At 47.1% G+C, this 68,576-nt stretch overlaps 7 protein-coding genes across 7 annotated transcripts; 2 read left to right on the top strand and 5 right to left on the bottom strand.

The window, feature by feature from the left end:
- The first annotated feature begins 14,117 nt into the window (after positions 1–14,117).
- Positions 14,118–21,141, top strand: LOC120671939 (putative ABC transporter B family member 8). The gene is made up of 9 exons (XM_039952207.1): positions 14,118–14,566; positions 14,674–14,728; positions 15,057–15,235; positions 17,129–17,586; positions 17,687–18,227; positions 18,314–18,493; positions 18,626–19,903; positions 20,016–20,422; positions 20,512–21,141. Exons 1-9 carry the CDS (start codon positions 14,297–14,299, stop codon positions 20,861–20,863), a joined length of 3,720 nt encoding a protein of 1,239 aa, XP_039808141.1. The 5' UTR covers positions 14,118–14,296; the 3' UTR covers positions 20,864–21,141.
- On the bottom strand, positions 19,448–25,489 carry LOC120671940 (B3 domain-containing protein Os03g0120900-like). The gene is made up of 6 exons (XM_039952208.1): positions 24,947–25,489; positions 23,777–24,196; positions 22,841–23,168; positions 22,344–22,766; positions 21,221–22,264; positions 19,448–19,825 (listed from the first exon to the last, which is right to left on the bottom strand). The coding sequence occupies exons 1-5, from the start codon at positions 25,007–25,009 to the stop codon at positions 21,276–21,278; spliced, it is 2,223 nt and encodes a 740-aa protein (XP_039808142.1). The 5' UTR covers positions 25,010–25,489; the 3' UTR covers positions 19,448–19,825; positions 21,221–21,275.
- A 2,382-nt stretch (positions 25,490–27,871) lies between these two features.
- LOC120675658 (ribose-phosphate pyrophosphokinase 3, chloroplastic-like) lies at positions 27,872–31,747 on the bottom strand. Its single transcript, XM_039956861.1, has 7 exons — positions 31,203–31,747; positions 30,093–30,408; positions 29,896–29,991; positions 29,739–29,807; positions 29,519–29,647; positions 29,220–29,319; positions 27,872–28,320 (listed from the first exon to the last, which is right to left on the bottom strand). The coding sequence occupies exons 1-7, from the start codon at positions 31,589–31,591 to the stop codon at positions 28,187–28,189; spliced, it is 1,233 nt and encodes a 410-aa protein (XP_039812795.1). The 5' UTR covers positions 31,592–31,747; the 3' UTR covers positions 27,872–28,186.
- A 1,547-nt stretch (positions 31,748–33,294) lies between these two features.
- On the bottom strand, positions 33,295–35,679 carry LOC120675620 (B3 domain-containing protein Os01g0723500-like). The gene is made up of 4 exons (XM_039956824.1): positions 35,392–35,679; positions 34,685–35,162; positions 33,922–34,313; positions 33,295–33,821 (listed from the first exon to the last, which is right to left on the bottom strand). The coding sequence occupies exons 1-4, from the start codon at positions 35,482–35,484 to the stop codon at positions 33,537–33,539; spliced, it is 1,248 nt and encodes a 415-aa protein (XP_039812758.1). The 5' UTR covers positions 35,485–35,679; the 3' UTR covers positions 33,295–33,536.
- A 2,020-nt stretch (positions 35,680–37,699) lies between these two features.
- Positions 37,700–43,907, bottom strand: LOC120675619 (NADP-dependent malic enzyme-like). Its single transcript, XM_039956823.1, has 20 exons — positions 43,764–43,907; positions 43,218–43,516; positions 42,473–42,593; positions 42,308–42,382; positions 42,034–42,185; positions 41,844–41,949; positions 41,698–41,763; positions 41,516–41,611; positions 41,352–41,423; positions 41,128–41,211; positions 40,910–41,008; positions 40,502–40,549; positions 40,358–40,411; positions 40,155–40,253; positions 39,957–40,046; positions 39,804–39,881; positions 38,822–38,896; positions 38,643–38,733; positions 38,163–38,291; positions 37,700–38,067 (listed from the first exon to the last, which is right to left on the bottom strand). Exons 2-20 carry the CDS (start codon positions 43,373–43,375, stop codon positions 37,979–37,981), a joined length of 1,782 nt encoding a protein of 593 aa, XP_039812757.1. The 5' UTR covers positions 43,376–43,516; positions 43,764–43,907; the 3' UTR covers positions 37,700–37,978.
- A 5,594-nt stretch (positions 43,908–49,501) lies between these two features.
- Positions 49,502–51,315, top strand: LOC120675618 (40S ribosomal protein S24-1-like). Its single transcript, XM_039956821.1, has 5 exons — positions 49,502–49,696; positions 49,784–49,825; positions 49,920–50,090; positions 50,869–50,955; positions 51,072–51,315. The coding sequence occupies exons 1-5, from the start codon at positions 49,613–49,615 to the stop codon at positions 51,099–51,101; spliced, it is 414 nt and encodes a 137-aa protein (XP_039812755.1). The 5' UTR covers positions 49,502–49,612; the 3' UTR covers positions 51,102–51,315.
- Positions 51,316–51,565: 250 nt separating this feature from the next.
- On the bottom strand, positions 51,566–53,396 carry LOC120675617 (senescence/dehydration-associated protein At4g35985, chloroplastic-like). The gene is made up of 5 exons (XM_039956820.1): positions 52,718–53,396; positions 52,497–52,621; positions 52,233–52,399; positions 52,053–52,137; positions 51,566–51,963 (listed from the first exon to the last, which is right to left on the bottom strand). The coding sequence occupies exons 1-5, from the start codon at positions 53,321–53,323 to the stop codon at positions 51,804–51,806; spliced, it is 1,143 nt and encodes a 380-aa protein (XP_039812754.1). The 5' UTR covers positions 53,324–53,396; the 3' UTR covers positions 51,566–51,803.
- Between the last annotated feature and the right edge of the window lie 15,180 nt (positions 53,397–68,576).

The raw sequence follows: 68,576 nt of genomic DNA, 5'->3' as shown, positions 1-68,576 counted from the left end.
GCGCTGCCACCGGCGAGCTCAGGCTCACCGCGGACCGACCAGCTCCGAAGGAAACCGAGCACGACAGCTACCCCAGAAGCATCCACAAGCTCACGTGGTGCTCGTGCGCACCCTGTTCCCCTACCCCCGAGCCCTCCTTCACCTCCAGCGCCGGCGAACCGAACAACCGACCCGCCATTGACGCCGACGAGCTCGAACCCGTGCACCAAACACTCGAACGTCGACCAGGGTAGGTGTTCCTCGATCCCTTCTCTCCCACGCGCCTCCCCGTGGTAGCCCCGGTAAGCCCTGCATCGCAGAACACCACCGGCAAGATGCCACGGCGGAGAAGGCTGGCGAAGGACCCGGTTGTAATTTCTTTTTTTCGTTCAAGGGTGTTTCTGCAAGTATCCCAGTGTATACCAGTGAACTTCTAAAATGCGAAACAAATCACAGAAAAATCAGAAAAATGTAAACACAACTGATCTAGAATCCTTGTAACAAAATCTACAAATTTTGTAACATTCACATCTGCAGAAACTCAACCGAATTTAATCTAGGGAAAAGAATAAGAAAACCACCTTATGCATGTTCATAAAGTTCTGCTAAGCAAATGACCTTGATTTTTGGATATCTTATCACCAATGGAATTTTAAGATCACAGTAAAAAGATGACACCCAACCAAAACAGTGATCATGTTGGAACAACCAAGATTCTCTAAACTGTTGCTATCATTCTCAATTTAATACTAGAAAATATACACATGAGCTTGCTCTGGAATTTTTACTGCATATATGTGTAACTTAAATCTTGTGAATCCATAAATTTCAGATTTATTAGAGTCCATTTTCTATATACCATGATTTATGCTTGTTTAATCAACTTAATTCTTCATATATAGTTTTTGTGCTCAGAAAAATCTATATTTATTTCTGGAGTCTCTTTTTAGCTATATGTTCCTGTCTAAAAATTTTGAGCTGCCCTTACTGAGTTTTGCTTTGTTGAATAATCATGCTTAGCATCTTAGGGCTAGATTTACTATTTTTGTTCTGAGTAATATACAATGTTTCTGATCATTATTTTTGGGAATGATCTTGTTTATAGTATGATATAACTGTAATAAAAAGTTCATGTGCAATACTGGTTAAATGCACCTTGAGAAATTTATGCAAACTCATGCTAAGTTAACTACATAACTAATTTATCATAGTGATTTAAATCTTGAAAAATTTTCTGGAGTATGTTTAACATATTAATAGTCTCTGGTAAAAATTTTAGAGCCATATCCCTAGTAAAACTCTCTGTAGAATTAATCTTAGTTAAAAGCTTGCTGTTTTTTTTCTTTTTGTCACCTCAGTTATATAAGTGAATAAAATATGAAAAAATTTCAGTGCTGAGTATATGCTATGAAGTTGCTCTCGTAAAATTTGTAGCACCATAACCCATGTTAAACGTTCTGTACAAAAAGATGAAGTAATTAGAATAGTATACTTACATGAATAGTAGTGGTAAATGCTTTATGGTCAATGGCTGAAATTTATACCATGAATGCTTAATTTTGGATCTGTGTTACTTTAGTTTCTCATCAATAGCTCATTAATAATTGTGTTGTTAAGAAATAATGGAAGCGTGCTATGTGTTGAAATTGAAAAATGAAAACTAAAACCCCCACTCATTCATGAAGAAACGTAGTTATGTTTACTACTCTATAAATGACTGCCCATGAAATAAATTGTTGAAATCATCACTAAAGTAACTTTTGTTGGACTACAACTTTATCGTGAAGGAAAGAAATTGTTATCCATGAATAACTCATAATCTTGCATTGCATATAGAAACAGTTAATCTCGCGGACGGTGACTACGAATTGGTGCCCGCGGGCTCTCGTGCGGAGCAGGAGGTTAATCTGAACTGTGCTAACTTGTCTCAAGACCTGGGCCAAGCCCCAGAGGCTTTTCTGCCTGACAGTGCCCAAGAAGGCAAGCCCCGGTGCATAATCCCATTATTTTGCGCATTATATTCATCTTACTATTTTGTATATGTTGTAATATTTTTATTGTGCATTTACGTTTTCTAGGAGTTGATCGAAAACCTTAGGTGCATGATCCCTAGGTACCTATGTTTGTTATCCGGATCTTTTTCTCGACTAGTTGCCCCGCTAACTAGGTACGGTAAAAGTCGAGAGGTTTCCTGCCTTTCGCGAGATTATAGGAGTTGACTGACTTTAAATTCTTGCTGAAATATAAGGACAACGGGCGGGGTTGTGTAGTTGTGATACCCCGCTGGTGTAGTCAAAAATGGATAAGGTCACGGTGTGTGGCTCATTTCGTTAAGCATTTGAAAGTACTAGCCATATACCGAGAAATATGGTAATCGGTAAGCTGAAGTACCTAATTGGACCGGCGAGTGGAACGATCTCGCACCCTCCTGGTAGAAGTAGGGTTTATATTTTTGTCGCGACGTACGGGTGCAGAGACGTCGGGCTCTGTAGTCGGGGAGGGTGTTCCGGATCCACGGACTGGAAAGAAAGGGGAAATATTGTGTGGGTGACTTGGTTCCCATACGTGTGGTCTAGGTTCCCCTGGCCAGGTTGAAATTCGATTCGGAATCGTCCGCCTCTCACGGCATGAGACTGCTTAATGTTTTCGGTCACATAGAGTAACAAGTGGAACATGATGATGATAATACTGCTGGTTGATTAAATGATTGCTCTACCATGTTTGTGTAGAGTTAGTTGCAGATTTAGAATGGTTAATCCCACTAGAATCTGGCTAAGTAAAACCGGAAAGTAAGGATCAACACTTAGCGGCATTTTTGGCAAACAAACCCCACCAACCAAAAAGCCTTGCAAGTCTAGTTATCGGACTATGTTATATCCGGAGACGAGTCAGTCTTGCTGAGTATTAGTATACTCAGCCTTGCTTGTGGCACTGTTTTTCAGGTACTAATTTCGAGGATCTGTTTGCAAGTCTTACTTGGTCTTGTACTCTGCCTCCGGGTTGGTCTGTTGAGTGGGATGGCCCTTCAGCTGGTGCTGACCACCCTCCCGCTGAGTGATGCATTCGTACGGGCTTTATTGATGCGTCACGTTATCTCGCTAGTTATCTTTTACTGCTTCCGCTAAATGATGAGACTTGAATAATTTGAGTAGATGGAACTCTGTAGTACTTTACTAATCTGAACATGGTTTGTAATAAATTTCCTTTCCGCTGCAATCACTCTGAGATGTATGAATTGTTCTGTGTTGTAATCTCTGGGCTCACCTTCGTGTGGGTGTTGTTTGCTGATCCTGGAATAGCGTGGCTTTTATCGAGGCTTCACTCGAGGAACTACCGGTGAGTGCCAATCTGGGTCAGAGTTGCTTAGCAACGAGGATCAGTGCACCCGGGCCCAGTAGTTTTGGGTGGTTCCGCCACAATAAGTCACACAGAGCTAATCCCTTCTCCTTGATCACTCGTTGCTCTTAGCTCTCCTGATGGCTATCAGACTAACTAGTGGGGTTTATGCTAAGCAGTTGCCCATTCAACGGTCGAGTGGTTTGCACGATAATAGAGTTAGGTGAGATGACACACCAACTCGGTCCTTAGTTGTGACAAGATGGATATCTCCCTTCCTTGCTCTACCACACAGGCACGAGCACACCATTTGGCAAATCACACAGATGTGCCATCCATCCCGTCTAAACTTATCTTTCAAAAATTTCACATTTTTCCCTTCCCACACACTCACACATTTTCCTTTTATAAAACAAGTTGTATTGTGTCTAAGGTCCTAAGCGTTATAGCAGCGATTAACGTCCAAACAAATCACATTCAGACATTAATCTAGGTGGTCAAGGAATGGTTATAACAAATCAAGGGGTGGCTATCCAACCATGTTTTCAGCAGGAAAAACATATGCAATTTTATAAAACAGGCCAATAGGTTGTGTTTATAAAAACTAGGACAAAACATGCATCAAAGGATGGGATTGAACTTGCCGTCTTCAAGGCCTTCCGGGAAGTCCTGATCGAGGCACTGTCCTTTGGGTTCGGGGTCGCGGAACTGGTTCTCGTTCGCTTGCTCGCAGTACTGCTCATCGACGGGTTCTCCCTCGTTCACACCGTGATCTACGACGCGTACAAACAAACACATAATCAAGAAAAAGAAATAAAAGTTTTATCGTTGAGCTCGAATCGGAAACAATTACGATATGAAAATAGGAATAATATTTCTGGACGGTTTCCTAATGGCATGGCCAAAACTATAATAGAATTGGCGTGGTAAAGTTTCAAGTCGATCGGAGATTGTTTGGCGCATGAAATGATAGGTTACAGAGAGGTTTAGGGGTTAAATAAAGGAGTCAGGGACCTGTTTGTAAATAGTGAAAGGACCTGATTAGAATTCTAGGGAATGTTTGGGTTATTCTGGAAAAAGGGTAGGGTTTTATTTATAAATAAGTTTATATAGTGGAGGGTTTATTTGTAAATATAATAAAGGATAGGGCTTAATTTGCAAAAGGCAAAAGGGTGGAAGGGTTCTTAAACAAATAGAATAGAGGGCAGGGGTTTTGGGCATATTTGCCCTCCTCTCTTTCCTCCCGACCGAAGAACAGGGGAGGGAGGGGCGGCTCGGCGGCGGCCTGGGCCGGCGGCTCGGGGCGCAATGGCAGCTCTGGAGTGAGGGAAAAGAGAGAGGGAGGAAAGAGGATCTGATCCCGGCCGTGGCTTGGGCCAGGGTGGTCCGAGGCGGCCCGGCCACGAGGGTGGGCGGCGGTGAGCGGCGGCAGACTTGGTGGCGCCGCTGCGGAGCTCGGTGGCGGCCAAGGGGAAGGGGGAAAGTGAGAGGGGGCCAAGAGGGTTCCATCCCTACCTTGGCTCGAGCTGGGGCGTGGCGAGAAGATGGGGCGACGAGGGCGGGCGACGGCTGCCACGGCGGCTCTGGGTGGCGGCGTAGCAAGGCCGGAGAAGAGGGGCACGGGGGCAGCGTGCCTCGTGGTGGTGGTTGTGGAGCTCGAGGGCCTCTTTATAGCCGAGGAAAGGCGGTGGGGAGGGCTGAGCGCGTCGGGTGGCGGCCGGCGAGCGATGCGGGGTGCCTTCAATGGCGCGTGGTGTCGCGACGCGGCGGCGGCGCGATTCGCGGCGGACCAGGCCGAAGTGACGGCTTGGACAGGCACGCAGGCATGTGGAGGGGCCCCGGGTGCTGTGTGTGTCGCCGCACGGGCTCGAGCGGCGAGGCGGCGGCGTGGTGCGCGCGTGTGCGTGTGCAGGACACATGGCGGGCGGCGGCGAGGGTGGACACAGGAAGGCGGTGGTGGCGCTGGACTACGGGCGGTGCGGCGAGTCTCGGGGGTGCGTGGAACGCGTGCTGCGCGTAGCGTGGGCAGGCATGCGTGCGCGGGCAGGCGGCGTGGCACGGCGTCGCGGTGTGCGCGGCTTGGAGCACCGAGCGCGGCGAGCGCGTACGCGCGTGCGCACAGCCCAGGGGTGGCTCGGCGCGGCGAGGTGTACGGCCAGGGAGGGGCGTGAGGCAAGCGAGCTGCTTGGCGCGGCAGAGGAGAAGGAGCCGGGGTCGGGCGATGGCGGGCCGAGCGGTGCTCGCTCGGCAGAGAGGAGAAGGAAGGAAAAAGAAAAGAAGGAAAATGGAAAAAGAAAAAGAAAAAAAAAGAAAAGGAGAGAGAGAAAGAGAGAGAGATCGCGCCGGTGCCGATCGCGGCGAGCGGTCGCGCGTGGCCGATAGGCAGCGGGGCAGCGCGGGATGAGACGGCGGCGAGGAAAAAGAGGGAGGGTATGGTCGGCGGAAAAAGGAAAAGATGGAACAACGATTGAAATCGGACATCAGGACGGCGGAAATTCTGGGAGGGGATTAGGGTTTAGGGTTAATTGAGCTCAACGATGAAACTAATTTTGAAAATAATTTAGCGAGTGATTTATTTGGTAAATTTTCGGGATGTTACAGAGAGGAGGGAGAGAAAGAAGAGGAGTAGGAACACGAGCGGCACCTGCTTCGGCCGGCCAACCTAGGGTTTGTTGGGCGTGACGCTAGGCTCTTTTATCAGATTTTTATGTTTCTATCTTTTTTATCAGATTTTTCCCCTCCCTCACGACTTCCCACTGATAAAAAAAGGATAGAAACATAAAGGTTTGTAATATCTTGTGCGACACTCTTTTGTCAATCCAAGTAAGGAAAGATGGATAATGCACGGGTACACAAATGTCTGAAAGACAATTCCAATCAGGTCGTTTATTCCCTTTAGAATATAACACTTTTTGAGCATCGCATTGGCATAAGTAGGAGCCAACTCGATCTTATGCTGATTTGACCGATATTTAGTAATCTGTTTTTTATTTAGGCCAATCTCAGTGGGAGTATCATAACCATTAAATTTGCTAATGTGATAGAAGAGAGAGAAGGGGAAGTGTCATGGGATGTGAGAGAAGTGTCACCACCATGACACTCCTCCGGCTCGGTTACCTAGTTGATAATTTAGGTAACCGTGCGATGACACTCCCCACTAAAACCGGCCTTATACACACACTCAATGGAATAGATGAGAGCACCCAACTCGCAAGCGCAAAATCGAAACAACAACAAAATCGCCTCCCGTTTTCATTTTGTTTGCTCAAGACTAATAGTTTTTCAAGATTTACCACATCACCGAAGTAAATAGAATTTGAGAGCCACAAAATAAAATTGTAGATTTGGCCGAAAGATCCTTCCATGGTGGTCTTGCTTTTGTACCATTTGGATCGTGCTTACCTTGTTGTTGGCTGTAGCAAATAGTTAAAGGAAGCAAACAGACTAATGGAGGACCCTGCATGTAAAGACCACAAACAAAGCATAGATTCTTCCTCGCAGATTGCCTGACTAAAACTGTGACCAAATCTATTTGCGTAGTGGCAAGCAGATTTCACTGGGCCGTGCAAATCTTGCTGCTCTTGATATAATTGATCATATTCTACTTTGACGGCGAGCAGGAGAGTACCAAGCATGGACCAATAATCATTGACACTGGTGGACAGGCTTTAGATCCTTGCTTTCTTGCCTTTCATTGCTATTGTAGCATTATCATATAGCTGTGATTCTACAGAGACAAGCACAGTACCACCCCTCATGAGGCATTCAAAAGTTATAGACTGAAAGAGTGAAGATTATGTTTGTTGGTCTACAATATGGCAGCGGATAACTTCGGGTGTTCCTGGTCATGGCCCCATGTTATGGATGGCTTCTTCTCGTACAATGATGGATGGTAATGACCAGATACATGAAAAAGAACTGTCCAAATGTCTGCCTCTAAGAAAAGAGGTCAGTCGGTGCTCAATCACAATTGGAACCAAAGGATGGTTCGCCAAGAGACCTCGATGGCGTATCATCCTCCCATCTTCCAAAAGCTCATCTGTTCTTGCTTTCTTGCACATCCTTCATGCCTTCTTTTTCTTTAACTTGAGAAACGTTTCCTCTTCATCAACCTTTATGTAGTCCTATGGCATTGTGGCAACACAGCATCAAATTCAGAAGTAGTTCGTTGCTTTCCAAAACCATGAAGACCTCCCAACCTTCAAAGCAAATCGAGAGCGATGTAAAACTACCTGCTAATCTATAGCTGACCAACATCGCTTTAATCAGGGACTTCAGACAATCCGTTGTTTCAAAAAGGATTTGTGTATAACCTAGTCATCGGAAAAGCATGAAGTTTGGTAGTTGGCTCTTTCAGCTGTTCATGTGAATGTCTATGCAATTTCTTCCAAGCCTGCGTTGCATGCCTTATAAGTACCGGGTTTGATTAACCTCTGCATTTGCACAAGCTAGCAATTTTACAGTGAAAAATAACTTCATAAAAATTTGGCTCACGAAATATAAGTATATATTATAGGCCAATATATGTATTGTATTTACAACTTTTGGACGGAGATAGCGGGATACATTGCCAATTATATGAATTGGGGTATTATTCAACCGCTAGGAGGACGTACTATTAACATAGGGCATAAGATTAATATTGTGCTACTATGCCGGCTCATAATTAGAATATACAAGAAAAGGTCAAAGAGAAACCAACGTGGGCTAACATGCAGTAGAGAGCATACACACTATACAAGAAAAAAAGTACGGAAATATACTAAAATACAGAGTCAACAATTGGTGACTTTGGATTGGATCTACGATTAACATTCACAGAGGCCTAAGCACCTTTTTCTGTATAAAAATTGGGAATTTAAACGTATTATTTTGTTTTTACTGTTGCCTTGTGATTCTCACATTTTTCTCCTCAGGACTAACATGCTCACATGAGACTCCACATATGCTCAAAATTAGTATATGTGACGATAAAGTTACAAAAGCTAAGAGAAAGTAGACCAAGATGTACACTGCACGGGCTACTTTTTATCTTGCCATAAGTTTTATATCGATATGGTAGTTGCAAATTTGTTAATTAATGTTAAGGTGAAAAGCATATGGAACGATGCAATGCAAGGCGGCGACACTTTGTGCTTATTTTGCATGGAACGTCTATTGTTGTGAAATGATGATTGAGTTTACCAAATCAAAGGTATATGTGATGCTTTTTAAGAATTTCTTGGAGCCCTCACTTTTTCTAGCATATCTAGCGTGAGTATTATGATTAATGCAGAGTAGGATAGACAAAATTCTAGAAATGTAACCATGTGAAGCACGATCTTGTTAGTTTTATTTCTTGTGGAAAGAAAAGATACAAGTGCAAGTAGTTGCAAATTAATTACTTAATTTTTTTAATCACATCCGGTCGGTCTGGCCTGGATTGAATATTTTGATTTTGACAGCCTCCCTTTCGTCGCTCCTTTTGAAGTGCCCTCCAAAGCAGCTAATGACACACACTAGGACAGCTTTGCTGTCCCTTTCAGGATTTCAGAGAACGGAAAAGGAGAAAACAAAGGCTGTGTTTAGTTCCAAAATTTCTCTCTCCAAACTTTACTATTTATCTATCACATCAAATCTTTTGCCTTATGCATGGAGCATTAAATGTAGGTAAATAAAAAATCTAATTGCATAGTTTTGATATACACGACGAGACGAATCTTTTGAGCCTAGTTAGGTCATGGTAGGACAACAATTACCACAAACAAACGAAAAGTGCTACAATGTTCGATGTGACCCTTTTTACCACTATTTTACGGATCTAAACACAGCCAAAAGGTAAAGCAACAATGCGAAAATGGATGTGTACTATGGGTGTGTTTAGATCACTTCTCATTTTGTATTTTTGTGTTTTTGGAAGTAAATCTTTAATATTTGAAGTATTAAATATAGACTAATCACAAAACTAATTACATATCTCGTCTTTAAACTACGAGACGAATCTAATGAGCCTAATTAATACATCATTAGAGCATATTTAATGTAGCATTACTGTAGCAATTTAGTGCCTAATCACGTCATAATTAGGCTCATTAGATTCGTCTCGTGATTTACGGTATATTTGTATAATGCGGTTTATTTTTTAACTATATTTAGTACACCATGCAAGTGATTTACAAAAATTTTGTATTTTGCATTTTGGGATCTAAACAAGACCTATGTATCCGGGACGGCGCTCACAGTGCTGTGACAGTGCCATACAGAAACAGCATATAATGCAGAGCTGGTATTTGTAAACTTTTATATTTCAGCACAAATACCAGCTCAGCAGACCCTATGCAGATGCACAGAACTCTCTCTCTCTCTCTATGTGTGGTTGCTCCAACAGGTGGTGTAACACCCCAGTGATAAATTTAAATTTGGAAGTTGAAACCCGGACCGGTCGCCTGATGTTCAAATGATGGCCATTGCGCTTATGGTTCTATCACAGGTTGTTAATTAAGTTGTTGTGTGATTTGACACACAAGGTTCTTCCAACTGTGCTCTACATATTTCTCATCAAAGCTTTCACAAAATTTCACTCTAAACCTTTCTATGGAACATATACATGATCACGAGTTATCCATTTGTTATGGAAGTACTCCCTCCGTGTGAAATTATAATACACTTTAGTTTTGTACTAAGTCAAATTTCTCTAAAATTGACCACATGTCTAGAAAATATAATGACATGTGCAACATCGAAATAGTTTCATTGAGTCCATCATGTCTTGATGGTGCATGTATTTGGTATTATGTATGTTATCATAACTTTTCTTTAAATTTGGTAAAAACAGATAAATCTAACTTGGGGTAAAATTAAAATAAATTATAATTTAAAATGGAGGGAGTAATAACTCACCCAGCAACAACGGCCTGGTTGATGCATGGCCCATCAGAAAAGGGTACGGAAAATGTGGATGATGTAAGGACCAGGCATCCTACAGATGTAGCACGTACTAGTTATTGCTTAGCATATGACAGCGCCACCTGCAGAAAAACATACTGATGATGAGTAATGGGTAATTTAGTAAAGCAGACCCACTTTAACATAATTGTTTCTACTATGTCCGTTCATAGAGTATGGTATTTTGGACATCAATGTGGTCTCCTATATACTATATAACTCTGAACGCTACTTTTGAGTTAAAGTAATAACAGTCTCTAAATTACTACAGTTTCAGAATAGATTTCACAACAATCCAATTGTACTGTGTGCATATGATCAATACAAACATTACTAGTATCTCCTGTAGAAGCTGAGAATTGAGTCAACATTTTACCATCTGGAAACTGAAACCTGATCAGAGCAAGTTCAGCAGTACGTGCCCATCAAAGTCGTACGAAAAAACAGAGCAACTACCCCTGAGGTCCTGAACCGTCTGCACTCAACTCCTAAATAAAGACCTGGAACGTGACAGACAGTCCAGATCTCTTATTCTATACTATACTACACTGCACCGTTAGGATTCCTAGAATGCTACTAGTAAATCAATACTTTGACCCCTAATTACGGTTGTCGGTGTCCAGGCTTCGCGGCCTGGTGCCAACTAGTAATCGATGATGCGTGTCCCTATTTCTAGATGGTTGAAACAAGAGGTAACACAGTAACGCAAGGATTTATCTTGGTTCCGGCCACGGGGACGTACGTCCAGCAGGGGTGTGCGAATGCACTGTATTATCTTGCACCAGAGTGACTGTAGTAGGGGTACAAGTGAGGCGAGAGAGGGAGGGAAGCTCCCAAGTCTCTGCTAAGATGATTGAGGCGAGTGCCAATATCGAGCTCCGGAGAGCGGGTGTTTGTTCTGTGGGTTACAAGTGTTCTGAGGCAAGATGGAGAGGATGGATTGGGAAGGAGCCCGCCTCCCCCTTTTATAGACATAAGGAGGGGCGGAGTACATGTACGGGAAATATAAGAAGTCGTCGTCTTCTCTCCGAATCGGGGGGGGCAATGGAAAGTACACTGTGGAGCACTGGAGAATATGGCGCCGGGCGTGGCAGTCGTCCTGGGAAGCTCTTTAGCCTTGCGGGGATCGTGCCGACGTCCTGATGACTCCTGTGGGTGACGTAGTGTCTTCTGTTGAAAGTATCGTCCTCCGCGCCTGAGTTGGCGGAGCGCCGAGGGTTCCGCTGACGGTGGTCTTGCGCTGGTCAAGGTCTGTACGCCATCCGAGGGTCTTCCCCATGCCTGTCGAGGGTTCTGCAGTAGAGGAAGGTATGGGGAGTTGGCAGCACAGTGGCGGGAACAGCGTCAGGCATGTCTGCACAGGGCGCCGCAGGTTCCCACAGGATCGGAGCAGTCCCGGGAATAGCGGCACAGTGGCCGGAGTTGGCGGACGTGACTCCGGTCACACCCGCTGTGCGGTATGGCGGCTTGACGCCGTCTGACTCCGCGCTCTGCGGTGGAGTGGTTGGCATTTAATGTCTCTGTCAGTCGGGTGGGTGAGCAGATGGGTTGCTAGTTCCGGCTGTCGAGGGTGGCTTCGAACGAGGCGGAGTTTCCCCCTGAGCCGAGGCCCTGCGGAGGGCTCGGCCGAGGGGGTCTCGAACGAGGCAGAGATTGCCTGCTTTTCGAGGGTAGGTCCCTACCCTCGAGCGAGGCGGAGATGTGGTGCGCTATTGGAGGCCTCGACGGGGAGGCCTCGAGCGAGGCGGAGTTCGTTCCACGGGTTCGAGGGGGGCCTCGAATGGGCCGTACCGTGGAACCTGGTCGTGGGCCGAGTGCTCATTGGGCCTCTTTGGGACCTGGAGAGGATCTGGGTGCTGTGGAAGAGTTGGTGGAGCTCCATGGTATCCGGGTGCAGAGTGACGACGGAGTTGTCATCATTAGTGGCTTCTTCCTCTTCAGGATCGCCGTCGAGTAGTCCTTCTTTCCCTTCGGATCGGAGGAAGACGGTTCGCCCTGGCTCGTCATGACTGCAGAGTATGACGAGGCGGCTGGCATGGTGGGCCCGATTGACTGATCGTGTTTCGCGCTTTTGAGGGCGTTTAAGTCCCTAGGTTAGGGTGCTCCTGATCGTGGTACCCGATAACCGTGTCAAACTAAGTCAGTTTACAAAACCAACTCCAGAATCCCTGCGCTAGAAACCCTGAAGAATCTAATGAGGCTTTTGACCGCGTAATTAGAGGATGGTTACTGTAGCATCACTGTAGCCAATCATCGATTAATTACTGTCATTAGACTTGTCGCGAAAAGTTACACCCATTCCTGAAAAAGTTTTGCAAATAAACTTCATTTAGTACTTCATGCATGCAAAAAAAATTTCTCGGCTTGCGTGTTCTAGGAAATGCTAGAAGAAAACAAACAGGGCCTATGTAGTAGTGCAATACACGGCTACTGACTTGGTCATGCATCGACCAATAATGCATGCATACACCGTGTTTCACACTGAGCACTGCACGGTGTTCTTCAGTACTGTAGCATATGCATCCCAGTTCCCAAGACCTCCCCGTCCTAGGACCTCCTAAAAAAATGCTGCAGAACGAAGTGGGTTTATTCTAGACATATAAAATGTGTTGGATCTTCACTAAGATTCTCAAAGCATGTGAGCAAGAACAGTGCAACAACCTGTACATTTAAAATGCTGAATCCGAGCGGGCAAAACGGTGAAACAAAGTAGGCTGCGATGGATGGGTTTTAATATTACCGACCGAGTTGCCTAGTGTGTACCACTTCACTGAATCTAGTGTAATCTAATGTCTTTCGATCAAAAAAAAAATCCAGCTCCGTCCAAAAATGCTAAAATAAACACTAGCTGCTGGTGTCCTAGCTGAAGGGACGAAAGGAGCTAGCCAGTGGTTGCTTTCGACGTACATATCTCATGTGTTGAAACTTGGAGCTAGTATATGATTATGAACTAATGCTATCAGACAAGCTAGTGACCGGTCAGTGGGTTGGTTAAAGATGCAAATTGTGATTGTCTAAAGTAATTTTTGTCAGGTGAAGGCAAAGCGGTTCCATTAGTAGGATCCTGGCGGTAGCTTTTGCGTGCCAGGCTCTCTTACGAATATCCTAGTAGATCTCGGCAGCATCATTACGCTGCAATAATCTGCAAATGACAAGGCTCATCATCATCCTATTGGGTGAAGCACACATCATATACCGGATCGCCTTTTTCCATCTTTCATGCCTAGTGGGTGCGCAGCTTGCAAGTCTTACTGCTAGCCGTATGCCTAACTGGTAAGTAGATAATTCAAACCTGGGACAGTAACGTAGCGCTACTAATAACAAGTGTTAAGTAGGGTTCAAAGGATACCCTCCTTTAACTGTCTTTGTTAACTTTACCACCAGCCAAGAAACAATTTCACTTGACTAATAATATATGGAAAAGAAGTGGTTCTCTGTTTTTGCTGCATTAGTTTACTTATCAGAGACCAAACCACATATAGTACTGTGATAGTATAAATATACGTGCCCAGTTAGCCTGAAAAGGCTATTATTTGCATGATTCAAGATCAGGCAAGTATAGCCGGCACGGTAAATCAAACGGAAAGGAAAAAGCACTTGCAATATTAAACTGGCACACAACCACCACATCACCAGGGATCCAACATCATCTGCAATTTATCTATCATATGTTTTTCAAAAGGAAAAAAAGATAACAATGTGAGATCCCAATGGGCATGTAAGTTGCATCCAACTTTCTCTCCTGCACACATGCTGCGTTCCAACTCATTGCACTGCTGCAATGTGATGTATGCATGATTCCTCATCATGCAACCCCAAATAATAAAGGGGACAAGACCATTACTTAAAAACACACGCGCGTGTTGGTGTGCACACTCAGCTCGTCGCAGCTATATATAAACCCCTTGGTGGCAGAGCACAACAAGACACGGGCCGTGGTAGCAGCTGGCTCGCCCACAGGCTAAGCGTTGCGCCGGCGGCCGACCATCTCCTCGATCGATCGCCAAGCTCCAGCTCTAGCTTGCAACAGAGAGGTCGGTGGTCGAGGCGGGAGACCATGAAGACGAGTGCCCCGTCGGGCACCGGCGGCGGCGTCGGCGGCGGTGGCGGGCAGCGGCCGATGAGCATCCGCGGCATGTTCCGGTTTGCGGACCGGGTGGACGTCGTGCTTATGGCCCTGGGCACGCTGGGGGCCATCGGCGACGGCTGCTCCACCAACCTGCTGCTCATCTTCGCCAGCGACGTGATGAACGCGCTCGGGTACGGTCGCGGCGGCGGCGGCGCCGCCGCCGCCGCGACCGTGGATTTCATGCACGAGGTGGAGAAGGTTCGTCGTCGTGCTGGCCGTGCATTACCTGTGAACTTGCAACAAGTTTCCGTTCCGTGCTCTTCGAGCTCATCGTTTGATACCTTTCCGGGCCTTCTTTTTTGCAGTCGTGCCTGAATTTCATCTACCTGGCGTTCGCCGTCTTGGCGGTGGCGTTCATGGGTAACTTTACTAACTTCAGCTCGTCGCTCCCATTATTTTTCGGCACCGTACACATGTTACTCCATTTCAGGGTCTCTGGTTTCCATTTCTAAATACATGCTACCTACTCGATCGATTGCACGTGTGTGATAACAAAAGGAAGACACTTCTTCTGTGCTATACATGTCTTTACAAGAACTGCTGACAGTTCCCTAGCTACTGGAAAGCGGGATGGTTTTTCTTCATTGAACCAACCTTACTACTGGAATAAAAGTCTTTATTTCCTACGAATCAAATCAAACTTTGTGCGAATTTCTAGTGAGCTTGTTACATTTCAAACGAGCTGCAGAAGGGTACTGCTGGAGCCGGACGAGCGAGCGGCAGGTGCTGCGGATCCGGCACCTGTACCTGCAGGCCATCCTGCGGCAGGAGGTGGGCTTCTTCGACTCGCAGGAGGCCACCACCTCGGAGATCATTAACAGCATCTCCAAGGACGCGTCGCTCATCCAGGAGGTCCTCAGCGAGAAGGTAGCACGCTGCGCCCCCTGGCGCCACCAACCCCTCCCCAATTTCCATCACATCAACCGTCAGAATTCAGTAAAAAACAAACTCTCAAAACCTTCAGTCGTCAGGGACACCCAAAAGGCTGTGTTTAGATCCCAGGAAAAGTGGGAGAAAAAGTCGCATCGGACACTGTAGCACATTGTATCACTTTTCGTTTGTTTGTGATAAATATTGTCCTACCATGACCTAACTATGCTCAAAAGATTCGTCTCGCAACGTACATCAAAACTATGCAATTAGTTTTTTTATTTACCTATATTTAGTACTCCATGCATGTGTCATTTGCTATATTTAATGTTTCGATGTGATGGAGATGTGATGGAAAGTTTGGAGGGGGGTTTGGGGCATCTAAACACACCCAAAAAATGAATGGCGACGGGACTAGTCCCTGTCGCTCTGGTCAAGTGACCAACCAAATCATCCAATAGTCTGGCCAGGAACAGGATGGCAGCGGGTCGGGTTCGAGGCGGGTATCCGCGGGTTTCGGGTTTGCGGGTTTCAAGTTCGGTTTCTAATATAGACCCACGGGTTTACGGGTTCGGGTACCCGAAATCCTTCGGGTTTGGGGCGGATCCCAAAATTAACCCGCGGAGCTCCATTGGGGCCCAAAACCTTCAGCCCAGTAAAGGCCCATCTAGCAACCCTAGCAATATATACCTGAAATCTTATCCTCACCACCTCGCGCCCCATCCTCCTGCTGCCTCCACCCCCGCGCCCCCTCCAGCCCGCCGCTGCACCTAGCACCCCCGTGCCCCCCACCAGCCCGCCGCCGCACGCCCGCACCCAACACCCCCGCGCCCCCCACCAGCCCGCCGCCGCACGCCTGCACCCTCGACCCAGAGTTCGCAGCGCCCCGCGCCCACCCCGCCCCCGAGTGAAGGTCGGCCTCGCCCTGCTGCCGTGCCGGCGGCTCGCACTGGTGCTGCCTGCCCGCCCTGCCTGCGGCTCGCACTAGTGGCTAGTGCCGCCAGCTCCCGCCGTCGGCTATGGGCTACCTGCTCGCACGGGCTCCGGCTCCGCCCTCGCGCGCAGCTCGGGCGCCGCCGGGAGCAGAGCCGCCTGTCCCGCACGGCCGCACCCAGCCTCCGCATGGCGAAGGGGCTGAGGCCGCCTGCGCCCCCGCGCGCAGGCACTGGAACACTTGCTTGTAAAAAAACGGGTTTTGGATTATCCGTCGGGTTTCGGGTATCCGCGGGTTTCGGTTTCGGGGATGAATTTTGACCCGAATTGGAGTTCGGGGCGGGTTCGGGTTTCAAGTTCGGATTTCGGGTTTGGGTGCCCAGGCACTCCAGCCGAACCGAACCCCACCCGTTGCCATCCTTAGCCAGGAATGACTGGCGCTGCTGCCTATGCTAAGGACACCGACATCTGCCTGGAATCAGGCAAGCCGCGTCATGGAGCATTGTGGCAAACCGTGAAAACGCTGTTGATTTGATTTGTTTTTGTCACGGAACTGCTGCAAGGCAGGCAGGACCGCGACAGAGCATATGTCATGTTGCACATGAGGTGCTGCTTACATTTTACATGCATACTGTATGTATGGCAGAAATCACACGATGAAATTGTGTTAGGATAGCCTGAAAATTGTGAAAGATGCTAAGCAAGGGTTTGGACTTTGGAGTTCGAAAACATGGTCCCATACCTTTTAGCTCTGATGTGAGCTGGATGCACCAGCAAACTGGCACAGGAGTTGCATCAACATGGTGGCCACCAAAACACTAGAACCGAAAATCCAGGCACCTTAAGAAAACAAACTACGGCACAAAAAAGTTGGGGCAAAACTCAAGAAATCAGAACCCAACATTCAAGGAGAAATAACAGCACAACTGATAGTTTTGTTTCTTTAATTTGGAACAGGTCCCGCTATTTCTGATGCACTCTACTGTGTTCGTCTCCGGACTGGCCTTCGCCACCTATTTCTGCTGGAGGCTGGCCCTGGTCTCTTTTCCTCTGGTCCTGCTTCTCATAATCCCGGGGCTGATCTACGGCAAGTACCTTCTCTACCTCTCCTGCCAGTCGCGCCACGAGTACGCCAAGGCGAACTCCCTGGTCGAGCAAGCGCTGGGGTCGATCAAGACCGTCTACTCATTCACAGCCGAGAAGAGGATCATCCAGAAGTACACGGCCATCCTTGACAAGACGATCGAGCTGGGGATAAAGCAGGGCATCGCCAAGGGTCTCGCCGTTGGATTCACCGGCCTTTCTTTCGCCATCTGGGCCTTCCTCGCATGGTACGGCAGCAGGTTGGTGACGCACCATCAGGCAAGTGGTGGGAGGATATATGCTGCTGGGATTTCCTTCGTCTTGGGTGGCCTGTAGGTTTCTTCTATCTTCTGTACTGTGCTGACTTCATGGCTTCGTTTCATCCTGTAGAATAGAAGAAGCTTAACTGAACGAACTTACTGAATGTTGCAGATCACTTGGAATGGCACTCCCTGAGCTGAAACATTTCACTGAGGCATCTGTTGCTGCCACCAGAATTCTCGACCGGATAAACCGTGTGCCCGAGATCAACGCTGAGGACCCGAAGGGCCTTGTCTTGGACCAAATCCGGGGAGAGCTTCAGTTTGAATCTGTCCGTTTTGTGTACCCGTCAAGGCCAAACATGACAGTCCTCAGAGACTTCAACCTCCAGATTCCTGCTGGGCAAACCATTGCTCTGGTCGGGTCTAGTGGCAGCGGCAAGTCAACCGCAATAGCGCTAGTGCAGCGCTTTTATGATGCCAGTGAAGGAACTGTCAAGATTGACGGTTTCAACATTAAGGAACTCCAACTCAAGTGGATCAGGAGCAAAATGGGGCTTGTCAGCCAAGATCATGCATTGTTTGGTACATCAATAAAAGAGAACATCCTGTTTGGCAAACCGGATGCGACCATGGATGAAGTTTATGCAGCAGCCATGACAGCAAATGCTCACAACTTCATAAGGGGGCTTCCTGAGGAATACGAGACTAAGGTATACTATCAGTATGTGCATCAAAACAAAAGAAACAGTGGACCACCTCAAAATGTCCTCTCATACTTCATGTTTCATCCTTGCAGATCGGCGAGCGTGGAGCATTGTTATCAGGTGGCCAGAAGCAGCGTATTGCCATTGCAAGGGCAATTATCAAGAACCCTGCTATACTTTTGCTTGACGAAGCCACGAGTGCACTTGATTCAGAATCAGAGAAGTTGGTGCAGCATGCGCTTGATCAAGCATCTATGGGACGGACAACTCTGGTAAATTGTCACTTACTACACTCATATACTTCATAACCCTAGGATCAAAATTTCTTGAATTATTTGGCATTGTGTCTTTTAGAATGATAATTATTTGGCACTGTGGCGCTGATAATCATTAACACTAACCAGGTAGTAGCTCATAAGCTTTCAACCGTGAAGAATGCTGATCAAATTGCTGTAGTTGATGGGGGTACAATAGCTGAAATTGGTACACATGATGAACTGATCAGCAAGGGGGGCCCATACTCAAGACTTGTGAAATTACAGAAGATGGTGAGTTACATCGATCAAGAAAATGATCAGTTTAGGGCTTCGTCAGTGGCCAGGACCAGCACCAGCCGTCACAGTGTGTCCAGAGCAAGTCCAATGCCACTTACACCAGCTGTCTTAAAGGAAATCAGTTCTGATGTTTCGCCACCTGCACCATCTTTCTCCAGGCTTCTTGCAATGAATGCACCAGAATGGAGGCAAGCAGTTATAGGCAGCCTGTCTGCATTGGTATATGGTTCCTTGCAGCCCATCTATGCCATAACCATTGGAGGAATGATTGCTGCATTCTTTGTTCAGGACCACAATGAGATGAATGCAATCATCAGACGGTATGCCTTGATCTTCTGCTCATTGTCTATGGTATCCATTGTTGTAAATCTATTGCAACACTACAACTTTGCATACATGGGGGAGCATCTTGTTAGGCGCATCCGAGTCCAAGTACTTGAAAAGATCTTAACCTTTGAGGCAGCATGGTTTGATGAAGAAACAAATTCAAGTGGTTCTTTGTGCTCTCGGCTAAGCAATGAAGCTTCTCTTGTCAAAACCCTTGTTGCAGACAGAATGTCCTTACTGCTTCAAACAGCTTCTGGAATTATAATTGCGGTGACAATGGGCCTGATAGTAGCTTGGAAGCTTGCTCTTGTCATGATAGCTGTACAACCATCTACAATGATATGCTACTATGCCAAAAAGATAGTACTCTCAAATGTTTCAAGGGACTTGGCCAAGGCTCAGCATCAAAGTACTCAGATTGCCATAGAAGCTGTTTACAACCACAGGATGGTAACCTCCTTTGGGTGTTCATCAAAGGTTCTTCAGCTCTTTGAGCATGCACAAGAGGAACCACTGAAGAGAGCAAGGAAGAAGTCATGGGTAGCAGGGCTCACCACAGGATTGTCACCTTGCCTCTCATTCTTAACATGGGCATTGGACTTCTGGTACGGTGGGAAGCTGGCACAGTCTGGAGAGATCTCTGCGGGTGATGTTTTCAAAACCTTTTTCGTCCTGGTGAGCACAGGAAAGCTGATTGCTGATGCTGGTAGCATGACATCAGACCTGGCAAAGGGAGCAAATGCAGTTGCTTCAGTATTTGAAGTGCTAGACAGGAAATCTATCTCTCCACAAAATTCACAGGTAGCATACTCATAACTAGCTTCTTAAGTATCATACAAAATCTTAGTCAGCAGCTTTGCAAGCATAATATGACTATAAGCAATGAGTCAGAATAATTAGATTTACTTTGCAGGTGGAAAAGGAAGACCAGAAGAAGAAAATACAAGGAAGAATAGAGTTCAAAAAGGTAGACTTTTCATATCCAACAAGACCAGAATGCCTCATCCTACAAGATTTTAGCTTGGATGTGAAAGCAGGAACAAGTGTTGGCCTGGTTGGGAGAAGTGGTTGTGGTAAATCTACTATTATAGGTTTGATCCAAAGGTTCTACGATGTTGATAGAGGATCTGTAAGGATTGATGGCATGGATGTGCGGGAGATGAATATTCTTTGGTTTCGAGGATTTACAGCTCTTGTTAGTCAGGAGCCAGCAATGTTTTCAGGTAGTGTCAGGGATAACATTGCTTTCGGTAAACCAGAAGCAGATGAAGAGGAGATTGTGGAGGCCGCAAAAGCTGCAAATGCACATGAGTTCATATCGTAAGTCTTAAACATGTTCTATTCCAAATACATATTATACATATTGCCCAACATGCCTTTGTCTGAACTCAAAGCCTATTATTTTTCAGATCATTGAAGGATGGATATGATACTGATTGTGGAGAGCATGGTATACAACTCTCAGGAGGACAGAAGCAAAGAATTGCAATTGCAAGGGCAATAATCAGAAATCCAGCAATACTACTGCTTGATGAAGCAACAAGCGCACTTGATGCACAGTCAGAGCAAGTGGTGCAGGAAGCTCTGGATCGAATAATGTCAGGGAGGACCACAATCGTGGTGGCACATCGACTAAACACAATCAAGAATGTAGACTCAATTGCTTTCCTGGGAGAGGGTAAGGTGGTGGAGCGTGGCTCTTACCCGCAGCTCATGAACAAGAAAGGGGCATTCTACAACCTCGCAACTCTTCAGAAGTAACTGACTGTATGCAATGCAAACTACCATGTCTAATGAAACTCCTGCAGTGAGTGGTATGATAGCTAAAGTTACTATAGTATAGAATCAGCCCTCTTTAGCTAGTTTTCAAGTAACTCCTTCCATAATCAGTTAATGTATATCTGACTTGCCTTCTAAACTTTCTGACGGTTTAAGATAGGCAAAAATATAAACAAATATAATTATATATAACATGTATCACAATTAGCTAATACAGCCCAAAAGTATGACAAGGAAAAACAAGCATTATGCTGCACGAATCATCATTCTTATCTCCTTCCTGATAACATATATGGGCTTCAAGAGAATGGAAGAAAAATTTTCCATGAGAGGACTTACCATGACTAGACCATAGGCAGAAAATAAATAATTGTAAGCAGACGCTGCACCTTCTTTACTCTTTCTTGAAGTTGATGTTTAGAAGAATTCCCTTGGAAAGCTGAATCTCCTTACTCATATTATCCATCTCTATCTTAACCAATGCCTCTACATCAACTGATCCAGGTTCAGTAGAGGCAAGCCGCTCTTTTACATCACCAAGAGTCTGCTGATAGCTCTTCAGATCCATCTTAACCCTTACCTTTTCTAATATAGATTTCTGATATATAGTCTCATGCTCAGCAACTTTATGTGCCAAATTTTGAATTTCATCCTCAATTATCAAATCCTGCTGCATGTCCTTGATACCATCCTTAACGGCATGCAATTTTTTCCTGTGTTCTTCCAATGTTGAGAACAAATTGGTAGAATCAGCTGCCGCTTTCTTGTAATCTGATTCCAAGCAAGTGTATGCAGTTTCTAGCTCTTTAAGCTGCCACTTCAAGAGATCCTGTAGCTTTGCAGAGAACTCTTCTTTCCTCATCTCAATATTGAAATTTTTTTTCTCCTTAATCTTTTTAGAATACTCCAACAATGCATTCACTATCTTTTGGGCATTCCTATCCTGAAGGGATAAATCACATTTCAGAATTCCTATCCGCACAGCGGCTTCAATTACATCTGCACTCAGCACATCTGAAGGATCATCCCGGATTATTTCCTGGATGCTTGCAATGGTTTTCACAAAGTTGTCCCTTTGAATGTCAAGTAAAATTTTCTCAAGGGGATTGACATGTGGTGGGTGCTTCCATATAAATGATAGATCACATTTTCTTGAACATGCTGTCAACCCAGAGTTGTTTGGTGGTGACTCTATGCAACCTGTACTCAAGAATGAACCAGAAATCTCCACAGCATTTATTTCCATTTGTTCTTTACTGTTCTTTCCATCATCGCTGTGATCCAACATTTTTCTAGTTTCTCCTTGATCATGGTCATGCACTTTACTTAAGCCAACCTCATACTGTGGAGAATCCAGATTCCTGAGGTCCTGATATAAGGAACCTGGAAAGGGAAAAGTTGATATAACTTAAGTTTAAGACGTTAGAAAGGAAGATCTAACAAAGAGCAACCAAAGAATCACCTGTTGTTTCTTCACGAGCTGTTGTTAAGGCATTATATGGTTTCTTATGGAGCGAGCATGATTTATGTTCCCTATGCTTGACCTGAATTATTGCGGCTGGTGGTCTGCGCACTTCAGCTCTTTTTTTCAACACTTTATTTGTGCTGTTGCAAGTATTATTCAGGTGTACCAATCGTGGTGATCTTCTAGGTGTTTGAGTTTGTGGTGAGCCTCGCTGCAACTTAACTATTTTCCTCTTCTGTTTCTGAGACAAATCACAAGGTTCACTTTCATCAACAAGCCTTCGCTTCACTGGTGGCACAGTCAGGTCACTCTGTAGTGGTTGATTAGACAAGTTAGGCCCCTCAAGATTGTTCTTCTTGATTCTCTCAAAATCATCATCTGGAGGGAAGAAGCGTTGTAGTTGTCTCTTTATAAAGTCAACTGGAGACGAAAAGGATATTAGCCATGTTACTGATGCAAAAATGTAAGAACATGAGATGATAGAGAAAACTTACACAGCAAAACAAGTTTCTGCTTCATAGATTGTTCCAGAATATTTAGTTTGCCCCTACAAATATTTAAATCTTCTGCAGCCACCTCAACTTTCCATTTATACAAACAGAGGGTAGCACAGAATAATTCAATTGCCAATTTGTCAACATGCAAAGTTCTCATTGCTTCGGCAATTGCTTTAGCTTTATCATCCTCCATTGGCTCCTTCCGTGACAAGCATGTCTCCAACTCATCTTTGGAACAACCTACTTCATGTAGGTCAAGGAAACCAATTGTGTCCGGGGATGAAATATGTTCATCCCCGTGAGTGCTTCGTTCTGTGGTTACTGTCTAGGAGTTACATACAAAACTATCAGTTAAGGAGAAATCATTACATGTAATAAGGTACTAATCAGAATTTTAAAATCCATGCTCCTTAATGAACCAAAAAGGTAATCAGTTTGTTTCATTCTATAAAGCATATTTGGCTATTTATGATATCAAAAAAGCATGCAGGTAGATCCCACACTTGTTTCTCTGTTTCTTCCGTAATTTATTCCATCTTCTTGCCTAAGCAGTTATGCAAGGTATTGTAGTGATCATTTTTAACTTTCTCCATCTTACAGCTTTCTTGATATTTGTCATCGGTCGAATTGCGCCTTATGAAAAACAAACATGGAGTATGATGAAAAAAAATTCTAAAATTATGTGAACAAATCATTCTTCTGAGCAATAATATTCTCTAGCCATCAACAATTTCATGTAGATACTAAACGTAACTTAGACTTACTAAGCTTGCAAAACAAACTTATCTAAGACCATCATGTCAATAAAAAGATTCCATTTGTACTAGAGAGTAAGCAAAATGAAACACCTAAATGACCATGTGAATTGATCTAACTATTTCCTCAAGACTATACTATTTTCATTCCTACATCAGATTGATCCAGTATATCAACCTGTGCGTGACTATGCATGGGACTCTTAACTGTCTCTGTCATTTCGTCACCACAGCATCCCTTCTTACTAGAAGGGAAGATATCACATGGTTGTTCTCCTAAACTTCGAGTAACTTGGGCACCACTTCCTGAAGGCCAAACTGCTTTCTCAACAGTATTCACACCAAAAACCGAGACCCCGAAATGCATGTTCCCATCATATTCGATGACAAGGAATTCACCCTTCCGTAAACAATTGCCCTCCACAAACTTTGACCATCCGGTGGTCAGAAACATGCGACCATCAATTTCGTCTAGCCCAACAGGCCAAGTCTTCCCTTCAGCATTCTTAAGTGCGACATTAGCAGACGAAGCCACCGTGGAACCGGATGTTCTGCGCCTCTCCTCTGGAATATGACAGAGGAAGCCTCGAGGTATCTCCTACATGCAGAAGCAAGGTTACTCAGGACGAACTGTTCGACTATTTCCACTTCTTGAGTACATGACTGAGAATGGCACTCATGAAGTCATGAGGGCAAAGACTGGTCATTGGTCATAGACTGAACTGCAGACCATTTGGCCAGAGGATTTAGCATTTAATGAAGCTGTAATGCTGTAGTGGGTACATACATATGTGCATTGAGATGACACTAAACAACATAAAAAGTTCCACTGAAGCTTCATTTTCATTTTAGGATTGCTTGCAATGCACGCAGTAAACAACATTAACTTGCCATCTGCTTGGTGGTGCTCTATTTCCACCTTAATAGCCTCTGCCTATTAAGGGTTGTAATGGTCGTATTGCTTTCCTCTTAATGAAATATGTGCTCAGCCACGTTCGCGAAAAAAACATTAATGCGTGTTGCCTTTTTTATTTGCATAGATGTTTTTTTTCAAGGAAATGTGCGTAGCTGACTTCCACTTGGACTGCATGCCTGAACCGAATCTATTAGAAGGAAGATCACCAAAAATCCGTACGCATGCACATGGAGATAGTCATCATCCTCTATATTCATCCAAATACCGCACTCTGCATAAGCACACGGCCCGGAGCCTCGCTGCCGCCCCCTGACAGCACAATGCCAAGAGCCCCAGACCAGACCATCACCATGGCCGCCGCGAACGTAGACAAAGAGACAGAGGGGAACGCAAAGGGTCGCGGCAGCAGCAGGAGGAAAGTGGACTACTCACGATGCGGCGCGCGAAGTCGCCGACGAGGACCTTGAAGAAGCGGGGCCTCCTCTGCCCTTCCATGAGCAGAGGGAACAAACAGGAAGAAGAAGAGAGGGAACGCCGCCGCGACCGCCGGGTCTCTCCCTCTGAATCTCTGTTGCTGCAATTGCGAAGGCGGGGAGAAGAAGAGAGGAGGCGATGGAACCGAGCCGAGCGGCTGGGTTGGTTTGGTTTGGTTGCTGTTGCTGGATGCCGGCGACGAGTGAATGAGCGAGCGGATTGACGGGAGCGGACGCGGCGGACTTTCTCTTTTCCCACTCCCACGGCGTCGGCGCGTGCACCGAAGCGCAGGCGCAGAATCTTCGCTGGTTGGCTCGCGCTTTTTTGCCGTGGAAAGCTGCTTTATTGGCACGACTAGTCATCAAGACACTCAGGACGCACAACGCACCCGTGGCTGACTGGCCAGACCACATCAGCACACGTGGCCGTCGAGAGACACGCCAGCCGGCCACGGCGTTCCGTGTTCCTCCAACTCCAAGGCTCCAACTCTTCAGACGAAGGAGAGGAGGAAGAGGCTAGGTAGCCTGTACGGTTTTACATCTATACTATTATAAAAGATGGCCCCAACGTTCGTACTCTTAAAAAGTTTGGTGACACCTTTATATCATCGCGTTTTTTCATTTTGACGTCTGTACCATTTTGGACGGAATGAGTACTAACGGAGGGTAATGGAGCTGCGAAAAGACAATTATACCCTTAGATGCTAAAATTGCTTAAACTCTCTCCTCTCAATGACGAGCGAGTCCCACTTGTCATCTTCTTCTTCCTTACGGTTCTTTTCCTCTGTCTCCCTGACTCGCGCGTAGCGGAGGAACTCGGCGGTGCTGTGCTTGGCGTGCTGCAGGATCGCGGCGTCCAGCGCCCGTGGCCGTGACTCGTCCGCGGTGGCGCCCTGCACTACGGCGGATGGGCATCTCGACACTGTCGAGGACGACGACGAACAGGGGGTCCGCGGATGGGCGTCTCAACGCTGTCGAGGACGACGACGAACAGGGGGTCCGCGAGCTCCGCGCTGGAGATGGACACGCCAGCATGCTTAGCCTCGACGAGCGCCATCGGGTTTGGTGGCCGGTGACACATCGATCTGCCTGCCTCGCCGTGGTCCCGCCCCAGCCGTGCGGCGGCCTCGCCGCAGCCCCGCCCCGGCACGCGGCGGCCCCGACGCGGCCCCCACGGCACGCGGCGGCCGGTGTCCGAGGGTGAGCGAGGGAGGGGTGAGCAAGAGAGTGCGCGAGGGGGGCGAGTGACGGATGGTGCTGGCGGCGGCGGCTCGTGAGGATGGGCAGGCCGGGAAGATCGGGCACATCAGGGAGGAGGGGAAGATCGGGCACATCAGGGAGGAGTCTGACAGCGACGGGGAGAAGGAGATGCAGGGCGACGGGGAGGAGATTGGGAATGCAAAATGGTCAATTTACTAGATTAGGCCCACATGTCAGAGCTCTAAATCTGTTAATTCCTAACGGATGGTGGATGGAATGGTATAGACGTCAAAACGAAAAAACGCGATGATACAGAGGTGTCACCAAATTTTTTAGTGGTACGAACGCTGGGACCATCTTTTATTATGATAATACTACCTCCTTCCCCGTTTATAAAGCATACACGTATATCAAGATTCAAACCTTCTCATTTTTGACCAATAATTTGACTATTAAATTTTTGTTTTTATAATGCAAATTTCATATGATTGGATTCATAATCAAATATAGTTTACAATGATTATAAGCTTATAATCAAAAGTGATATAATATATGATAAATAAATGGTCAAAGTGTTGTTTAGAAGACCGTGTCATATTCCACCATGCCTTATAAACGGGGAAGGAGGGAGTATACATGTACAACCCTCGAGGGTTTGAGGCTTTTTCCAGCCTGTTCGGCTGCGCTTATTTGGCTGGGCTGGAGCCAGCCAGCGCTGGTTCCGTCCTCCGCTCCGAACAGTAAGGACGTTAGGTAGCGAACGTCTGCCCACGCGTAGGATTCGTGCATCTGCGCTCCTCCGAACCGCCCGGCGGCCGCTGCTCCGCCCCCGTCGTAGCTGCTGGTCCGCCCCCATCGTGGCCGCTTCTCTGCTCCGCCCCACCGCGGCTCGGCCGCCGGAGGGAGCGAGGCAGGGCCGGCGCCGCGCGCCGGCCGCCCGCGCCCACTCGGCCACCCGCGCCTCGCCGCGCGTGGCCGCCCGTGCCTCGCCGCCACCAGTGCCGGGGGAGGGAGGGAGGAGCCGTCCTGCGTGCTGCCCGGCGGCCTCGCCCTTGGATCCGGCCTCCCCGAGCCGAGCCTCGACCGCGCTCCCGGATCCACCCGCGAGACCCGCCGCCGGGGGCGTGGCCTCTGCTCCGCGCCCGTCCGGTGCTGGGGGCACTCCCGGCCTCCGCGCGACGTGAGAGAGAGAGAGAGCACGCTACGGGGGAGGGGAGGAGAGAGGGGCGGAGGGGATGGGAGAGAAAGGAGGAGATAAAAAAAATAATTCTCTCTTTTCCATTAACAGATGAGCGACGGTAGACGTTTCGTTGGGAGGCGCGGACGGAATCAGCTCGAGCCCTCCTTGTTCCGTGATAGGAGATTTATTTTGGATGGGAAATAATAGGTATAATAAAAAAATTAATTTATCTCGAATCAATCTAAATTTATTTCGGATCGAAAACTAATTGTAATAAAATAAATTCAAATAGTTACAACAAGCAACTGAGATTGATTTCCGATCTCTTCTGGTACCTATCATAAGTCTATTTTATTGCAATTAGTTTCCGATTCGAAATAAAAACTGATATGTCGTGTTATACCTCAAAATAAATACCACCAAACCGAACAAGCTGCAAGCCTGCAACACGCCAAATTTTCCACGCAGGAAGGAGGAAGCACACACCATATACACGATGCAAAATGAGTAGAAATCCAACGGGGGAGGCTCACTGGCACTTTATTTCAGAGTTTTATTTATGTTACATAGACCGACACTTGACTTGCTCAGCCAAATTATTAGACGGACACTATCCAACGAATGTTTTTTGACGAATGCGCCCTGCTTGGATGGGTCTACCATCTCAAGGTTTTCTAGTAAATACATTAACAAAATGCCTTCTGGTAATCTGGTTGGAGAAAGGAAAAACACCAAGATCCTCAAAAAGAAAAATGTGAAGGAAGAAGAATGAACTGAACACTCAACACTATCCTGAGGGACGAGGCAGACCAAAGTTTGCTAAATCTGAAGAGCGGAAGAAATAGATCCGGCCAGGCTAAGAATTTCGAACGGCCGCCTGTCCTTCACCGCCTTGACAGTTAGAGGGCATGAATCGGTAAGCCAAAAGTGGCTCAGGCCATGCTCCGGGCCCTCTGAAAAAAATTACAAGGATAATGGTTTACATTATAAATAAGAACATAAATAGCACAGCATTATTCAACACAAAATAGGTTCTGTAGTGCTGAAAGATCCAAGTAAACTTGTGATAAAAAGTATCAAAGTAGGAAAACCGGATTTTAAAAAGGAGGTTAATATGGAGGATTATAGCCTGCAGGAGAATCGAAGGCAATTTAGGTGAATAAACTGAAGGAGTATTGCCTTGTGCTTCTTATCAAATTGGTGTCCAGGTATATCAAACAACAGTATCAGAATACTGAAAATTTATTTGTCTGGTTCTAAGGTATGAGGTAGCAACACTGCATCGAAAGTTAGGGTTGAAGGAAAATCACCACAAGGGTTTAGTGGTCAAAAAGGAAACTCGAAATCAAATCCTCTCTTTTTTCTGTGAGATGAACTGAAATTATCCTGATCACCTCTGATTGAGAATTATTAGTCAATGGTGTTTCTTTGATATATTAAAGGATACCATTCCGTGCAAGTCACTAAAAGATGGAGAAATTTGCTGGTAGAAGCTGTCTTAATAAGAAAGGACAGCTATGGTTTGGCCGTTCAGTTTCTATGTTGCTCTTTGGGACAGTAAAAAAGGCAGATGCTTAGTCAAAAAAATGTTAGGTGGGTGAAATAATTTGTTACTTTCTGACAAAAAGAAGAGAGGAAAAATAGAAACAGGGAAACAGAAGTCTGACCAGCCAGTCTACCACTCAGTTGATCGTCTAAAATTGAGAAGTGCCCTCTGCGAGAAACTAAACTAGTGGAGTCCTTATGTAAGCTCTTTTCTATTCAATATCTCGAAACAGAAATAATAGCAATGTAGAGAAGTTTATTAGCATGCTAATAGCCTAATCTCATAAAGGTAATGAAGCATATTTACCTCCATTATCAGGCTGAAATTTCTCCCATGAGTTATTGGGGAAAATGCCATGTGTCACATATGCACTGACCTTTGCTGCGCCATGAGCTGCCAATACTTTCTGCACAAGAAAAATGAATGTTAGTTTGAAACAATCAAGGGAATATGATAGAAATACATAATTAGACGCCACCAAAATTGCTTTCAGAAAAAAAAAATCCAGGACACAAATTGGCGCACCCACAAGGCCAGATATTGAAAATCATCAATAGTCACTAATACTAAATATAAACAAAACTAAGTCACAGACATCTTTTTACCTGGCACTCGATCAAAGTACCACCGGACTGCACCAAGTCATCGACTATAACAACATGACGGCCTCTAGGATCTCCCTCTTTTATCCGTACAATTCTCTGCTCCCCTTCTCTAACTTTGTTACATACAACCTACAAAAAGGCAATTTATGAAATCAATTTATTAAGAAAGGGACCAACCTTTTTGTTTTGGAACTTGGAAGAACTTGAGAAAAACATTTACCATGGGAAAATGTTGAAGTTGCTTATAGAAGCGCTTCCAAGCACCGTCATCTGGAAATGCTATGGTTATCTGATAAAGATATAAATGATCTCATATCAGATAAGACCAAGTGCCGCATCAACAAACATCAAACTTTCGGTTAACTTAGTGTACTCACATTATGGGAATCAGGCAACTCCTGAAGCCTACTTTTTAGCAATGGGATGCCACTCTCAAAACATGGTAAGACTGAGTCTCCAAAGTAGAATCTCTCCTGTTGTGTTATTAGGCGCAAGGTTATTTTCATACTGATGCTGAATTTTAGAAGGAACAGGACAGGAAGTTCAATGGGTTAAATGTTATGATTTTACTTGCCTGCAAAGCATGGATATCAAAAATCACTAAACTTGAAGGTCCACCTCGTGATATTGGTATATTTGACAAAATTCTGGCAAGTGTGAAGGCAGTTGCAATGTCTCCTTCGTCTTCCATGCGTTCAGAAGTCCCGGTTGGAAAAAATGGGAGTATAAGAGTGAACGATGAAATAAACAACTTCGGCAGAGCATATATGATAGATAGTTGCTCAAATATGACACTGGGCGAGCTAAATGATGCTAAAAAAGCAACATGCCGGCCACGAATGCTGTGGGCATTCGAGATGAACAAATTTGGGAATCCATCAGCAAATGTCCTGAAAATGGTACCAAAGTTTGGATGTGAGAGAAGCTTGGTTTATTTTTCTAAAACAAAACGTTGCTGTTGAGCCAGGACATACAAAATAATCCAAAAGAACAAATCCTACTTTTAATCTAGAAGTTCCTAAGCTATGAACATTTAAATGATTCACTTTAAAATATAAGTATGTTGATGAAACAATCACCTAAGTGCAAGTAATCACAAATCTGGATGTGTGGTAGTTTTCTGTTAGGTGTGAAAGAATTAAGATTCCATGCACATTCTGCATCATTGGGTTGACTTTAGCAAGTTCGTGTTGTCCCAATCTAACACGACAAGCATCTTAGATCTGGGTACAGAGCACTACAGCTTCACTTTCAATAGCCATGTTTTATTATTCCATTAACCCCAAGGGTACAGATTGGAGCACTGCCAGTTCTGAACTGGCGAACTAATTGTGAATCATGCCAGGATTTTAATTTTATTTTTTTGATAGGGAATCATGCCAGGATTGGTTTAGCACTGCCAACCTGTGACATACATTTAAACTAAATTTTGACGGGAATCACCTCTCTGCTTTTTCCTAAACGTCATTCATCAGTGTAGAGAGTGCGTTTTCTTTATCTGTATAATTCTAGTATTTGACAAACTTCCAAGGAACCTGTATCGAGGATTCCTTGGCCAGAACTATTCGAGCCCCAATTGGGAACCCAACGAATCCCTATTCCGAAGCTATACTTTTTTTTGAGCTCATTCCGAAGCTATACTGGTACTGTAGGAAAGAAGGGAAGGGAAGGGGAAGACTGTGACCTCCAGGAGATGGAGCGCAGCTCGATATCATCGTTCCGGGCGACCACCTGCTGCGCGAGCTCCCGCATCTCCTCGCAGTAGAAGAGCAGGACATTCTTGTGGGTCCCCATGGCGCCGGCCATCTTGGGCAGGGCGAGCGGCGCGATCGCGGGGGGCACGTGGAGCCCGCTGCCGTTGGCGGCGGCGCTGCTGCTGCTGGCCACGCCCGCGCCCGCGCCGCCGAGGTGTTGGCTGGCGCGGGGCCTGCCGGGGGCGGGGGCTCGGCGCGGGGAGGGCCTCGCGAATGCTGGGGTCGGCTTCGGGGCCGGGTGGCGCGCGCTCGCGCTCGGCCCCCGCGCTGGGGTTTTGGCGCCGAGCGCGCCGGGGGAGGCGGAGGCGGCCGTTGCCATCCGCCGCGCGCGGCAGGGGGGGTTGTTGCTGCCTTGCTGGGGGATGTGGCCGCAGTGGTGGTGGCAGGCCAAGTCGGGTAGCCGGGCTGGGGTGGCTCGTCGAGCCGCGGAAGAGTTGGTGCGGCCGGGGCGTGCGTGCCTCAGATTCAGATGCGTGCGATGCGGGCGCACGAGCCTGGGCGGCGGCGATGGTTTTTTCTCGCGTGGCTTTTATAGCGCAAGCGGCGTGGGCGCGCCGGCGCCGGGGTGGGGGTTGGTGCGGTCGTGCTCGTGCAGCGCTCGCGGCGGGCGAGAGCGGGCGTCTGGCGATGTGGGGGATCCGGATCGCTCGGTTTTGCTGGGTTGCGCTACCACCACGGCACCACGTTAGCGTCACGTGTCCGGGTCAGTACCGGCTTTTGTCTATTGAACAGGTGATTCCTCGCGTTGCCGCGGAGTTTGAGTGAATTTTTTGATAAACTATAAACCACTGGATGCTTTATAGTTGAAGAAAGTAGAGAAGTTAGACAATGAGCTGAGCAATCATTAGCAGTGGCACTCGAGTTATGATCATTATAAGTGATGCTAGTGGAGGATTTATGATTATTATGGTTGATGCTAGTGGAGACGAGGGAATGATATATGGACGAATTACTTGCGGAAAGAAAGCAGAGAAGTTAGATGATGAGCTGGAAAGCCATTATTAGTGGCACTCAAGTTATGATCATTATGGTTGATGCCAGTGGAGAATGAGGGCATGATACATGGATGAATGGATTTTAGAGGATACCGATGAACTGACAATAATGAAAATAGGAGTGATGTGGCTTAATGTGGTTGCCGAAAAATATACATAAATGATCTTTAGTGGGTTTCGTCTATATAGATTATTTATTTCGCACAGAAGATGTGTGCGTGCGCTTTCTTTTAAATAAAACAATTCCGTTTGCATAGATGAAATGCTAAATTTTAGGACCAATTTATCCAAACAATAGTGTTAATAGAGCAGTTTCAACTTTAGTATATGTATGTATATGTATGCGTACTAATATATGATAAAGTTCATAACTCAACTTTAGCACATCCAAATTGATTCTTAATAGAAGAGGAGATGTGACATACTGACATCAACATGGTCTAGTTGTAAGCAAAGATAAAGTACTCTATGCACGTTTTCTTTTGCTGCGATTTTGCATTTAGACTGAATTTATCTTGATTACGCGTGAGAATCTCGCTTAACAAGCCGTTTACACAGATTTCGAATAGTACCCCCGTTAGCGTTAGCTTCCAGGAAACAAAAACTTCATCTGTGGCGGTGTCACACCATTTGATCGGGACTCTTGGTTGGTAAGGCGGTACTCACGCTATCTCTAAAAGAATACAACTCTAACTTTAGAGAAGTCAAACAATTTTGAATTTAAACCAAATTTATATAAAATATTATTACTATTTACATTATAAAATTAGTATTATTAGATTATTCATGTAGCATAGTGTCATACTTAATCTATTTAAAGATATAAATGTTAGTAATTTTGTATCTAAATTTGGTTTATTTTAAATTATTTGACTAGAAGTAGGATTGGCATTTTATAAAACGGGGAGCAATAAACACTAAACTGACGAGTCCACGTCCTCTGCAGTTCCTCGCTCGTGCTGACTGTCTGGTGAGGTCACATGTGCGGATGTGCCGGCCACTACTTATCGGCATTTCCACGCGGAGATTATGCGAAATGCAGGAGGAAGTTGCAGTGTTGAACTGTTGACATCTGCATTGAGAAGCAGATTCGAGACTAGCAACACGAAACTAGCAGCAGAAAAACGAGGCAGCGACCGATGATGTCCTCTTTGAATTGCACATGGACCTTCCGTTGCTATGTCGATGTCGATGAGCCATCACGATCTGACGCGCACGTCCCACGTCAGCTGCAAAACTAATAAACGTGCGTGCGATGCGCTCGTCAGATCAGATCGGATCCGAAGCGGCGCTCCGGAGCCTGACCGCCGGCACGGGCGGGTCGACGACGCGGAAGACGTGGACGCGGAACTCGGCGGCGCCGACGAGCTCGAAGACGCAGTAGTCCCCTTCCTCGAGGCAGTTCCCCCGCGCGAAGGCGCACCACCCGCGCGACAGCCGGTCCCTCGTGTTGGGGATGTAGAGCACCACCCACGCCTTGCCCCCCGGGCCCCGGAGCACCACGTCCGTGCGCTCCCGCGGCAGGTGCTGCCGCGAGAACCCCGTCGGGAACCTCTGCACGCGCGCGCACGCGCAAGCCCAAGTCATCGTCAGTTCATCACGCCACGTCTCGCACGAACGAAACCACCTGCGCCGCCGGCGATGCCGTGCTCACCATCATGAAGGAGTAGTAGACGTGCATGGTGCTCATGCGGATGACGCAGTACGGCAGCGGCGACCGGAACGCGTACGCGAGCTCCATGGCGAGCTGCCGCTCGGCGCCCGTCACGGGGCGCCGACGGGACACGTACCCCCTGTAGCGTCGGACGCACGCCGGGATGTCGGCGTCGTCCGGGACCGCCGCCGCCGCCTGCAGGTCCTCGTGGATGCTCCGCGTCTTCACCACGCGCCGCGTCTCCGCGCCGGGATCCTGGGGCTGGGGCCCCCAGCGGCGGCGCTTCGTCGGCGCGGGGTCGTCCTGCGGTGGCGGTGGCGGTGGCGCGGGGATCACCACGCACAGCGCCAGCTCGTCGGCGTCCTCGATCTCCGTCTTGACCGCGCCACCAGCTGCAAACCGCGCAACACGGTGGAGATGTAAGGTTGTTTGGCAACGTGACAGACAGATGATTGGATCGTGCATTCGGGCAACGCTGCTTGAGCCATTGATTTTCTGTCTCCAAATTCATAATTAAATCATGACGGCCAGATATGTATTTCGTTACTGGCTGGGCTTGAACGGGAAATGTTGGGCCTTTTGTTATAATAACTTGGGTTTTTTTTGTGAAAATAATAACTTGGGCTTTTTTTTGTGAAAATAATAACTTGGGCTTATTTGTTCGGGGGCCTTTAATTTAACAGCTCACCCTAATTTCGCTGGCCCCCCCGGCTTATCCCAATTTTCCTTTTATTATTATAGGAGAAAGAGGAAATTCGCTTACCCGACTCCGGCGTCCAGTTGGAGCATGCAGCCTGCAGCTGCCGATCCCCCGCCGTCGCCGTCGTCGCGCGGTATGGCACCAGCTCCTTCCCGACGGAATCCTTGCGCGCGCGCTTGGGCTTGGCGCCCGTCGTCGCGCGGCCCCGCTTCGAGCCCTGCCTGCCGCTTCGCGGGTCGCCGCTGCCGAGTAGCAGGTCCTCCCGCTCGCAGGCCGACGTGTCGAACACCATGGCGGTGAAGCGCGTGTCGCCGTCGTACCGGAAGACGAGGAACTCGAGCTCCCGCAGCGCCTGGTCCTGCACGAACTTGGGCCAGCCCGAGGTGAAGAAGGTGCCCTCGGCGGTGCGGCGGATGACCACCAGCCACGTCCGCCCGCTGGGGCCTTCCAGGGTCGCCGCCATGGACGCCTCCTTCACGGCCCTGGCCTTCTTCCTCGACGCCTCCCAGGGGATGTGCTTGCAGAAGTCCGGCGGGATCTTCTGCGACGCATGCAAAGCTCGTTTCTCTAGATTAATCAGGAGTAGATCGGTCGGTGCATGCATGTTGCATGAGCGACATTTTCAGGGCTCTGATTCATATATAACAAACTACAGTGGCAAATAAAAAGTAAATGTATATATTGATTGATCTCTATGTAAAGTGGCATTGTGTTCGAGGACATGATGCAAAGGCACGAACTCCATGAACCTGAGTGTCTCGGTCACTCACCAGGCGCTTCTTGAAGTCGCCCATGAGCACCTTGAAGAAGTGCGGCCGCCTCTCGCCCGTCGCGCACGGCGACCGCCTCCCCGCGGCCGGCATCCTTAGCCGTCTCCTCCTAATTAACGTGAGCTCTCGACAAGACAGCTAGGCGACGGATCGAGCAGCAGTAGCCCAGCAGGTGGACGCTGCTGCTGCGGCGCAGCGAAGCCGGCAGCTCGCCGCGAAGGCGACGTCGGCGAATTTAACCGTCGCCCAACCCAACGGGGAAAAGAAGACGCGAGAGCTCAGTTTTTGATGGGGTTTTTGTAACTAATTCTTCTTCTTTTCTCTTAATGAAAAACGTGCCAATCGACAAAAAAAAATGGGAGAGCAGGTTTTGGCCGGGCGCCGGGCACTCGAATTTAACTACGCCTAAAAGCCCCCGGGATATCAGGGCGTGAGGCAGGCATGTCGCTGCCATGTGGGACCCAAAATGCTTGCGTCACTCGCGCAGTCGACGAGCGTGAGGCGCGCATTTCGCTGCCATGTGGGACCAACCTTGGGGCAGCCATGGTTTGGGGCCGCATGGCTGTGAAAACAGTTCGTTTTTATACATAGAACGACCCCACGCATCATTGTTTGACGAGGAGTACGGATATTGCTGGATACACACGGACACAAGCACCTGACCATGCTCGGGTATGTAGTTGGACCCAACCTGCTGCTCTTCTACATGATGGCTTATAGATGGTTTGCTTCACTACAGGAATCTCGCCTAAAAACGTTTCCGCGAATTTTAGATTTTTTTAAAAAAAGAAACTACGGCAATCCTTGGGTTTACATCAACTTTATTGATTCTAAGATAAATAATTACAAGAATTATAAATTGCAAATTTTAGATGTTATGTCGAGAACATTACACAATGTTATCGAATTTTAGATGTTATGTGGAGAACATTGTGTAATGCTGTCACGTGGAGCATATAAGCGATACAATAACGACAGAGGACTTGACATCTGAAAACATATGTCGTACACTCCTTGCACATGAAGGCATGCATGCGATACCATGGTATCACTATTTAAGAGGCTCGTCTTTTATGATTGCTGAGTAGATTTCAAATTATTGTCACATCAAGGAGTCGCCCCCTATCATTGATGTGGTGAGGAAAAATATTTAAAGAATATGAGAAGGATCCAATAATGGAGGTTACAGGTGGTTTATGAATAGCTGGCAGGCGGTGTTTCTGCTGTTTGAGCGTGGGTTATTGGAGCACTTTTTACTGCCAATTGATTGACGGGTTTATGCTTACGCCCCGAGAGCTCAACGTTATGTCAACTGCTTCCGTTTTACTGCGTGCAAAGTGTGGATTTCCAGATGGGTTATATACTTCGCGCAATATTGGGTTGGGTGGCTTGGCTGACAACACTCCAAATGGTCATCTGTTGAGGAATCGTTGCAGATGTCGCCGTACCAATATGTACCTACCTTTATTTCACCTTGGCTGGCAGCGGTACAATATTTGTGGGCCCAGCCTAAAGTGTAACAGTTTCACTCGGGATTATTTGGATCCAGAGACAATTTTAAATCATGTCTTATCAAAGAGAATTTTGATATTTGGAAATATTAAATGAAGTCTATTTATAAAATTAATTGCATAATCCCTAGGCTAAACCGCGAGACGAATGTAATGGAGTATATTAATTCATAATTAGCGGATGATTACTGTAACATCACTATAGCAAATCATGGATTAATTAGGCTCATTAGATTCGTCTCACGAATTAGCACTCATCTGCGCAAAAAGTTTTATAAACAAAATTTATTTAACTCTCCTAAATAGTAATGTTTCTTTTGATGTGATAGAGGCACTCTAGATTTGTAGCTAGAGGCTAGTATATGTTCCGGTTGACCACGACAACACCTTGCCACATGATAATCTGGGTCAGGGCTAGATACTGAAAATTTGGGAACACATTTGGACAGGCTGACTCGGACGAATGTAATTTAGCATCGAGAAAAGAGAGCCTGGGCAGCCCCCTATCACGTTGGGCCTCTGCTTTTGGAAACATGCAATAACCGGAGCCATTTGCACATTTCAAGCCATGCGCTGCTCACCTCCACCCTGTGACTGCCGCACAATTTCTCCCAATGGGTTATGTCTGGGCAGCGAGCGTACTCTGCCCCCATAAGAATCTGTCCTCGTCTCAAAAGAAGAATCTTTCCTGGTGTTACCACCAAACGGGCATACGCCCAAGTAGTCGCTGAAAACAATAGCAAATGTCAAGCAAGAGAATCGAGGTGAAAGTAGACGCAGTAGTCAGTACCGAGGGAGAAAACTGTCGATCCAGCTCTATTATTCCAAATTTATCCTTCTCCGGAAGGACGGCAGTAGCACAATGACTAGGATACAAAAGCCTGGCCGGAGGCATTTTACATCACATCGCAAAGAAAAAAACACTGCAGAACACACAGGGGGAGAACGGGACGCGAGCTGCTCTGCTAGAGACAGCCTAATTACAGCATGGGGGATCTTAATCAAGAAGTATTCTTAGGAAATTTTTTTATTCCTGCAACGGCTAATGGTTGTACATAACTGAAACCTAATCGAATTCAGCGGTAGTTGCGGTAAACGGGGCTGTACATGCAGCTCTCTGCATATTTCACCAGGTCCTTGGGCCGAGGGCGCCTACTTGCCAAACCTAGACGTCCGAAGAGTTGGGGGATGAGCCAATCTTTTTTTTTAATATAACAGCATAGTTATCTTTGTTAAGAAACAGGTGAGTATGATGCTAACCAAGTTCATACGCCTTTGCTGCAACGTTGGCTGCAATGTGGGCGGAGATCTTCCTGATGTTTGAGAAGGGAGGATAGATGACCCCCTTTTCAAAGTTCTCTTCTGAGACCTGCTGAGCAAGAGCCTCCGCTGTTCCAGGATGTATGGTCAAAGCAAATTAGCTAATCAAGAGAAGGCCTAAAGTGTACACTGACCCGCGAAGTTGTTATTGCTGACCATTATTTAACATGAAAGTGATCTAGGAAAAGAAAACTGAGCCCCAAATTGAGAGAACTCCGCAACTTTGTCATTGTGTTAGGGGGCCCATCGAGCTAGATGGGAGAACATAGCACAAAGAAAAAACGCTACAACAGAAATGCTTCTCTACTTTATACTGCATTCTCTTTGGCTGATTTGAGTTCACAAAGATATACCCATGTAGAAATGAACTATTATGGTAAACATAGTGGTGCTTGCAGTTATAGTGTTAGGAGTACTTACAGGCTGCCAGAAGCATGTCATCGTGAACACGAATTGCCCCAGACATCACCACACCAAGGCCAAACCCTGGGAAGATATAGGCATTGTTTGCCTGCAGAAGCAACATTAAACATATAGTTCAAACTAGTTAAAGTAGATAAAATCTTTGCAATGATCTGATCAGCACCCATCATTCAAACCTGTCCAGGAACGTATATCTTGCCATCGTACTCCACTGGGTCAAAAGGACTCCCAGTTGCAAACACTGCTCGACCCTGTGAAACCAGAAAGTCAGCCCAGAACCATGGCCACAGACAACGTTACATAGCTCCATGCCTCCATCTTACTATTACTAATTGGAGGCTCCTTTCGAGCCTCCACATGAAGCCACCTAAGATCCTAGGTGGACACTCTAAAAAAATAGAGAAATCCTATAAATTCTCACAAAAATCAGAAACATCCAACCATCAATCCAACAACTCTAATTATAATAACCATTGGATCTGTTATCTTTCCTAATAAATTATCCACCTCTGCCATTATGAAAATAGACTAAAGTAACCCCCTAAACATGTATCTAAATTACCCACCTCTGCCATTATAAAAAAAAATCTAAAGTAACCCCCTAATCTTTGTATAAATTACCCACCTTTACCATTATAAAAATAATATAAATACCCCATTATTCAATTATGTCATTACTATTACAAGTTAAATTACTCCTAAATATGAATCTAAATTATATAATTATAATGATATATTAAATTGCACCAATATAAAATTTTGAATTACTATTTCTATCATTATTAATATATTATTTATGTTATTGTTTGTATAAAAATACTACCCATAATATATGTCACCGTATATTCATGTATGATGGAAGAGATAAGAATACCAATTCACAAACAAATAGTTCAACTAAACATATGTTGAATACATATGGAGGTGTGATGCAAAATGAAATCTATTGTAAATAGATAATGATAAATATATATTTTAGAGTATGTGTTAGAATAGTTAATAGATGAAAAAAGGTCGTGAGATAGATAATTATAATTATTGACTTTATTCTTATATTAATTCTAATTAGCCCGTGCGGTAGCACGGGTTGATAGACTAGTCAATAATAATTCGGAGAAAAAGGTGATGTGACTGCTCAATGCTGATATTCATAATTACCTTGCTCCATGTGTAAGCTTGTTCAGCAGTACATTCAGACTGCGATGTTGGGTTGGACAGGGCAAGAATAATTGGCCTCTGCAGTGTTATACAAAATGATGTAAGCTTCTACTTATGTCGGTCCAATAGAGTCAAAAGGAAAGTGAAAATTACCTCATTGAATGAGGAAATGGCTTCAATAACATCCTGTGTGAAAGTTTGTCCCTTTCCAGATGTGCCAATAAGCACCGTTGGTTTGATAGCCTAGGAAGACAAATGACACATTTGGGGTTAGAAGACAAGAGTGTAAAGATTCAGGTGGCTGAGAGTATCAAAGTAAAGTCCATTATCTTTTTGAGGACAAAGTCATACATTGACAGCATCTAAGAGGTTGCCAATTGTTCCATGCTCATGAGCCCATGGTTTCTTGAAGTGTTGAAGGGACTCCTTTCTGGAACTGACAATTAAGCCCTGCCAAATCCATCATCATCTAACAGTTAGCATGAAGGAATAAATTAATGCCTAAAGCTAAAGATAATGAAAAAAGGGTGAGGATCCCTATTCACAAAATTTACCTTTGAATCAACAAGCCAGATTTTCTTGCGACATTCCTCTATAGGAGCTTTTGTCTGCACAAGCAAAGATTGTTAAGCAATCCAAACGTGTAACACAATCTGCAAGTGGCCGGGAAATAAAAACAGTAGAAAATGATGGACCACCTGTCTTGATATCTCGAGAGCTATAAGTTCTGCAATACCCGTCCCAGCCTGCAAGAAACAGAGTACAATTATTGATTTTGGGAAGAAACATGGCAAACAAAACACATTGGTATCTGAGAAAATGCAGTCCTGAATAAGCTGAGTTAACAATTATTTACCAATATAAGATCATGGTCATGGAAGTACTACTCGTAAAATGAGGATACTACGCTATTTTGACTATGAAACTTCAAGAAATTGGTACTTGGTAAACATATAAAATGATGCATCTGGGCACATTACAGGACTCTACATCTAAGATTTATGGTTAGTAAAAGGCTTATTTTGTTCGGTCGTAGCACCCTAGTAATGTCCAAATAAAGGCTATACTAACTAAATTTCCAAATAAAGAAGGACAAAGAAAGTGACCTCTCCAGCACCCAGGAAGAGGAAAGTATGCTCTGCCAATGTTCCACCAAGTAACTTTTGCGCTGCAATAAGCCCAGCAAGAACCACAGAAGCTGTTCCCTGCAATATAGTATAAATGATACAAATTCAAGATGGTACTTAGAATAAGCCAGCTTGCATTTAATCATATTTGCCGATATTACACAATAAAATACAATGCAAGCATCAAATAATGTTACCTGGATATCATCATTGAATACAAGGTGAGTTGTGCCATATCTTGTAAGGAGCTCAAAGGCATTATGGTTGGCAAAATCCTCAAACTGCATGATAGAAAAAAACATGTAACACGATATCACATTTTTTTTCAAGTCAGAGATTAACCATTTACCATTTGCGCAGATTTCTATTTACAAACCTACTCCTGAATAGTAAATACTGCTTTTCTGAGTATGTGTTTTACCTGAATGAGTACTTTCTCCCCATAGTTTTGCTTCACAGCGGTCATAAATTCTTGCAGAAAATCAGCATACTCCTGGGTATTACAAAAATGATCGATTAAGAACTTCAGTTTGCAGGCTAGAACAAGAAAGGGAATCATGCAGGGAATAGATGTCAATGTCCAACCTGGCCCGTGGCCCTTCTTTGTCTCAGGCCAATGTAAAATTCGTCATTAAGCAGGTCCTTATTATTCGTGCCAACATCCAGTGTGATAGGTAAGCACTACAAGATTATTGATAACATGTTAATTTTTGCTATCAGCGATGGTAGTCTGAACAACAATGTAAATGTGGATATAAAAAGCTTACAGCGGATGGACGAACTCCTCCCAGGGCAGTGTAAAGGGCAAGCTTGCCAACAGGGATCCCCATTCCCTAAGTGCATGCTATCACAATCAGCAGAAAGCATTGGAGATTGTCTGCTATTAATGTTCAATATACCTAGAAGAAGGTACCTGACATCCAAGATCTCCAAGCCCCAAAATTCGTTCACCATCAGTAACTACAATAACTTGAATGCTCCTCTCTGGCCAGTTCTTGAGCACCTCAAGGATCTTTCCCCTGCACAGTCAAGTAAAACACCTCAGGAACATGAACAGGCAAGAGCATCCTAGAGACCACACAATTCCATGAAGTGAAACTTACTTCTCATTCAAGCTGATAAAAAGACCCTGAGGACGACTAAATATGGAACCATACTTCTGGCAAGCCTCACCAACAGTTGGTGTGTACACTACAGGAAGTAATTCCTCGACATTGTCGATGAGGAGCTTGTAGAAAAGCCTCTCATTGTTCTCCTGCAATAAAGATCAAAACAACAGCATAACCAAATGGTACTAGTCATCATGTCAGCTATACTATGAAGTATGAACAAGGAAACTCATTGATCAATGCCCTTATAAACTCAGTGATCAGCTACCTGTAAGTCCATCATAGCCATGTAACGCTGCAAAGGCACCTGGTATTGTCTGATATTATTCATGATCTTTCTCTCCTGATGACATCAGATCAAAGTACATCAGGGTCAGATAGGCGCGCAAATTTAAATTGGCTCATGACACAATAGTATTGAGGATCATCGAACCTGAAGCTCTTGGGATACTATAGCTGGTGGCAGAAGGCCACGGAGGTAGTGTGTTTCGCGCTCCCTCTCTGTGAAGGCGAGGCCCTTGTTGTAGCGGGGGTCCCTCATCAAATTGTAACCACTGCAACGAACCATGCGAGACAATTTTAACATGCCAGATCACACATTCTATAACCCCTTGTATTCTTGTAAGTAAGCAAAGTGGAAGCAGGATAAATTTTGTGAAACCGTGGAATAACAAAATTTAAAACGTACAACATAGTTTGATCTGACCCAAATCTTAATCATCATAATAGTAGGTTCTATCTTCCAGAGTAAAAGAGGATGATTCACTGGCATCAAACCCTGCCTGAAACCTAGTACTTACTAACCAGATTCCACAGAAATCCAAACAAACTTGTACGACATAAAGGTTCGTTTCAACACACCCACGAGAGCGCACGTTTGTCTCCAGCACGCTATGCAGCACGGATACGGATACGCGTATCGGTATCGGAAGGATACGGATACGTGGATACATCAAATTTCTGCAAAAGTTAAAGGCACAAAAGTGTATCGAAGTATCGGATACGGATACGTGATACGGGGTCATGTTGAAGTATCGGGGTTATATAGTCCAGCAGAGAAACACCAGGGCCCCAGAGCATCGCGGATGAATCAGAGTTCAGAAAAGCTTATCGTCCGTGCGAAGTCATACGAACGGATCAAGCGAATCAGTCAGGTTAATCTAGCATCGCCCGCTCACCTGGCGACGGAGACGGTCCAGGGCGTGACGAGCTGGTCCTCGGTGGCGCAGTCCTCGCCGTAGGTGTCCCCGACGCCGCCGCCCACGGTGGCCGCGTCGTCCATGTCCAGCACGCCGGGCGCGTCGCAGCCCCGTATCCCCTTGAGCGTGCTCTCCATCTCCGCAGCCGAGAACCACCGCCTACCGCCGACGCACGACCACCACCACCACAGCGACCTCGCCGCGCACTCGACTCCTCGCTGCTCCTCCGGCGCCCGACGTGGTCCTCCCTCCCACTGCCACTGCCGCGGCGGCCAACGCTAGGAGTATTTAAATAAACAGAGGCAAAGGGCGATGCGGGGTCAGTGCGGGAGCGGCAGAAGAGATTATTTAACGGCGAGGCGGAGGGGGGAGGCTGCTGCGGGAGAGGAGATTGCCACTCCTGAACACATTCGTTCTTGTGCTGTAGAAGAGGATACTCCTGAATGTACCGACAATATGCTATGACTTTCGTCGGCGTGGTGGCGGGTGCCGGCCATGGGGTGGGGAGGTTGACCGCGAGTTTACCGGGAGGAAGCGGGCGCGAATGGCGCGCCTGGCCGCCTGGCGAGCGGGGCCCGCGCGGCACGCCCGCGGGCGGAGGGCGACGGGGAGCCGACGCGCGGCGGCCCGCCCGGCGGCGGGAGGCGTTGGAGAGCAAGTGGAGGCTGCTGGATTAACGTGGTTGGTGGTGTGGGACTGGTGGTGGCTGTTTGCGCTTCCTGATTGGTTCTATACTTCTATTTTTTTTTTGAAAATTAGAGTAACTCCAACAAATTGATTTTCACGTTTTTCCTTTCTAATTTATAGGAGAATCCCCCATCACAATTTAACTTATTGGGCAGATGTGCTCCAGTAGATTGATTTTTTTTCTTTCCCCTTTAATTCATGAGTGGCGCACCCCGGGCTTCTGCAGCCATGGATCAGTGCTTCGCGCCGACAAGCAGCAAGAAAGAAGCACCGAACCATCCACCTCGACGCCCACGAACCCACAGCTTCACCTCTGCGAAACTCAACCGACGCACGAACTGCCGGAGAGCAGCTTCCAAGAAAGAGGTCAACAAGAACGGAGAACGAACCTGCTGCCGCAAGTCGCCACCCCGAATCAAGAGACCCCTCCCTCACAGGCCTCTCACCGGCGCGGAAGCGAACACCGGCGAAGCGGAGACAAAGCCAGAGGGACTTATTCCACGGCTGCGCCGCCGCCGCCACCTCGCCGACGCCGCCCGGAAACCCTACCCTAGATAACCTAGGACCTAAACTACAACCTAATCTACACCGCCCAGCAGAGAACCGGAGATTCCCCTCGCATCCGAGGCCCAGAGGGCCACCGGAGGCGACGGGGATCAACGGCCTCGCCGGCGGGAGCACGGGGAACTCCCCTCTCCCCTCGCTCAACTGTAGCAGACGGGAGGAGAAGAAAGGGGGAAAGAGCACGAGAAATGAGGCTGCTGGATTAACGTGGTTGGTGGTGTGGGACTGGTGGTGGCTCTTTGCGCGTCCTGATTGGTTCTATACTTCTATTTTTTTTGAAAAGTCAGAGCAACTCTAACAAATTGATTTTCACCTTTTCTCTTTCTAATTTTATAGGAGAATCCCCGATCACAATTTAACTTATTGGGCAGATGTGCTCTAGCAGATTGATTTTTTTCTTTCCCCTTTAATTCATGAGTGGCCATGATCTTCTCATACATGTGGATTTTGTGGCTAGGAAAGAATGGATAGAAAGGGAAAAGGAAAGGAAGAAGATAGAATTCTCCTTTAAAAAGAGGAGAGAGGAGGAAAATAAAGGGAAAAGGGAAAAGGAGAAAAGAAAAAATCAATCTGTTAGAGTTAAATTTTATCCCTTATTTTTTTAGTCATTTTTATGACTAAAAAATAGAAAGAAAAAAAAGAAAAAATCAATTTATTGGAGTTGCTCTTACTATACCTCTACTCTCTATTCTAGTGTGTCGTTGTCGTCTGGTGGTGAGAACCGAGACAGGTCAAGGCTCTCTGACTCGGTGATCAATGTGGCCCGGATGGGTTAACTGATTGATGTGTACTCTAACTCTAATCCGTGTGTGACCTTTCAAAAAAAACTCTAATCCGTGTGTGTGCTTAATCCCGAGTTGTTTATTGTTGAGAAGACGGAAACCTTGAGAGATGCACCATCAACGGTAAAGAAATGGATAATCCCGGTGCGTTTAAGCAGACACCGACAGAGACGTGCAACATGATATTTATCTATAATCCCACTGGACTTTTCTTTACACTGAATAATACTGTAACTGGCTAAATTTTCCTACAAATTCCGGTCACAAAGTCCAGATTAAAACCAGCTGCCATTTTTAAAACCAGCATTTTTGCAGTGGCACCAATGATTCCTCCCATGAGTCCCATCGATCACCCAAAGCAAGAAACGTGCTCACCTGTCGCCCTAACCCTACTGTTCCCTGTCAAAGTTAACTTGACAACAATGCCCCACCGGATGAGTCCGTTCGGAGGAATGATTCCATATTCCATCGCGCTATATCTTGGGTTCAGGGCTTCGAGGCTGTGGCTGGTTGCTCCGAAACGTCGAGCCGTACGTTGCTGTGCAGCGACGAGACTTTTGCTTTGTTCGGCTGGCTGGCTGGCTGAATGACTGGCTGATTTGGTGTGAGAGAAAAATACTGTTGGCTGGCTGGTTGGCTGGCTGGCTGGCTGGCTGGCTGGCTGATTTTGCGTGAGAGAAAAACACTGTTGTGGCTGGCTGAATCCGGCTGAATCCGCCAGCCGAACAAGGCCTTTTCTTGCGTTACCGGCATACCGCGATTGGTTTTGTGTACCAGTCAAACTACCGGAAAAATACCGTGCTGGGCTGCTGGCTTTGAAAAGACTGGCAGCCTGCGACCCTCGAAGCGTCCGCGAGTATGGATGGCAACGGATAAAATCCGCGTGGATACTAACTTTGTATACCCATACTTACGTGCTCAAATTCGTGCCCACATCCACACCCGCAACCCACCACGGGTAGAAAACGACGCCGTGCCCGCTACCCGCAGATACCCGCATGCCGCGGATACCTGTGTGCCCGCGTGCAGGAGCAGAACACGAGCGTCGCCGGCGCGTGGCCTGGGCGCTGCCGTCGGGGGTCTGGGCGCGACCAGCGTCGGGGGTCCATGTGCGGCCGCTGGACTCGGGCGTCGCTGGCGCGGGGCCATGGCGCTGCCGTCGGGCGCCGCCGGCTCGAACGCCCTGGTGCGGTCGACGCGGGCGTTGCGGCGCGTGGCCTGGGCGCTGCCAGCGAGGATGGGGACCCGCGGCCGACGGGGCTGCGGGTGGGTGGTGCGGCGCCGCCGCAAAGGTCCCGAGGAGGAGGAGCGGGGCGGCGCCCGCATGGAGGAGGAGGGGGGCGGCGACGCCAGCAGATAAGAGGAGGGGCGGCGGCGCCAGCAGGGAAAAGGAGGAGGGCCGGCGCGCCGCTTGCGGTTGAGGCACCGCTCGCGTTGGGCCGCCGCCAAAGGCAGTCGGGGGTGGTGACAAGGAGTGGATCTAGGATTCTGAGAGGAGAGGGAGGGACGGGGGGTGAGGGCGAGGCGCTGGGTCGGGGAGGGGGACTGGGGGCGGCGGCCGAGACTGGGAAGTGGGGAGGTCGGGAGGAAAAAAAAATGAAACCTTAGATCTATTATATATGCAAGGATAAAAGGACCTATCTGTCAGCGGGTTTGCGGGTTTTCGGGTTCAGATATCAAATTTTCAAACCCGTTATAAAAGATCCTATAGGTTTATAGTCGTACCCGTGCCCGCGCCCGCGGGCACAAATCCAAACCCGAATCCGCGCCCAGCGGGTCGGGTATCCGCGGGTACGTGGGTATTTTCTACCCGTTGCCATCCCTGTCCGCGAGTCGCGGATTTCGCTGTCAGGTGTGTACGAGCTTACGTGTAAGAGTAAATCTACTATGGAGTTGGATAGACTCGATTTAACGGAGTAATCATCCACGAGGAGTCCAATCAAGTTGAACAAGTGTACTGCGAGTGCGAGGCTGGAGATATTAAGCCATTTGTTGAGGTTGCATTCAGGTGCCCGTCAACACCCCTGTTTCCAGACTTCTAGCCGTGTCAGTTGGCTCAAGTTTTCCTCCCATCATCCTCAAGCCCCTGGATATTTTCTGGTCTCGTTGCCACAGTTCGCTCAGAAAGATTAGAGCACGTAACTTAACTAGAGCAGGTAAAGTTTGTCATCTCTATGTGGATGACATTGATGCCAGCTTAGCCATTCTTTAGTGCTAGGCAAAGCAAGTAGAGATTCGTGTAGGCGTAAAAGCGCATCCGGATTACGACGAGAAATACTGGAACCCACGAGAGGGAGCTTTATGGCCAAGTGGGCTCTGGTGAAGTGGTGATCACGAATTTACAATGTCACGAGCTCTTGCATATTATATTATGTTATGTATTCCCTTTTCTACCGACAAAAACACAGACGTTCCGCGTGGAATCACTGGATTAAGCAGTCGTGTGTGAATCGAGGGCCTCTTCGGGCGGGCCTAAATTCCGGCCCACTCAAACAACGCCTTTTTTTTTAAAAAAAAACTACGGCCTGTTCACGCGGGGGAGTAGAAACGAACCTGACGACGGTGAGGGTCCACGGCGTGACGGGCTGCTCCTCGGTGGCGCGGTCCTCGCCGTAGGCATCCTCCACGCCGCCGCCCACCGCGGCGGCGTCGTTCACGTCCACTTCGCACGCCGCCCCTCCTACTGGTATCTCCTTCATCCCGCTCCCCGTCGCCGGCGCCGGCGCCGGCGCCGGCGCCGGAGCCTCATTGGCGGCTCCGCTCCTACGCCCGTGGCGCCACCAGGAACACCGCCACGACCTCGCCGCCAGCTTTGCTTTGCTTTGCTCCCTCCAGCCAAGCTGCTGCCACTCCCCGCGCTACCTGCCCACCACCAGTCCTACCACTACTCGCTCCTCCCCTCCCACGGGCGGCTCTCACAGCATGCGTTCGGCCGCGCGCACCGCCGCGGTGGCCGACGACGCTATTTAACCGGAGGTTTATTGTGCCAAGAGTGCTCGTGTAATCAATATGGCCCGCCCAGGCTTTCCTGACCTGGCGATGGATGGAATGAAGAGTTCTTTAGCAGGCTTGCGACGCTACATGAGTTGTAACCGAAAAGAAGTGAAGAATCTTGGTGACACTGACACCAGGTCGGTCTATTTCGCCGACGGCGACGGAAACGTGCGCTGCAGGACAGCCCGTTTGATCTTTTGCGACTTTGTAGTGTGTGTTCAGACGTGATGGAAACTGCCTTCTTTCGAAACCTTCGATTTTCCGCAGCCGCCTGTCATGCCGATCTCCCCCCGCATGAAGTGAACGCATTGAAACGTACGTATTGGAGGAAGTGAGAAGATTGAAGTGGCTACGCTCGAGCGCCGTAATGTCCATCGCGTTACAGGGCCAGACAGAAACTGTCTGCTCCGATCCTTAAGTGAAAAGTTGGAGATAGAATGGAAGAGCCGACGATACTTGTTATTCGCCAGCTAATCGTAGCTTATTAGTGCCTTCTTTTAGCAAACCGTGGCTTAATGCCTAAGTAAGCAGCAAGCTAGACACATTCATGTTGACAGAAAAAACAAATGGTTCCAGTACATTAGCAAAGTATAAGAGAGCCCACAAAAGCCCTACCTTTAGTGTTTCCGGAAAACAGATATTCGTTGTGTGCTCCAACAGTAAGGCATCAATTTTCTGATAGTCTCTTTGACTGTTGTTACAAAACCATACTCTCTGGGTAGGGCTCGCAAGAAGAAAAAATATGTTGCTTGTTTCACCGTGTGTGCTGCCCATAAAACCAAAGAAAAGCAAACGCGCACATAACCATACTCTCTGGATAGTTTCTTGTTTGATTAAACTGGTGCTTTTTAAAATAATATTGGATTAATATTATTTGAACACAAATTACACAAAGAGCACTCAGTTTGGTTAAATGGCAATAGTAGGAGCTCGTCGCCATTTGAACATAAATGTCTTCCAAATTTTATAGTAAAACACTTTTAGGCTGTATTGATATATATTATCCATAAATTATTTTGTAATCTTTTTTTGGTGGATCTTTTGTAATCTTTTAGATGAAAATATTTTCATTTAAAAAAAACTTTCATTTATCAAGGAGAGGACAATCGACCCCATATTGGGCTGACAGTACTACAGCACTAACTAAGACGGCAAGCGTGGCCCGTTTCAGAAACGGGCATCCAGTCCCTAGTAGCACCCGCACCTCGAAGCCCACCGTATAAATATCCACCTCTCCTTCGCCTAGGGTTTTCCGTGCCGCCAGCCCGCCGTTAACCCTCGCTCCTCTCGCGCCCCCAACTCCCCCTCTCCCCCTTGCGGCGGCGCGTCCAGCTCCATCTCTCAACCATGGCGGACTCCAAGACCAGCACGGCGGTCACCCTCCGCACCCGCAAGTTCATGACCAACCGCCTCCTCTCCCGGAAGCAATTCGTAAGCACCATCCATCTCCTCCCTGATGCTCCCATAGCCCCAGTCTCCTCCCTTTCATCCCAACCCTTTTCTCGCTCTACCTTGTAGGTGCTCGAGGTGATCCACCCCGGCCGGGCCAACGTCTCCAAGGTGAGATCTCGACCCCCCGTCCTGTACGCGCTGCTGTTGTATCGTCGGCTTTTGTCCTGGATCTCAGGGTTCTGGGGGCGTTCTCTGTTTGCAGGCGGAGCTGAAGGAGAGGCTGGCCAAAGTGTACGAGGTGAAAGACCCCAACACCATCTTCGTCTTCAAGTTCCGCACCCACTTCGGAGGAGGCAAGTCCACTGGCTTCGGCCTCATCTACGACAACCTCGAGGCCGCCAAGAAGTTCGAGCCCAAGTACCGCCTCATCAGGGTATGTCTCCCATCTGGCATCTGCTTCTATGCGCTGATTCAGTAATCTTCTCTAAAGTGGAAGTACCTATTTGCTGATTATCACTGGAAGCATATGTGGCAATACACTAATTTAAATAATTTTGTTGTTACTTACATTTTCAAGTAAATCCTACTGGAATGTTTCGATATGTTTTTGCGGGAGCATCATGAAGAGAAGTACACTTGTGAAAAACTAGAGATTAGTTGTGGTTATTGCTTATTTTCATGTAAATGGTGATTCACAGCACAAGCATATTGATTGCTAGTAATATGCTGGTTCTTATGATTGGGATCATATCAGTAGAAATTTAATGCCAGGGCATTGTCTGTACTCTGAAACTGTGTAGCTTTGTAGTGTATTTATTTCTCTTGCTTGCTACTTTTGAGCTAGGGAAATTTGTTGTAGCACAATTTTTTCATGGCAATGTTTATCATTGCATCCTTGAGATGCAATAAGCACCTAAAAATTCCCGTATGCAATGTCTGTATGATTCTTACTTGATGCAAGCAACATTCAACATTGCAGACAAATTGTAGATGCTAATGTATCATATTCTGTTTTTTTGTTGTTGACCTATGGTGTTATGATTAATGCATGACCAAAATGATGTCAGTGTTTGATTGTGAGTTTGCATTAACTTGAACTATATGGACATCTCAACAACCTGAGTTGTGTTACTGTATGGATATCAATATCAGTTTCTGCATTGTTGCTCACGATTGTTGCTCCTCTGCTTAATCCATCACGCTTTTGGCAGAATGGTCTTGCTACTAAGGTTGAGAAGTCCCGCAAGCAAATGAAAGAGAGGAAGAACAGGGCCAAGAAGATTCGGGGTGTCAAGAAGGTGCGCTAGCTACAAATGATACTTCTAGTCTTCAATTCATTTATTATGCATCGCGTGTTATTATGTCTCTTCAGTTTTACTGATGCAAGCTCTGCTTTCTGTTGATACTTTTACAGACCAAGGCTGGTGATGCGAAGAAGAAGTAAACACTTATTTACATTTGTATTACTGTTCTGGACTCTGGGGGGTCTAGTTGCACTGTCATAATTATGGTTGTTAGGTTTTGTTCTACCCTAAGCACTGAAATGAAGTTTTGTTATTCCTGGATGTGAACTTGGCCAGATTGGCTATAGCATGTTATGAGAAGGCTATTAACTTGCAAGCCAACCTATTATCTCATGCAGTTGTGTGATTTGCCCATCTTTCTGACGCCTAACAGGCTCTGTGTGTTGCTCTTGCACGCTTGTTAGCCCTACATTCATTGTTGATCTTCATGTTCGTTAGTGCTATGTCTTGCTGAACTGAAATACGTTTCATGCTATTGTAGCATTCGGAATATTAGACCGTAACATAATTGTTCGGTCCTTGCTCCAGCATTTTTGTTGATATTTGCTGGTTGCAGATTGGTTTCCCCTTACCCTTATCAATAATTTGCTTTGAAGGTCGATCGTTGTTGTGGAAAATGTCACTGCGTCATCCCGATATCATTTGTGGCAGAAACACTTGATAGGGACATATAGTCAATCTTTGTTACATTTCGAAGTACACCTTTGGTGGCTTAAACTTTATAAACTTGCATGTCATCGTCAGCAGGTGATCATCAAGAATGGCACAATCACTTTGTATCTGCAGCGGTGTTCTCTGGACTCGCAGTGCTGATGGCTGATGCTTAATTGAGTAGTTGGTCGTCACTTTCTGTTCCTGACGGCGCTCTTCACCATGTTCCCCGGCAGCGAAGACGACGGCATGACGGCCTTCCTTATCTTGAAGAGGTTCCACGCCGTCCCGACTGCGTGGCCGGCCGTCGCGAACGCGTCTTCAGTTGCCTCGCCTGCGCTCTCGCCGTACCTAGGGAGCGACCGTGCCTCAGTCTTGAAACATGGTCTCGGATCAAAATTGCCTTTCAACTTTTTTCAGCGAGATTCGGGTGTTCTTACCTCCTGGACACTGCACCGGCGACGACGTTGGAGGTCGCAGCAAGTGACCTCCTCTCAGCGGTCTCGACGGCATCCATAACTTTATCTGTCACAGAAAGGCAAACATGATAAAGATGGGAACCTATCCTATTTTCCCTGTCTGACAGTGAGCATGGAATGCGTCGGCTGCAGGACACTCACTGATGGCATCAAGCGACGCCAGGACGACCTCGCCGGGAACGGTGGCGAGGAAGGCTCTGCCTTGCTTGGAGCGGAGCAGCGGCGCGGCCATGGACCCGGTCACTGAGATGACTGTGTCGAGCAGGGACTGGCTCATCTGCTCGGTCATCTCCGACAGCTTCCTGACCCTGAAGAACAGCAGAGACCACAAGCACAAACGTCAGGCAGGACTAGCAATTCAGATTTCAGACCGACCAGAAAGAGGACGGGAGCTAGTTCAGTTACCTCTTGAGGCTCTTGTTGACCGCTCCACGCTTCGTGGTCGCCTGGCTGCTCCGGCCAGCTCCACCGAATCGGCTGCTCGCGCCGTCGGCAGCCTGAGGACGGAACAGATCAGCTCCACGCTGAACCTGCAGGAAACACAAGTGTCAGCCATACGCATAGAAATTCTGCAGTCTCTCCGAGCTTGCCAGCAGAACTAACAGGAGAGAGAGCGACCAGAGCACCTGGCTGGCGTAGGCCTCGCTGCACATGAAGATGCCCCTGACGACCTGGCCGGTGCCCGCGGCGATCGCCTTGGCGAGCACGTTGTTGTACCCGTCGATCCTCGGCGCGAAGTCGTTCCAGTACGCGTCCGGCGCAGCCGTCTGCTGCTGCTGCTGCTGCGGCGGCGGCCTGGAGCTCTTGGACCACGGGGCGACCGCGCCGGCCGCCGCAGAGGACGGCGCGGAGAAGCAGGCGTTGGACTGGAGGAAGGCGTCGAGCGACGCCAGCGCGGCGGCGTCGGCGTTGGCGGCGGCGTCGAAGGAGACGCCGTAGTTGAGGAACGTGCCGTCCCGGTCGGGCAGCGTGAAGAGGTAGTGCAGGCGGTCGAGCCTGACGACGGGCTCGTCCCGCGCCAGCGGCCAGCCCAGGTCGCGGCCGACGCGCACCGCGGTGGCCACGGCCACGTCGTCCTTGGCGAGGCGGACGACGGAGAGGTCCCCGCGCGCGAGCTCGACGGGGCCGCCGCCGGAGCCGGCCAGGAGGTGCACGGACGCGCCCGGGACGCGGAGCAGCGTCTCCTCCCGGACGCCCCGCGGCCTGGCGGACATGGCGCCGCAGCAGCCCATGCCACCGAGCGCGAAGAGGTTCCGGGGTTAGGTCGCGGCCTCGCGGGTTTGGCGCTTGACAGCCGCGGCTGTGATGAGCTGAACTGTTAATATAGGCAGGCCACAGATGATATCAGACAGGCAGGGAAATTCGTTTCAGGGAATATATCCATGGCAACCTTCAGGCCGTGGTTTCTCATTCCTTTGCGGCGAGCGCCTTTATTCCAACCTTCAGGGCTAATACATTCGCTTCACGCCCCAGCGGATGACGATGGAATAACAAGTGTTAATAACAGCCGTCCAGACATTCAGATGGTTTTAGAAAGTTTGATCACTGCCGCAATCGTTGTAACTGACAGTCTTTTTTATAATGGAAATGAGTTCCGACCTCTACAAAGTGTACACAACCCAAAGATTATTACAAAACATAGCCATATATTGTTTAGCTGGGGGAATGAACAAAGGGAAAATCATCTAAACCAATTCTAAGGTTATGTTTCCACCCATGATTGGCTATCTCTAAGGCGACGACCTCCAATACAAGACTTGCCTTTCGGAACATCATCTTTATCGTATATTTATGCTGCAGTTGCGCCCATAAGCGCAACCAGTAGGCCCCCCTAAAAACAGCCTACATAAATGATGAATACTTGGTTTTGTTAAAAATAATATCATTACAACATCTCCAAATAGCCCAACACAATGCAGCTGCCCCCACCAAAACGACACGCCTCTCGTTGTTATCAAAATTTGAGAGCCAATTTCCTAGCATATAGGAAATCGATCTTGGCGGGGTTAACCCTGTAGCTAAATGGACTATCTTCCAAATCTCCTTTGCATGGTGACAATCAAAGAGGAGATGTGTAATTGATTCATTATAATTACAGAAGAACACTTCAAACTCCCCTTCCAATTCTTGCTCGCTAGATTATCTTTTATTAGGATAACTCCTTTTTGGAAAAACCAAAAGAAAATCTTTATCTTGAGAGGAATTTTTAGTTTCCAAATCAATTTGTGGCGAAAGGGAGCATTTTGGTTCATCTTGTGGAGGTACATAGATCTAACTGTAAAGACTTCGAATTTATGTAAATTTCATCTAAAGTGATTACTCCCTTCAACTAAATTGATGTTGGTTATCTTAGCTACCAAATCAAGCTATTTTTGGAGTTTTTCATTAACCAATACCCTTCTAAACGAAACGTTTAGGGGTTCTGAACTTAATACATTCGCTACTGATGCATGTGGTTGGCAAGCTATGTTGTAAATTGATGGATACTGTTCTCTGAATGGCCTTTGGCCCACCCAAGTATTCTCCCAAAATCTCGACTGTTTCCCATATTTAATCTCAAAGGATCCACAGGCCAAGACTTCTTCTTTAATCTTCATTAACCCTCTCAAAAAATGAGAGTCATTCTATCTCAAAAAAAAGAGAGTCATTCGGTTTAGCTTGGACTTGTGATAGAGATTTTGTGCTCAAATATTTATTTCTGAGTAAAAACTGCCATGTGCCTTCGCTGTTTAGCAACTTTACTATCCATTTGCTTAAAAGTCACTTATTCTGAACCTCGAGGTCAATGACTCCAAGGCCCCTTGATCTTTTGGGCGGCAGAAGATGTCCCATTTAGCTAAGTTATCTGAACCACCTTGCCAGAAGAAACGTGATCTGTAGTGATTAAGTTTCTTAAGACCTCTGCGGCAGAGGACATCATGAACATAGGTAGACCACTAAGCACTGAGTTTAGGAGAACTAATCTACCTCCGTAAGACAAATGCTTAGCTTTCCAACATGTTAGCTTCTTTTCGAAAAAGTTCTTCGACTTTCCTCCAATCATTAAGGAGTTATCGATGATGCATTGGGATCCCTAAATATCTAAAGGGATACTGACCAGCATTGCATCCAAAGAGTTCAATATACTCTTCTTCAAACTCTTTCGCTTGTCCATAGCAAAAGATTTCACTTTTATGAAAATTTATCTTAAGACCAGACATATGTTCGAATACACTTAGCAAAAACTTCATATTTTTTGCTTGTTCGATGTCATAGTCTAGAAAAAGGATGGTATCATATGCATACTGCAAAATCAACAAGCCATCATCCACTAGGTGTGGTATAACACCCCTGATTTGTCAGTCATCCTTAGCTCTTTTAATCAAAATTGCTAACATATCTGCAACTATATTGAACAGGATGGGTGACATAGGGTCGCCTTTTCTAAGCCCTCTCTTAGTTTGGAAGTAATGGCCAACGTCATCGTTGACCTTGACCCCAACACTACCCCCCTTAATCATTCCTTCAACCCATCTACACCATTTGGGTGAGAACCCTTTCATTTTTAGTGTTTGTTGAAGGAATGACCATTTAACTTTGTCGTAGGCTTTTTCAAAGTCAATTTTGAAAATGACTCCATCTTGTTTCTTAGTGTGTAGCTCGTGAATGGTTTTGTGGAGTATGACCACCCCTTCCATGATATTTCTGCCTGGCATAAAAGCTGTCTGGGAAGGACTTACCACTGTTTGAGCTGTCCTATTCAATCTGTTGGTGCAAACTTTTGTGAAAATCTTGAAGCATACATTGAGGACACAAATTGGTCTATATTGTTGTATCTGTTTTGCCTCCACTACCTTTGGAAGTAATGTAATTACTCCAAAATTGAGATTATAAAGGGGTAGGCGTTCCTCATGGAAATCTTTGAAGAGTGCCATAAGGTCCTCCTTTATTATTTTCCAAACAACTTGAAAAAATTCTGCTGGGAAACCATCAGGGCCGGGTGCCTTGTTGTGTTCCATTTGAAATACAGCCTCTTTCACCTCAATTTCAGTGAAGACAGATATTAGGGTATCATTCTCTGCATCTGTTACATGAGGAATGTCATCTATCCGACTTTCCACAAGTGAGATATCAATCTCATCTGGTTTACCGAACAAGTTCTTGTAGTAATTTGTGATATACTTTTTGAGTTCAAGATCACCCACAATTACACCATCTTCTTGTTCTAATCTGAAGATGTGTTGTTTGCGGTGCTTGCCATTGGCCACTAGATGAAAAAAATGAGTATTGTCATCTCCCTGAAGAAGGGATTTTACCTTGGCCCTCTCATATCATTTTATCTCTTCTTCTCTCAGAAGAGACTACCGCACCAGCATCAATTTTGGGTGTTCCATTAATAGTAAATCGGTTGCTAACGTTGATAATTGACGCAACGAAACTAATCACCTCATCTGAAAATGCAGATAAAAAGAATCTGGAACCGGCGGGCCATCGAATTTTAGACAGAAGAAGAGTGAAGACTAGTGACCTTAGCAGAGGCAACAGTCTATATTCAGAAGGCAAGTGAAAATCTCTGCATTCACCATGCGTTTGTCTGATATTCAGAGGTTTGGATTAAAAGGACACAGCATCAGATCCTGAGTCTTGTCGGCCTTCTTCCGATCGGCGACCTAGTCAGGTTTGGTCCTGGCTCCAGAATCCAGCTCGCCATTACCACAGCAGGTAACTGGACAGGTACTAGTTCGTTCATGTATGCGAAATCAAGCGACTTGGCTTGATGATATGAGCACCAGCGTTGGCTTCGCGGCAGAGGCGAGTGGCGGAGATGGCGTGACTAGTCACCGCGTCGAAGCCGAATTGGATAGGGATTAGACCAACGGCGGCTATACGAGCTGGAGAAACAGGCGAGTTTGCGCAGCGATGAAGCTCTGGAGTCTGGACCGGATGAGTCTCCTCTGCAGCTGCAGTACTGCAGGGAGACTCACCTGCTGGCATGTGGATTCGAGTGCAGTGGATCCCACTGAGCGGCCTGATCTTGCCTAGTTCGTGCGCAGTTGCTACTTGCTAGTGCGACCGTAACTTAAAGCGGTAATTTCTGCTTTCAATGATCCAGGCAAAAAACGAGTATGCTCGTACGAGTCTTCCGAAGCATGCTGATGCAGGAAAAAAAAAACAATAGCCACTGTAGCAGCTTATGTCAGTATTTGGTCTTTGAACGGATGGCAATTTTTTTTTAGCAAATCACAAGAGCTTTAACTTATTCAGGGGTTACAATCCTTTTGAATTGCTTCCTCCAACCTAGTCGGAAAGCAGTCCGACCAAAATAGCTCAGAATTCGACCCTGTGGGCAAGTTTGCGCAAACATGAGTTTAAAACCACGAAAACCCCTTCTCAACTCTCGGATCTCCTGCCAGAGTCCTGCAATCACAATGCGGCCGCCATCGTCGGAGCGTAGCAAATTCACCAACACCCAGGACTGCCAACACCAAATTGAACGGATGGCAATCTGTGCAGTCGTATCTCGCAGTTAGGAGCGACTGCATTTGATCCCCCTCGTCCGTTCCGGCGACGAAGGGTTCACGAAATGGCAGGAGCAGGAAGAATGAACCAGGAGCGACGCGGATCGTGGATCCACGATCGGACGACCCCCCCGGTTTCGTAGCCGTTAGGAAATAAGTCCAGGAACAAACTTGGCTGCCACGCAGTGTTGGCTTACAAGCAAGCTGTCAGAGCGCAGACCTCTTCTCACTGCTCTCGTCATTTCCACCTCCGCTCCTCCTCCTGTTGTTTGGCAGCAGGTATCCCCTCCGATCCTTCCCTCTGAATCGAGACCTGGTTCAGTGCTCGATGCCTCTGTGCCCGATATTTGTATGTTCCTTTGTGCTGTTTCGATTTCACCTAAACAATTGAAATACCTGCGCACCTCCTCCTGATGAACGTGAACCCTGTAACACCGTGCCTTGCGGACAGTCCGCTCGGGACGGCGGATGGTCCGCGACGCGCTCTGTTTCACCTGCTCCGTGACTGAGGATCGTCGGTCGCCGCCACGTGCCGGCCATCGGACTTTTCCTGGCCGTCCCCGTACGCCGAATTGAAGTCGCGCACATCCCTCCACCCACCTGCGCCCACTCTTCCTTTCTCTCTCTCTCACTCTCACTCTCTCTCTCGGTTCACTCTCCCTCTCCCTCCCGACGCCATGAGCGGAGCGTGAGCTCCTCCCGTTCGCCGGCCGAATCCGCGAGTTCCCCTCCATGGATTTCAAATCCACCGCACCCAAAGCTTAACCACCTCCCTAGCTTCCTCCTCAACCTCTCAAACCATAGCCACAACCCCCACCTCGCCGGGAATCCTGGATTCCTCGGCCGCCGGTTGGAGTTTCGCCCAAATTTGACCTCACCGTGGAACTCCATCACCCGGTCACCATTTCTTTTGTCCAAGAGCTTGAATCGACGGTAAGTAAGCCGCTAATGCTTGTGCTCCCCTCGTTCCTCCTCGTTCACGTTGTTTCCACGTACGTTCTTGACGAGGTCATTTTTACCGCCACAAGCCGCACGTCGCCGACTAGGTTTGGCTTAATTTCTTCGCGTGCGTCACCCATGCCCGTGTGCGCCTCTTCTAGTAGATGGGGTAGTGCTAGCCTCGCCGTCGGTCGGGCCACCGTCGGCGGGAACGGCGCGCCGCGCTGCCGCGCCGGTCTCACTGGTGGCGGCGCGCAGTGTCAGAAGACAGGAATCGCAGACAGTCCGCCTAGGGGGCCGGACAGTCCGCAGGTCAGGTTAGATGTTGTCCAGAGATGTGGTTGTCTCTGATGGTTTCGCAGAATTGAACTGCGGACGGTCCGCTATTGGAGAGCGGACAGTCCGCCGTAGAGTTCGAAATTTGTCCAGAGACGATGTTGTCTCTGGTGGGTTTTGCAGGGTTGAACTGCAGACGGTCCGCTATTGGAGAGCGTACAGTCCGCCGTAGAGTCTAGAATTTTATCCAGACACGTTGTCGTCTCTAGTGGGTTGGCAGAGTGAACTGCGGACGGTTCGCCAAGGAGGGCCGGACGGTCCGCCGGTAGGATTAGAAATTTGTCCAGAGACGTCGTTGTCTCTGGTGGATTGGCGAAGGTGTATTGCGGACGGTCCGCTAATGGTGAGCGGACAGTCCGCCAGTAGGTCTAGAAGTTCTCCAGAAGCGTTGTTGGTTCTGGTGGGTCTGCGGAGTTGAACTGCGGACGCTCCGCCATTTGGGCGTGGACAGTCCGCAGGACGTTTCAATTCGAAGTATAGTAATTATATAGTTGTGATGCACTCAATTATTTCATATGCATTTGTGTAGCATCCGTAGTTGAGGACGTCGTGTATGAGGTGATTGCGGCACCGCAGGAGGAGAGACGTGAGAACCCGGCCCTAGGCCCGTCTGAATCTAGCTCTGAGCAACAGCCCGAAGGCAAGCCCCGGTGCTTAACCCTTATTTCAAATTATGCAACATTATAAATGTAGATATATATATATCTATTCTTGTGTATTAAAGTCATAGGAGTTGAATGGAACCTTAGATGCATAACCCTTAGGTAGCATGAGTTCTATACTAGTATATGTCAGACGATAGATGTGCTATGCTAGATATGGTTCGGTAGAAGTCGAGTAATTTCCAGTTACTCGCGAGATATAGGTTATTTTATGTTTCCATATATGAGTTACTAATCATGAAAGGAAAGAAAGATAGAATTTGAGACCGGACGGAGAAAAGTGTAGCTCCGTCTGTGTCGGTTAAGGACCGTACCATTGTCGGCCCTGCTGATCATGTTTGAATTTGTACTAACCGCATGCTGGGAGTAGGAGGTAGTCGAAACCGGTAAGCCTAGTACTGCTTTGCTTCGAAAGTACAGGACTTCAACTCACCTCCTGGGGTTTTTGAGTAGTCGCGGAGAAATGGGATGCATGTTTTATTTTTGGTGGTCTCTCGTTGAGCTCGGCTGACCATATGATGGTGGGGCGGTCCTGTAGTTCGAGGCGGGGAGAGGAATGGTTGGTGCGTGTGGTCCGACGGGGCCTACACGTGCCGTGTGGTTAGGTCCACCTTGCAAAGTTAAATCGAATCGATTTGCCGTCAGTCGCTCTCGAATATGGGCACCTTGATCAGCTGCGTCACATCGTAGTAATATGATGAAACAGAGAATATATTATATATGTTGATGTCTGCTTCGAATTGTGATTGATATTCTACCATGTTTGCTTTGGTTGGTTAGGCAAATATTAGATCCTAGTTAATTTATATAGAATCTGGAGCTAAAATGTCGAAAATAAGGATCCACTTTTAGGCGCGTATTTTCTGCAAAATAAAACACCAGCCATAAAGTTTTGCATGTCTAGATATGTGGGCTATGTATACCCATAGTCGGGTACGTCTTGCGGAGTATTAGTTGCTCAGGGCTTTTGTTGAAACATTATTTCAGAACACACGGACGTAGACTTCTGTCCCTGCTGCGTTAAGTTCATCCGTCAGGACGCTGAAGGATGGGAGGTTGTGGAGCCAAACACTTAGTTAGGGGACTCCTCGGTGTCCACTTGTGTTAGCTGTAGGTCTTTTTCCTCTATGCAAACCTTAGTTTCAGTAATGTAAAGTTTGTAAATTATGAATGTTTTCAAACTTGGTTTGTAAAACTTATGGTAGAGTCATGTGTTTATCGTTGTATTTTCAAGTGTTTATCGGGCTTGTACCATCTGCGCTCACCTTCACGTGAGACTATCGGTGTTGTTTCGATCGGGACGTGGGCTGAGAAAGGACTGTCAAATTAAACCATTAAGCTAATGCATCCGATGTGTTCAAATGACGGCCATTACGCTTAATTGAGAGTTTTAATTTGGCGGTTCCGTCACAGGTGGTACTAGAGCCGAAACGCACCGAGGGTGGTACGGGCATGACTAATTTCAAGGTTTTCCAAAAATATAAAAAAATGAATCTCTAGCGTAGGGCGAGCATGCATTAGATTTTTGTTGTGTTTTAGGGTTTTTCCTGTAGGAGTTGATGGGGGTGTGAGTTTAAGGCCTTAATGACCCTTGTAGATGAAGTTCGGGTCGTAAGATTGTATAGGCGTGACGTGAAGTGTTGCGGGAGTGTTGTCAACCAGACCAGAGACACTGTCGGGCAGTTCAAACGTGTTATGCGGACAGTCCGGTCATGAGATGCGGGCGGTCCACCGGCCGTTGAGGAAAAACACACAGAACTATCTGAAACTGAGTGGGGTTGATATATTGTGAAGCGGACAGTCCGCTAAATGGTAGCGGACGGTCCGGTGAGCTGAAATTCCTTCAAAGCGGACGGTCTGCAATATTGCACCAGACAGTCCGCCATACATTTTTCGGCTGGACCAGGGCAGCCCGGTCAGACCAATGGAATTGAGCCGGTCGGACCGCCTGGCCCCGCCTGCAAGCATTACACAGAATTGTTTTTTTAAGCTCTACATTTTGCAATGTGTCATGAATAGAAAGATTAGTCGCTATCGGGATTGTTTTATTTAATCTAGATGGTGGAACTAATCCTGCCTTGGATAAATGCAGAATGGCAGACGGCGCTGCGGGAGCGCCACCACCACCCCCTGATTTGGTGCAGGCCATTGCGGCCATACTCACTGGGCGTGACGAGCAGACGGCGCTCCTCCCTCAGCTTGTGGAGCAGGGGGCAGCACCACGGCCAGGACACCACCCGCCACCTGTTCCTGGGTACCAGGAGTTCCTGGGGACCCAGCCGCTGCTATTTCACAAGGCAGACGAGCCGTTGGAGGCCGACAGCTGGCTTAAGACCATCGAGTCCAAATTTACTCTGTACCCATACAATGAGGGGGACAAGGCAGGATTCACAGCTCAGCAGCTCAGGGGTCCCACACGTGCGTGGTGGGACAACCACGTGGCCATGTTTCCTGCTGGCACTCGATTCACTTGGGAGGAGTTCAAAGAAGCTTTCTGGGCACACCATGTCCCAGCAGGGGTGCTCAGAAGAAAGCTCACGGAGTTTCTGGCCCTAAAGCAGGGCAACCATAGTGTGATGCAATATGCTCAGATGTTCAACACCCTATCCCAATATGATTTAGACAGGGGCTTAGCAGCAAGCTCCAGGACCGCCTGACAATGTTCAAATTCAACACTTTCAGTGAGCTAGTCAATGGGGCTATCGTTCAGGAGGATGCCCACCTAGCTCATAAGGCAGAAAAGTAAAGAAAGGCACCGGCAGCGGGATCTTCTAGCAGCAACCCACAGAGGTTCCGTATCGTGCAGTCTGGGCCACAGCGAGCCCCCTTCCAGCACCAGTCTGTGTACAAGCCACCACAGCAGTAGTGGGGATATCGGCCACCTCAGCAACCACAACCAAAGGGGGTAGCCAGGCCTCCTGTTCCTCAGCAGAGTGAGCAGAAGATTTGGGTGCCGCAACAGGGGGTGCGTCCGAATTTATTCCCATGCTACAACCGCGGACAGCTTGGACACTTTGCACGTAGTTGCCCCATGCCGCCGAAGCAAGGTCAACAGTCCAGTCAGAAGAATCAGAAAAGCAAAGTTGCTCGCTTCAAGCCGGGACAAGTGCACTACACCACCCTTGAGGGGATTCCAGAGGGAGCTCCAGTGCTGGTGGGTACGTTTTCTGTAAACGATCGCCCCGTTATGGTGTTGTTTGATTCAGGTGCATCTCACACCTTTATTAGTAAGGAGTGTGCTCTTAAACTGAGGTTGGAGGTGGAATGTTTGAAAAGTCCTTATAGTATTCACTCACCTGGGGTCAAATAATCACAAATCAAATGACCAGGCAAGTGCCTCCATAGTTGCAAGGAAAAATCTACCCCACATATTTCATGGTTTTACCAACCCAGAAAGTAGATATTATATTGGGCATGAACTGGATGGAGGACCGGGGAGTTCTTTTGGATACTCTATCACGTATTGTGCACATCCAATCCTCCACTCATGGCTCTATGACCTTGCATCTTGGGAACCCTAAATCTTTGCCCCTGAGTGTTAATCTTACAGAGGGCAAAAGTTTGGCATAAATTCCCGTGGTATGTGAATACCCGGATGTATTTCCAGACGATTTACCCGGTATGCCACTGGATCGTAACGTGGAGTTTGCCATTGAATTGCAACTGGGAACGGCGCCGATCTCTAGAAGACCTTATCGGATGCCACCAAATGAACTAGCTGAGTTAAAGAACCAGCTGCAGGAATTACTTGATAAGGGGTATATTCGTCCTAGCACCTCACCTTGAGGCTGTCCGGCGCTCTTTGTTAAGAAGAAAGATCAAAGCATCAGGTTGTGTGTGGACTATAGACTTCTAAATGTTGTCACAATCAAGAACAAATATCCCCTTCCTAGAATTGATATTCTGTTTGATCAGCTATTCGGGGCCAATATATTTTCAAAAATCGACCTCCGCTCTGGTTATCATCAGATAAAATTTAGAGCTGAGGATATTCCCAAGACGACTTTCTCCACCAGATACGGGCTCTATGAATATCTGGTTATGTCTTTTGGGCTAACAAATGCCCCTGCTCATTTCATGTATCTCATGAACTCGGTATTCATGCCTGAGCTAGATAAGTTTGTCGTGGTTTTCATTGACGACATTCTTATATATTCCAAGAATGAGGAAGAACATGCAGAGCATTTTCGCATTGTGCTTCAGCGCCTGCGGGAGCACAAGTTATATGCTAAATTTAGTAAATGTGATTTCTGGCTCATGGAGGTCCAATTCTTGGGCCATATCATTTCGAAGGATGGGATTTCTGTTGATCCTAGCATGATTCAGGATGTCCCGAATTGGAAGGCTCCTACCTCCGTTCCAGAGATCTGGAGTTTTCTTGGGCTAGCAGGTTATTATCGCCGGTTTGTACCGGACTTCTCCAAAATTGCTAAACACATGACAGAATTGCTTAAGAAAGGGGTGAAGTTTGTTTGGGACGACAAATATGAACAGGCTTTCCAAACTTTGAGAAAGTTACTGACGTTGGCCCCTGTGTTGGCTCAGCTGGATATTACTCGGCCTTTTGATGTTTATTGTGATGCATCAGGTACGAGTTTTGGCCGCGGCCTCATCCCTATTTTTGTTTAACCGGTATTACTTGGCCTTTAAACATCTAATATGATGTATCAGGCACGGGAATCGGCTGTGTTCTCATGCAAAATCAGTGGGTGATTGCTTATGCTTCTCGAGCTCTCAGGCGGCATGAGGAGAATTATGCTACTCATGACTTGGAGCTAGTTGCAGTGGTCCATGCATTGAAAATCTGGCGACATTATCTTCTGGGTAATCGGATATATATATATATATATATATATATATATATATATATATATATATATATATATATATATATATATTCAGACCACAAGAGTCTCAAATATATTTTCACCCAGAGCGAGCTGAATTTGCGCCAGAGACGGTGGTTAGAGTTAATTAAGGATTATGACCTGGAGATTCATTATCACCCGGGCAAGGCAAATGTTGTTGCCGATGCATTGAGTCGCAAGGCAAGTTGCAACTGCGTCTCAGCTACAGTTTTGCATGAAACTTTGTGTCAAGAAATGTAGTAGATGAATTTGGCTATTGTAGCTGAGGGTACTCTGGCTAACATTGTTCTCACTCCAACTCTTCAAGATCAAGTTATTGCGGCTCAGAAAGACAATATTGGCACGGAAAAGATTAGGCAAAGGCTTAGAGAAAATGACTCGTGTGGCATGCTTCCATTTAGATGGCGAGGGTGTTTTATGGTTTAAGAACCGGCTGGTGGTACCTAAGGATTTAGAACTCCGGAAATAAATTCTTGATGAGGCTCACCTCTCTAGGTATTCCATTCACCCGGGCAGTAACAAGATGTATCAAGATCTCAGGCAGCGATTTTGGTGGACAAGAATGAAACGTGGAGTCGCCAAATATGTCTCTGAGTGTGATATCTGTCAAAGGGTCAAAGGAAGTCATCTCAAGCCCGCTAGCATGCTGCAGCCTTTGAATATTCCTTCGTGGAAGTGGGAGGATATTAGTATGGACTTCATTGTTGGTTTGCCTCCCACGTCAAAGGGGTATGGTTCTATTTGGGTTATAGTTGACCGCCTCACTAAATTCGCTCATTTTCTTCCAGTGAAGACCCGTTATTCATCTCATCAATATGCTGAGATATATATGGCCCGTATTGTGAGTCTTCATGGCGTACCCAAGACAATCATTTCAGACAGAGGCTCACAATTCATTGCACGTTTCTGGGAACACTTGCAGGCATCGCAGCTCAGCCTATCACCCTCAAACCGATGGTCAGACCGAGCGAATCAATCAAATTCTGGAGGATATGCTTAGAGCTTGTGTGCTCTCTTGTAACAAGAAATGAGATTAATGCCTGCCTTTAGCGGAATTTTCTTATAACAACAGTTATCAAGAAAGCATCAGAATGGCTCCTTTTGAGGCATTATATGGACGGAGGTGTAGAACTCCATTGAATTGGTCAGAAGCCGGTGAAAGGAATGTATTCGGCCTTGATATGGTCAGTGAGGCAGAAGAACAAGTCCGGTTTATACAGGAGAATTTGAAAATAGCCCAATCTCGGCAGAAAAATTATGCGGACAAGAGACGTCAATCAGTTTCGTTCCAAGTGGGAGACCATGTTTATTTGCGGGTATCTCCAATGAAAGGGGTCCAACGGTTCGGAGTGAAGGGAAAGCTCGCCCCTCGCTATGTTGGGCCTTTTCCTATCATTGAGCGGTGTGAGTCAGTAGCATATCGCCTGGAACTTACTGCCCAATTATCCGCCATTCATAATATATTTCATGTCTCCCAGCTCAGTAAATGCCTCCGTGTTCCAGAAAAGGTGATTGACATAGAGAAGTTGCAACCGGAGCCCGATCTTGTCTATCCAGAGTATCCAATCAAAATTATTGATCAGAAGACCAGGGTCACTTGGAATCAAACCAGTTGTTTCTATAAAGTGCAATGGAGCAATCACTCCGAGCGGGAAGCTACTTGGGAGACGGAAGAATTCGTTCAATCCAAGTGTCCTGAGTTGCTACAAGTCTATCGAGGTAACTAACATTTCGCTCTCGTTTCAATTTTTGCACCGCCATTAAAATCTCGGGACGAGATTTCTTTTAGGGGGAAGGATTGTAACACCGTGCCTTGCGGACAGTCCGCTTGGTACGGCGGACGTTCCGCGACGCACTCTGTTTCACCTGCTCCGTGACCGAGGATCGTCGGTCGCCGCCACGTGCCGGCCATCGGACTTTCCCTGACCATCCCCGTACGCCGAATTGAAGTCGCGCACATCCCTCCACCCACCCGCGCCCACTCTTCCTCTCTCTCTCTCTCGGTTCACTCTCCCTCCCGACGCCATGAGCGGAGCGTGAGCTCCTCCCGTTCGCTGGCCGAATCCGCGAGTTCCCCTCTATGGATTTCAAATCCACCGCACCCAAAGCTTAACCACCTCCCTAGCTTCCTCCTCAACCTCTCAAACCATAGCCACAACCCCCATCTCGCTGGGAATCCTGGATTCCCCGGCCGCCGGTTGGAGTTTCGCCCAAATTTGACATCACGGTAGAACTCCATTGCCCAGTCACCATTTATTTTGTCCAAGAGCTTGAATCGATGGTAAGTAAGGCGCTAATGCTTGTGCTCCCCTCGTTCCTCCTTGTTCATGTTGTTTCCACACACGTTCTTGACGAGGTCATTTTTACCGCCACAAAGCCGCACGTCGCCGACTAGGTTTGGCTTGATTTCTTCGCGTGCGTCACCCATGCCCGTGTGCGCCTCTTCTAGTAGATGGAGTAGTGCTAGCCTCGTCGTCGGTCGGGCCACCGTCGGCGGGAACGGCGCGCCGCGCTGCCGCGCCGGTCTCACTGGTGGCGGCGCGCGGGGTAAGAAGACAGGAATCGCGGACGTTCCGCCTAGGAGGGCTGGACAGTCCGCTGGTCAGGTTAGAAGTTGTCCAGAGACGTGGTTATCTCTGATGGTTTCGCAGAATTGAACTGCGGACGGTCCGCTATTGGAGAGTGGACAGTCCGCCGTAGAGTTCGAAATTTGTCCAGAGACGATGTTGTCTCTGGTGGGTTTCGCAGGTTTGAATTGCGGACGGTCTGCTATTGGAGAGCGGACAGTCCGCCGTAGAGTCTAGGATTTTGTCCAAAGATGTTGTCGTCTCTGGTGGGTTGGCAGAGTGAACTGCGGACGATCCGCCAAGGAGGGCCGGACGGTCCGCCGGTAGGATTAGAAATTTGTCCAGAGACGTTGTTGTCTCTGGTGGATTGGCGAAGGTGTATTGCGGACGGTCCGCTAATGGTGAGCGGACAGTCCGCCAGTAGGTCTAGAAATTATGCAGAAGCGTTGTTGGTTCTGGTGGGTCTGCGGAGTTGAGCTGCGGACGGTCCGCCATTTGGGCGCGGACAGTCCGCATGATGTTTCAATTCGAAGTATAGTAATTATATAGTTGTGATGCACTCAATTATTTCATATGCATTCGTGTAGCATCCGTAGTTGAGGACGTCGTGTATGAGGTGATTGCGGCACCGCAGAAGCAGCCGGAGCAAGCCCAGGAGGAGAGGCGTGAGAACCCGGCCCAAGGCCCGTCTGACCCTAGCTCTGAGCAATAGCCCGAAGGCAAGCCCCGGTGCATAACCCTTATTTCAAATTATGCAACATTATAATGTGTGTGTGTGTGTGTGTATATATATATATATATATATATATATATATATATATATATATATATATATATATATATATATATATATTCTTGTGCATTAAAGTCATAGGAGTTGAATGGAACCTTAGATGCATAACCCTTAGGTACCATGAGTTCTATACTAGTATATGTCAGACGATAGATGTGCTATGCTAGATAATGTTCGGTAGAAGTCGAGTAATTTCCAGTTACTCGTGAGATATAGGTTATTTTATGTTTCCATATATGAGTTACTAATCTCGGAAGGAAAGAAAGATAGAATTTGAGACCGGGCGGAGAAAAGCGTAGCTCCGTCTGTGTCGGTTAAGGACCGTACCGTTGTCGGCCCTGCTGATTATGTTTGAATTTGTACTAACCGCACGCCGGGAGTAGGAGGTAGTCGAAACCGGTAAGCCTAGTACTGTTTTGCTTCGAAAGTACATGACTTCAACTCACCTCCTGGGGTGGTCGAGTAGTCGCGGAGAAATGGGATGCATGTTTTATTTTTTGTGGTCTCTCGTTGAGCTCGGCTGACCATATGATGGTGGGGCGGTCGTGTAGTTCGAGGCGGGGAGGGGAATTGTTGGTGCGTGTGGTCCGACAGGGCCTACGTGTGCTGTGTGGTTAGGTCCACCTTATAAGGTTAATTCGAATCGATTCGCCGTCAGTCGCTCTCGGACATGGGCACCTTGATCAACTGCGTCACATCGTAGTAATATGATGAAACAGGGAATATATTATATATGTTGATGTCTGCTTCGAATTGTGATTAATATTCTACCATGTTTGCTTTGGTTGGTTAGGTAAATATTAGATCCTAGTTAATTTATAT

This window comes from Panicum virgatum, chromosome 5N (genome assembly GCF_016808335.1).
Source record: "Panicum virgatum strain AP13 chromosome 5N, P.virgatum_v5, whole genome shotgun sequence".
In the NCBI taxonomy this organism is placed as follows: domain Eukaryota; kingdom Viridiplantae; phylum Streptophyta; class Magnoliopsida; order Poales; family Poaceae; genus Panicum; species Panicum virgatum.
The sequence above is the reverse complement of the archived record's forward strand: the minus strand, read 5'-3'. Positions and strand labels throughout refer to the sequence as shown.

Bases quoted from the DNA above. Each gene is read 5' to 3' on its own strand.
- LOC120671939 (XM_039952207.1), top strand. From the start codon at position 14,297: ATGAAGACGAGTGCCCCGTCGGGCACCGGCGGCGGCGTCGGCGGCGGT. The intron at 17,587-17,686 runs GTAGGTTTCTTC...TGAATGTTGCAG, and splicing joins TCCTTCGTCTTGGGTGGCCT to ATCACTTGGAATGGCACTCC. The intron at 18,228-18,313 runs GTATACTATCAG...TCATCCTTGCAG, and splicing joins CTGAGGAATACGAGACTAAG to ATCGGCGAGCGTGGAGCATT.
- LOC120671940 (XM_039952208.1), bottom strand. From the start codon at position 25,009: ATGGAAGGGCAGAGGAGGCCCCGCTTCTTCAAGGTCCTCGTCGGCGAC. The intron at 24,197-24,946 runs GTGAGTAGTCCA...TTCTGCATGTAG, and splicing joins GCGACTTCGCGCGCCGCATC to GAGATACCTCGAGGCTTCCT. The intron at 22,767-22,840 runs GTAAGTTTTCTC...TTTCGTCTCCAG, and splicing joins GCAGAAACTTGTTTTGCTGT to TTGACTTTATAAAGAGACAA.
- LOC120675658 (XM_039956861.1), bottom strand. From the start codon at position 31,591: ATGGCAACGGCCGCCTCCGCCTCCCCCGGCGCGCTCGGCGCCAAAACC. The intron at 29,992-30,092 runs GCAAGTAAAATC...ATAACACAACAG, and splicing joins TTGATATCCATGCTTTGCAG to GAGAGATTCTACTTTGGAGA. The intron at 28,321-29,219 runs GTAAATATGCTT...AATTTTTTTCAG, and splicing joins ATTTCAGCCTGATAATGGAG to AGGGCCCGGAGCATGGCCTG.
- LOC120675620 (XM_039956824.1), bottom strand. From the start codon at position 35,484: ATGCCGGCCGCGGGGAGGCGGTCGCCGTGCGCGACGGGCGAGAGGCGG. The intron at 35,163-35,391 runs GTGAGTGACCGA...CATGCGTCGCAG, and splicing joins GCGACTTCAAGAAGCGCCTG to AAGATCCCGCCGGACTTCTG. The intron at 34,314-34,684 runs GTAAGCGAATTT...CGCGGTTTGCAG, and splicing joins CAACTGGACGCCGGAGTCGG to CTGGTGGCGCGGTCAAGACG.
- LOC120675619 (XM_039956823.1), bottom strand. From the start codon at position 43,375: ATGGAGAGCACGCTCAAGGGGATACGGGGCTGCGACGCGCCCGGCGTG. The intron at 41,212-41,351 runs GTAAAACACATA...TCTATCATGCAG, and splicing joins GGGAGAAAGTACTCATTCAG to TTTGAGGATTTTGCCAACCA. The intron at 38,292-38,642 runs GTAAGTACTCCT...ATCCTGGAACAG, and splicing joins TGACATGCTTCTGGCAGCCT to CGGAGGCTCTTGCTCAGCAG.
- LOC120675618 (XM_039956821.1), top strand. From the start codon at position 49,613: ATGGCGGACTCCAAGACCAGCACGGCGGTCACCCTCCGCACCCGCAAG. The intron at 49,697-49,783 runs GTAAGCACCATC...TCTACCTTGTAG, and splicing joins TCCTCTCCCGGAAGCAATTC to GTGCTCGAGGTGATCCACCC. The intron at 49,826-49,919 runs GTGAGATCTCGA...CTCTGTTTGCAG, and splicing joins GCCGGGCCAACGTCTCCAAG to GCGGAGCTGAAGGAGAGGCT.
- LOC120675617 (XM_039956820.1), bottom strand. From the start codon at position 53,323: ATGGGCTGCTGCGGCGCCATGTCCGCCAGGCCGCGGGGCGTCCGGGAG. The intron at 52,622-52,717 runs GTGCTCTGGTCG...TGTTTCCTGCAG, and splicing joins GCGAGGCCTACGCCAGCCAG to GTTCAGCGTGGAGCTGATCT. The intron at 52,138-52,232 runs GTGAGTGTCCTG...TTTCTGTGACAG, and splicing joins GGCGTCGCTTGATGCCATCA to ATAAAGTTATGGATGCCGTC.